This window comes from Salvia miltiorrhiza, chromosome 7 (assembly GCF_028751815.1).
Source record: "Salvia miltiorrhiza cultivar Shanhuang (shh) chromosome 7, IMPLAD_Smil_shh, whole genome shotgun sequence".
Taxonomy (NCBI): Eukaryota; Viridiplantae; Streptophyta; class Magnoliopsida; order Lamiales; family Lamiaceae; genus Salvia; species Salvia miltiorrhiza.
The window spans coordinates 39870483-39942571 of record NC_080393.1 but is presented as its reverse complement, the minus strand read 5'-3'; the positions used below and the strand labels follow the sequence as shown (position 1 = coordinate 39942571).

The window sequence follows — 72089 nt, the reverse complement described above, 5'->3', positions numbered from 1 at the left end:
TCTTTCTTAGAAAGAATTCAAGGAGACATTTGTGGACCTATACATCCACCTTGTGGACCTTTTCGATACTTTATGGTATTGATTGATGCTTCTTCTAGATGGTCACATGTATGCTTGCTTTCTACTAGAAATGCAGCATTTGCTAGACTACTTGCTCAAATCATAAAATTAAGAGCTCAATTCCCAGACAATTCAATTAAAAGAATTCGTCTTGATAATGCTGGTGAGTTTACATCTCAAGCATTTGATAACTAATGTATGGCTATTGGAATTGAGATTGAACATCCATTAGCTCATGTCCATACTCAAAATGGTTTAGCGGAATCATTTATTAAACGTCTTCAAATTATTGCTAGACCATTACTTATGAAATCAAAACTCCCAACTACTTCTTGGGGTCATGCCATATTACATGCTGCAACATTAATTCGACTAAGGCCATCAGCCAATCATGAATACTCCCCAATGCAGATTATTTTTGGCCGAGAACCTGATGTTTCTCACTTACAAATTTTTGGTTGCGCGGTTCAAGTCCCAATTGCACCCCCACAACGAACAAAAATGGGTCCCCAACGAAGACTTGAGATATATGTTGGATTTGATTCACCATCGATTATAAGGTATCTAGAACCTTTAAAGGGTGATTTATTTACTGCACGTTTTGCAGACTGTCATTTTGATGAAATGACATTTCCAACATTAGGAGGAATAAATCTACATCCAGAAAAGTACAAGGAAATCTCTTGGAATGAAAAAAACTTATCACATTTTGATTCTAGAACAAATCAATGTGAACAAGAAATTGAAAAGATCACTCATTTGCAAAAGATTGCAAATCAAATTCCTGATGCTTTTGTAGATACAAGAAAAGTGACACAATCTCACATACATGCTGCAAATACTCCAGCTAAAATTGATGTCCCTGAAGGACAAATAGCTTTGGCAGCAAATGAGTCCAAAATTCGTAAAAAATATGGTAGACCAGTTGGTTCCAAAGATTCTATGCCTAGAAAAATAAAGGGGCAAGATGGAAACCAAACAATGACAAAACGTCTAATCAATCAAATGAAAGTGATGTAATTCCTGAAGAATTACAAGCATCTAAAAATCATGAGATCTCAATAAATTATTTACATTCAAATCAGATACTAGAGAGAGAAAATATCATCGTTGATGATATATTTGCCTTTCATATAGCTCTTCAAGTTTTAAATGAGGATCCTGAACCAAAATCTATTGCACAATGCAAACAGAGACTTGATTGGCCAAAGTGGAAAGAAGCTATAGAAAGGGAATTAAATTCCTATGATAATCGGAAAGTATTTGGGCCTATAGCCTTAACTCCGGAATCTAAAATCCCTGTTGGATATAGATGAATTTTTGTTAGAAAGAGAAACGAGAAAAATGAAGTTACGAGATATAGAGCAAGACTCGTAGCACAATGTTTCTCACAAAAATTAGGAATTGATTATGAGGAAACATACTCTCCAGTAATGGACGCTATTACTTTTAAATTTTTGATTAGTCTGACTGTGTCACAAAGGCTTGATATGCGCCTTATGGATGTAGTGACTGCTTATCTATATGGGTCATTAGATAATGACATATAAATGAAAATTCCCGAAGAATTTAAAATGCCTGAAGAATTGCAGTCAAAACCCAAAAGCATGTATTCAATTAAACTGCAAAAATCATAGTATGGGTTGAAACAGTCTGGTCGTATGTGGTACAATAGACTGAGCGAGTATCTTTCGAAAGAAGGATACAAGAATAATGATATCTGCCCTTGTGTTTTCATTAAGAAAACCAAAAGTGGATTTGCAATCATAGCAGTTTATGTTGATGATTTAAATTTAATTGGGACTCCTGAAGAGCTCAATAAAACTGCTGAATATTTGAAGAAAGAATTTGAGATGAAAGATTTGGGAAAGACAAAGTTTTGTCTTGGTTTGCAAATGGAACGTATCCGTGGAGGAACGTTTATCCATCAATCCACATATACAGAAAAAGTGTTAAAACGCTTCTATATGGATAATGCACATCCATTAGCATCACCAATGGTCGTTAGATCTCTTGATACTAAGAAAGATCCATTTCGACCAATTGAAGAGGGTGAAACGATACTTGGTCCTGAAGTACCATATCTAAGTGCAATTGGAGCGTTGACTTATCTGGCTAATAATACTAGACCGGATATAGCTTTTTCTGTTAATCTTCTAGCAAGATTTAGCTCTGCACCCACTTTGAGACATTGGAATGGTGTTAAGCACATTCTACGTTATCTAAAGGGTACCATTGACCTTGGATTGTATTATCAAGAAAATTCTGATAATACTCTAGTGGGGTATTCGGATGCAGGATTTTTATCCGATCCACATAAAGCTAAGTCACAAACTGGATATGTTTTCACATGTGGTGGAACTGCAATATCATAGAAGTCTGTGAAGCAAAGTTTGACTGCAACATCCTCAAATCATTCTAAAATCATTGCAATCCACGAAACAAGTCGAAAATGTGTATGGTTGAGAAATGTGACTAGTCATATCCAAGAGTCGTGCGGGTTAGCTTCATCAAAGGCCAAACCAACTATTTTCTATGAAGACAGTGCTGCTTGCATCGCGCAACTCAAGGAAGGATACATCAAAGGCGATAGGACGAAGCATATTTCTCCCAAGCTCTTCTACACACACGACCTTCAAAAGGGTAGCGATATCGACGTGCAACAAATTCGCTCAAGTGAAAATCTGGCGGACTTATTCACCAAGGCATTACCAACATCGACATTCAGAAATTTGGTACACGAGATCGGCATGCGTCGACTCAAAGTTATTCAATGATTTCAAGTACAGGGGAAGCAGTTGTACTCTTTTTTCTTCGACTAGGTTTTGTCCCATTGGGTTTTCCTAGCAAGGTTTTAATGAGGCAACATTTTTTTATTTTAGGGGTTGGTCAATCAAGGGGAAGTGTTGTAAATATATCTATAAGATATATCTTATGTGTGTTGACCAAGTGTAACACCCCGTACTTTTCCTATGTTGAGAGATAGTGTCTTAACACTATTGAGAGTACTGAGATGTCGAATTACGAGACTACTTTTTTTTCATGAGCAGATAAGACAGATTGTCTTTCAAATAGAGATACGAGTGAATAAACCGATGATGGAATTAGAGTGATGAGATTTGAGAAATGAGTTGAGATAGAGATGCTGATTGATTTGAGCTGAGATTTTATTTTATTTCCAACTACCGGGAATAGAGTTACCGGATACTGAATTATTAGAGATTGACTGTCCTATTAAGAAAAATAGGAATAATGAGTTGGAAATAGAGTCGAGGAAGAAAGAGTGAGAAACCTTGATAAATAGAGTCGGTCAGAGAGACGTCTAGCTTATTTGAGTCTGCCGACTGTTTTGATGTGATGTTATGTGAATTTACGTGACTGAATGATTATGTGATTTTGTGACGTGTGTCAATATGACCATATTATTATTATTTTATTCGAGACCTTAGCACTTGGAATTTTTATTAAGTTTCCAAAGAAAGTGCGGTTTATTTTTACCGAGAAATCGAGTGATGCCGGTTTATGGAAATTTTTCCAAGCATAATTTTTTTTTAAATTATTTTTCCTATGATGAGGAATATTATAATTGAGTGAGTGCACTAATATTAGTGCTATAATTATTTTATTTTGGTCACATGAATAATTATACTATGGTACTTTATTAATGAGTAATATTTCCATAGTTTTTGTGATTATTATTTAATCACCCTTCTCACATGATTTATTTTCAATTTCCCAAGTATGAGACTAATTACTAAAATTTACTAAGTGTAGAGATTGAGAGAGTAGAGATTTAGAGAGTAGAGATTAGAGAGAGTGTAGAGATTAGAGAGAGAGAGATCAAGGCATTAATTGCCAAATATTTCATAAGATCCTCAAATCCTCTTTAAAGATTCACAAATCTTTTATAAGATTACCAAGATCATCTCATATCTTGCAAATTCCTCTCTCTCCTTCTCCCCTAACTTTCGACCACCACCTCTCTCCCCTTCATCTCTGTACTTTCCACCATTTTTCCTCCATTGATGCACCTTCGGAGCTTCACAAATTCATACCAAAACTCAAATCACCCTCTAAATCCACCTTAAACACCTTCCATCTCCTTAGATTCAAGAAGATCCATGGAGATTCAATCTTGAAGTTAGTGAGAGAAAATTTGATTTTTGGTGTAAACTTGGGTAAGTGATCTCCATATTCATAGATTAGACTTGTATGAGTTTGTACATGAGTATTCTTGAAAGATTGAAGCAAGAAAATCACCCCTTTTCTTTTCCTCAAATTTTCGAAAAAATGGGTATCTTACCCTTCAAAAATATTTCTTTTTCTTTCCTTGAATTGGGGTGAGAAAAGTGATCTATGATATGTTTGGTGATGATTGATGTGTGTTTTGAAAAGCTATGCTTTGAGATTCAAATTTCGATGGAAGTTTAGTTTACCCAAAATTGGGAACTTTTGAGTTGATGGTTTAAGTGATGAATTGATGATGAATATGAGTCCATGAGATGTATATGATGATGATTGATGGAGTAAATTGAGTATATGATGTCAAATGATGATTTTGATATGAGTTAGTTTACTAAAATTAGGGCTATGTGTATCTATGCTCTAATTTATAAATTGATGGAGTATATGTGAGTTTAAATGACTAAAATTGATAGATATATGATGAGATTAAAGATCCATGTGAGTTTATAAAATTTCAAAGAGTTTAGTTTGGTAAAAATTGGGATTTTCTTGTCTATATGTTTAATAAATGATTTGGCTTAAGATATGTGTAATTGAGCATGATGTTGGTGTTTTAATATGTTTGATTAAGTCTATTGGAAACTAAGTAAAATTTTGACTTGAGTTAGTTTATGAGAGTTTTTGAGTTTTCATATTTTGAGAAGTCAATAATTGATAAAATGAGGTCTAATTTGCTTTATGACCATTTTGTGAAGTTGTCATGTTTTTGTTGAGAGTTTATGTGAATATATGAGTTTTTTTTATTAGAGTTTAGTTGGCATGATAAAAGGGGATTTATATGTATAAAATGAGTTATATGAAATATGAGGTCATTTTGAATGATTGAGTGTTTTTAAGCATGAAATTGAGAAGAGGATTGACTTGATACGTTTGTAGAAACGTTTTCCTTGAGATTTGAGTTAAGATGTAAAAGAGGAGAGTTAATTTGAGTATGATGAGTATTTTAAATGTTTTTGAATGCTTTTGAGTGTTATATGTGTTTAAAATGAACTTTGATTGGTTTTCTTTGAAGAAATGTTGAATTGAGCATTTAAGAGTTTGAGATGAGTTTTGGTGATTTTTCGTAGGCTACTGACCTACTGTTATCGACGGGTTGTCGATGTCTAATGGCTTTGAGAATTTTACAGCATGTCCCTACATGAGTCTTGAGCATACCGGTAAAATTTCAAGTCATTTGGACTTGATTTACTATTTTTACAAAATGCAAAACCAAATCTGCACATTTTTACCGGGAATTTCAGAGAACAAGGGACAAAGTCATTCATTTCAGTAGCTTCCTGTGTGATCTAGATTTCCACATTTTTATGGTATCAACCTTACTGTATGGGATAGATATCCACCAAATTTGAGATCAGTTTGACAACTTTTACTATTTTTCAAAAATCAATGTTTCCGATTGCTCAAAACTGCCGAATATGGTAGACTGTGGTAAAAACGCCATATCTCCCAAACCACTTGGAGTTTCTGACTCTACTTTTTTTTAAATGAAACTAGACTCAAATACCTTTCTTTTGGTATGAGTCTGGAGTCCAGGAGAGGTCGGAGTCAGAACGTGTTAAATTTTGAAGTTGAGTCAGTGGGAAAACAGAACATGATTTGTTGATGTTTGATTGTATTTTTCTTATGTGCCTTATGTTTTTGTGTTGCCTAAGTGTTTTAATGAGATTAAACGAGTCTTATATGAGAGATAAATCGAGACTTAGAACCATGATTTTCTTGAAACCTATCCTTGGACTTAAGGTTTTGAAATGAGTGAAGAAGTTTATGTAGAGTCGATTAAGAGATAGAATATAAGATAGAGCATGAGTTAAGGCATGAGTTTTTGTCGTTGAGTTCTAATCGAGATTCATTTTATGACATGAACCTTCGATGATGACGATGATCCCTGAAGACACGAGCAGAGCAGGGAAGTAAGTAACTCCGCTTTGACGGGAGTTTTTGAGTAAGGTCTTCAGGTGGGCAATATTTTGAGTATACATATATTATCCGAGCTTTCTAAAATGATTTGATGATTAATGATGTTATGAGCTTATCAAATGTTTCGAGATAAATGATGTTTGAGAACTGTTTGACTTGCCAATTTTTGATGTTGAGCTTGTATGTTACCCTCTACTGATGAGATGAGACGAATTCGGGTCCTGGGCAGTTGATAGCTATCCTGCCAGGGCTAGTGTACACTGAGGTGACTGTGAGCCGTTGAGCGAATCGGCCGGTCACGGTACTTGAGAGGGAGGCCTACTTCTCAGTACCTTTGATGATGATGAGTTGTAGATGTGGTACATACATGATGAGTACTTTGATAGCGCTATCGTTTCTTTATGATATCATGATTATGAAAACTGCATGCACAGATTCATTTACGCTAACTTTATTTCTGTGTATTGCTGAGATGTGGCAAGCTTCAAACCTATAGCTCTAAGAGCACCTTTCTTGTTTTTTCGGCGTTTGCCCACTGAGTATTATGTACTCACGCCCTGCATGTATTTCTAAATGTGCAGGCTAAGCGAGGAGTGAGATTGGTCTGGTGCTGGTGGGGGATCGTTAGATGACGTATTTACTTTATCGTATTTCCTTCTTATCGATAAAGTCTTGATGTGAAGTTACTTTGAATATGAATCAAGTAATATACTCACGGTTATGTGTCTCCATACATGTAACCGGTTCGCCTTTTGCTGCGATACTCTGCATATTATGTTTCCTTATGAAAAATAAGCTATACCTGTTTTGTTTTTGATCATGAAATTCCTGTTAATTAAAAAGTTACAACGACGTTGACGATTTTACCCTTGGGATCATTTATGATGATTTTCCCTTAAGCATTCTTTGATGTAAGCTTCCGCTTGATGTTCGACCTATTCTTCTTATCTTTTATTCTTTAAAAATAGTCGTATCGATACTCGTACCCCACTATCACTAGTGTCGGGAATCGGGCTGCGACACCAAGAAACCTCCCTAAAACCCTAGCTTCCTACTTGTATAAATAGAGGCCTTTGGCCCTCATATTGAATACACTTGATTCGTATTCTCTTCTCTATTGTCTCGCTTCTCTCTAGTTTATAACAGTTACGAATTATGTGCTTCATGTTCTTACATGTTTATTTTGTTTACATTCAGATATGTCTATTTCTCCAATAATCTCTATTCTTGCCAACAATCCTCTCACCGGTCCTAATTATGCTGAATGGAAACGCCATACTATGTATATTCTTGACGCTGAGGAGCACAGTTTTGTGCTTACTACTCCACAACCCGTGAACCTTACTGACGAGTCAACTGATGCGGAACGAGAAGCGCATAAAAGGTGGCACAAGTCAAATAATATGGCCAAGTGCTATATTATGATGACTATGTCACAAACTTTGCAACTCCAGCATCAGGTCATGGTTGACGTGGCCGAAATCATGTTGAACCTCTCTGAGATTTATGGGGAATTCGAGAGATCTGCTCGCTTTAACATAATAAGAGAAATCTTGGCATGTAAGATGAGCGAGGGCAGTTCTGTACACGAGCATGTCATGCACATGATAAATCTGTTTGACAGGCTCGAGTTACTCGGAGGAGGTATCGAAGGAGAAGCCAAAGTCGATATCATCCTAAACTCTCTCCCCAAGTCCTTTGAGAACTTCCGTCTCAATGCCATCATGAGCAAGTTCAACTATACTCTTAACGAGTTATTGAATGCTCTAGTTACGGTAGAGGGAGTCTTGGGCAACAGAAATGAAGTCCTTGTCACTGCCAAGGGATCTACTTCTTCGTCGAAAGATGGGAAGAAGAAGCAGAAAGGTCCAAAGGGCAAAGATGACAAAGAAGCTAGTGGGAGTGGTAAAGCGGGCGGCCCTACCAGTGGCGTGAAAAAGCGAAAAGGAAAGGGAAAGTGCTTCAAGTGCGGAAAGATTGGGCACTGGAAGGTAAATTGTCCGGTGCTCAAGGCAAAGGGACAAGGTACGTCACAAGTTCTTGTAACTGAGACATATTTAGCTTCGTTTTCTACTCATTCATGGGTAGTGGATACGGGGGCAACTGATCATGTTTGTTACACCTTGCAGGGCTTCAAGCCGACAAGGGAGCTGGGAAGTGACGAGATCACCATCTCCATGGGCAATGCGTCGAAGGTCGCAGCTGTTGCTATTGGAGAGTTATCTTTATGTTTTGGTGATGACATTTTAGTATTGAGAGATATTTTATATGTGCCGGAGTTTCGGCGGAACATTATTTCTGTTTCAAAATTGTTTTTGGATGGATTTTCTGTTACTTTTGATAGAGGTGTCTCTATCATGAAAAATAACAAGATTATTTGTTCCGGAATTTTGAACAACTCTCTTTATACTATTACATGTCCAATTAATAACTCTGTCCATGTTGCATCTACATCACAAATATGTCCAAATCCAAACAAAAGGAAATACTTTTCTCATGAACAATATACGCATGCGTGGCACCTAAGGTTAGGCTACATCAATCTAAATAGGATTCAAAGGCTCGTGTCAAATGGAATCTTGAAAGAATTTCAAGCTGTTCCATGTAGAACCTGCGAATCCTGTATAGAAGGAAAGATGACGGCAAGGCCTTTTAAGGCAAAAGGGAATAGGGCCTCGCATGTGTTAGAATTGGTTCATTCTGACTTGTGTGGACCGATGTCCACAAAAGCTCGTGGAGGGTATGAGTATTTCGTCACTTTCATTGACGATTACTCAAGATTTTGGTATATTTACCTACTTCAACGCAAGTCTGAATGCTTTGAGAAATTCAAAGAATTCAAGGCGGAAGTGGAGAAGAGAACGGGTAAATCTATCAAGTCATTGCGGTCTGATCGCGGTGGCGAATACCTCGGAAACGAGTTTAAGCAATACTTGTCAGATTCTGGGATTACATCCCATTTGACTGCACCGGGTACTCCCCAACAGAATGGTGTAGCGGAGAGAAGAAACAGAACTCTTTTGGAAATGGTACGATCAATGATGAGTTATGCATCATTGCCTATTTCGTTTTGGGGATATGCCTTGGAAACAACGGTTTAGTTGCTGAATCTAGTACCGTCCAAATCGGTTCCTAAAACTCCTATCGAGTTATGGTCAGGGCGTCAGCCCAGCTTGAACCATATAAAGGTATGGGGTTGTCCTGCATACGTGCTGGACAAGGAAGCGAAGAAACTGGAACCTAGATGCGAAGTAATGTTGTTTGTAGGATATCCTAAGGGAACGAAGGGTGGTTATTTTTATAATCCTAAGGATCAGAAAGTGGTTGTTAGCACCAACGCACGATTCTTGGAACAGGATTATATAGATAAACACAAGTCTAAGTCCGAGATTGTTCTTCAAGAAATCGAAGGCAATGGACAGGCGATTCCATCACAACCGCCAAGTGTACAAGTGAATGCACCACATGACACTGCACAAACCGTTGTCACAGCTGTACCACCACCACTTCGTCGTAGTGGAAGGGTTATCGTCCAACACGATCGATTTATGTTCTTAGGAGAATCTTCGGATCTTCTTCCTGTTGATGAACAAAAGGATATCGACCCTGATAACTTTAGACAAGCGATGGAAGATCGAGATGCAGATTCTTGGTACGACGCCATGGTTTCTGAAATAGAATCCATGACCGCTATGGATGTATACGAGAAAACCGAACTACCAGATGGTTTTTTAGCTATAGGTAGTAGGTGGGTATACAAGAGAAAAAGAGATTCGAATGGCGAAATCGCAGCTTTTAAAGCTAGACTGGTGGCGAAAGACTATACCCAGGAACAGGGTATAGATTATGATGAAACTTTTTCACCGGTTTCCATGCTTAAGTCTATCCGAATACTCCTTGCCATAGCAGCCCACATGAACCTTGAGGTTTGGCAAATAGATGTCAAAACCGCTTTCTTGAACGGTTTCCTTGAAGAAGGAAGGGACATCTATATGCAACAACCCGAAGGGTTTGTGAAGAAGGGTGAAGAGCATCTTGTATGGAAGCTGAAGAAGTCCATTTATGGACTTAAGCAAGCTTCGAGGTCATGGAACAAACGTTTTGACGAGGTCATTAAATCCTATGGATTTACTCGTTGTGAAAACGAAAGTTGCGTGTACTGTTTAGATGCCAATGGTGACGTGGTTTTCCTTGCACTTTATGTAGATGATATTCTCCTCATTGGCAACAATGTGGCGCTATTATCAGACATAAAGAAGTGGTTATCTGAACAGTTTCAAATGAAGGACTTAGGAGATGCAGCGTACATCCAGGGGATCAAGGTTGTTCGTGATCGCCAGAAAAGGATGTTGAGCTTATCTCAAGCGTCCTACATTGATACTGTGATTGCTCGTTTTAGCATGCAAACTGCCAAGAAAGGGTTGCTACCTTTCAGACATGACATTCCTCTGTCTAAGGACATGTGTCCTAAGACGCCTAGTGAGGTTGAGGAAATGAGGAAGGTACCATATGCTTCCACTGTAGGTAGCCTCATGTATGCAATACTTTGCACGAGACCTGATATTTGCTATGTCGTTGGTTTGGTTGCAAGATATCAGTCAAACCCTGGACCAGGACACTGGACTGCGGTAAAGCATATCCTCAAGTACTTGAAAATGACTCGAGATTATAGGCTAGTTTACCAGTCAGACAGTCTAACTCCTTTGGGTTACACCGATTCGGATTTCCAGGCTGACCGGGATGAGAAGAGATCTACCTCTGGCTGTGTGTTTACCTTGGGAGGTAGAGTCGTATCATGGCGGAGTGCAAAGCAGAAGTGCATTGCAGACTCCACCATGGAAGCCGAGTATGTAGCTGCTTCCAAAGCTGCTAAAGAGGCTGTATGGTTCCGGAACTACCTCTTGGATCTAGGAGTGGTACCTAATTTGCCTAAGAGTATAATAATTTATTGTGATAACTCGGGTGCAGTGGCAAATTCTAAGGAACCCAAGAGCCACAAGGCGACCAAACACATAGAGAGAAAGTACCACATCATACGAGAAATCGTAAGCAGAGGAGATGTGCTGGTTGAGAAGATCAATACTTTGGAGAACTTAGCTGACCCTTTCACGAAGAGTCTGCCGCAAAAGGCCTACGAGAAGCATGTTCGAGGGATGGGATTGCGGTTGATGCCACCCACTTAAGAAAACTTTCAGTATAAGTGGGAGAAGAAGTGATAGTGTTGTAATAGCTAGTATTAAGACACATTGTATACTAAAAGTTTGCTTTAGTATAATTGGGAGATTGTTGGATTTGTATACTGTAAAGCAAGAACGTTTTATGCTTGTATACAATGTTTCCTGTTACCACTATCTAATCTCCTATCTGATTGTGTTCATGATTGCACATGTATGTCCCTTATCTCTTTATAAGTAGATTATATGGTGTGTTGTAGATCACAGAAGATCATATAATTGGAATAACCTTAAGAGATATAAAAATGATCACAGCCGAGATGACTTCAGGACGAGTCATCGGTTTAGGCTGCGGTATAGATGGAAGTAGTTTGTCTTGACTACTTGTCTATACTGGTACGTCATAATGTATTGATAGAACCACAGTGAGATGTATTCTTCTATCTGACTTAAGTGAAGAATCAAAGATCTCGGTGACTTAATATAATCTTAATACTAATAAGATTTCAAATATATATGTTGGTTCGTATATCACTTTGACTTACTATGGGTGAGAGTTATATAGTAACTTGAGTACGCTGTATCTTGGGTGATAGCGGTCAATATATGATATTTGGTTATCTGTATTAGTACCAGTATCCGGTATAGGATAATGACATCCCCTTAAGGAGCTCAATAAGGTTTATTGCGTCAAACCCTGCAGGTTGATTAAGTTCAGGCGCAATAATAAGGTTTGAGTGGTACTGCTTAAGGATTACAAAGAGATTAATTAATTTAAGCTGTCAGAGCTGTAATTAATTAATGGATGTCGGATATTTTAAATACGGAGATTTAATAAGTCTAAATACAAGCCCTGACTCATCACCGGCAAGGGTAAGTCAATATTGGTTCTCTAGTGGAATGAACTAATATTTATAAATTAATTATGGTCTGGGCTCACCATAGAGAATTAATTTATTTGATGCCCATCTTTATTCCTTGTATCCGGTCCCTGGACTGGCCCAATGTCTCCTAGCCCTAGAAGAGGCAGAAATCGCCTATGACAAGAAAGGAGGCTCCCCATACGTATTTATTTATTTAAATACAGCTGTCTGCTCTCATGAAATACACACACTAATTAATTAGGGTTTTGAGAAAGTAAAGAAGCGCCAGAACGTGAAAAGCATATTTCTCCCTTGGGACTTTCATAGAACGTTGTCCATCCAACGGTGAAAGCTGAGCGGGATACAGTTCAGAAGGTCAGAACTGGAGTCGTTCGATTCAATCATCGACAGCCTCTGCATACGCTTTACAAGTAAGTAATTCTAACTCCAACGTGCGGCAATTAAAATTCATAGGAGCATGTTAGGATTAATCGTTGTATGGTAAATTAAGATATCCAAGAAACGATCCCGTTGGGGCTAATTATCCTTCACACCTGTTATACCTTTGTTTGATACGAGAGCGTCCCACTCTTTTATTTCACACGATGCTGCAAAGTATTGTAATTGAACCTAAAATTATCTAGAGAACTTTAAAATATTACTCCCTCCGTCCGCCAAGATTATGTCACTTTTCTTTTAAGGCAATGGTCCCACCATCCTCTTTAATATTTTATCCTTACTAACACTCTTTATTTACAAAAAACCCCACCCAAATTCAATCTCAACCACACATCTCATAAAGTGGTGGGATCCTTTCTCCACTACATCAAAATCATCACCAATTTTATTAAATTCTGTGCCCAAGCAATTTTACATAATCTTGGTGGACGGAGGGAGTAGCACTTCTCGAGGCAGGAGAATAACAATAAGACATGTCATTTCGAACCTAGAACTGATCATATGTGCTAAAAAACTTAAAGCAGATTTATATGATATCTCCATGATATAATTCAACACAATCCAAGGAATAGATTGACTAACGAAGACTAGTGCTACAATATGTTGCAACAAAATAAAGATCTCATTCCAAACTTCCATGGAATAAAAATGTGAGCGAAAGTACTAATAATTTCTCTTATGGAAGCCACTAGAATATTAAGAAAAATGAACTATAAGGTTTTCTTAGTCAACCTGACAAGAAAGCCCAGGGAGAAAAAGACGATCGATGAAGTCTCAATTGTTCGAGACTACCTAGATGCTTTCTCCATAAAAGCTATCTGACTTTCCACCAGATCAACAACTAGAGTTCACAATTGATTTGGAACCCGGAGCTGCATCTGTGTCTAAGTACTGCTCCACTGTTGGCCATTTCATAAGAGAATAAAAGTTTTGTTGTTTACACAGATGCCTCAAAGTTAAGACTTGGGTGTGTTCTGATGTAGGATCGAAATGAGATAGCATATGCATCTCGCCAACTGAAGCCCTATGAGTTAAACTACCTAACTCATGACCTGGAACCAGCCGCAGTCGTGCACGCGTTAAAAATTTGGAAGCACTATCTCTAAAGAGCTAAGTGCAAAATTTTCACTGATCACAAGAGTTTAAAATATTTCTTTGAACAAAAAGACATAAACATGTGATAATGAAGAGGTTATAATTAGTAAAAGATTACGACTGCACCACCAACTACCACATAGGGAAACCAAATGTTGTGGCAGACGCCCTAAGCCGAAAGACCAAAGCAAAACTTGGGAATCTAATTACCCAACATGAGGAGTTGGTACATGGGCTGTTTGCGATTAAATTGTAAATAATATACCCTCTAGAATAAGTATCTGGTTGCATAGCTACTCCCTCTGTCCCAGCTGAAATGTCCTGTTTCCTTTTTTGGCAATACACTCTCTCTCTATACTTAATATTTAAATAATTTCCACCAACCCACTTTATCTACTTTATACACATTTCTTAATCTCCGTGCCGAAAAGAAACAAGACATTTCAGCTGGGACGGAGGGAGTACTATGGAAGCTATCCCAGATTTGCGAGCAAGAATCATAGAAGCTCAGAGCGAAGATTAGTTTTTAGGAAAGACGCATCTTGTTGCAATATAAAATGAACTAAAGAGATTCACAGAAGATAAACATAATGCCTTCAAGATTGTTTGTGCGACACAAGGAAGAATTGAAAAATGAAATTAGGAGTGAAGCACACGATACGTCGTATACCGCCCACCTGGTAAGCACAAAAATCTATTGAAACTTTAAGAAAATGTTTTGGTGGAAATGAATGAAGAGAGATATAACACTATTTACAGAACGATATCTGGTATGCCAAAAAGTCAAAGCTTTGTACCAAAAGTCGTATGGTACATAACAAGCTCTGCTAGTCCAGAATGGAAGTGGAAAATAATATGGACTTGTGGTAAGCTTACCAAAATCAGCGCGTGGAAAACACCACTATTTGGGTGATCGTGGATCATCTATCAAATTCAGCACATTTCCTTCCAACACCAATAACTTTCAGATTGGAAAAGCTTGTGAAGCTGTATGCTAAAGAAACTATGCGCCAAATTATTGTATTCTGACAATGGTCAGCTGATTTGATGCGGATTAGTGTAACCAATGTTAAACTGACTAGTATCTAGATACGCATGTTCTAACTAAGAGTGCAGTTACCAAATCTACTAAAAAGCTCGTAACCTGATTAGGTGGACAAATAGCTGCTTGTGCGAAATGTAGTGGTTGAGTTATTTGCTTAAGCAAAATTTTTCTTGGTTAACTTTGCATCTTAGTCAATATTCAGTTAATAACCAAAATGTTGAAATCTGATTTGTACGCCAACGTTGATTGCAATGTTTGATGAGGGGTAAAATATGCATCAGCCCAGCCCGGAACATCCAGCGATGACCTTGGAACGGCGAGAACAAGCCAACTCAGAGGCTCCGGGGGAAAAGCGCGTGGCAGGGCTGAAACCAAAATGGCAGGGCTGAAATCAAAATGGCAGGGCTGACATCGACTGAGCTGAGGAACAACATCCACTACGAGGAATGAAGGACAGGGAGCAGGGCTGTCTTTAGGCATGCTTAGGGTCTTTTCTCACTTAATGTAGGGCAGGGTTGCGACCCTAATTTTACCGTTTTACCCCTGTTTATCTCTATAAATAGAACCATTGCACTCCCATGTAATTTACGTGATTCTCAATACAACAGTTCTTATTTTCTTTGCTAATTGCTCTCAACTCATATTCAACGCACAACAGGTAAATCTCTCTGAAATCACCCACCAAATCCAGACTCATCAATGTTGGATTTGTATACTCAAAGCAAGAACATTTTATGCTTGTATACAATGTTTCCTAACTTCACTATTTAATCTCCTATCTGATTGTGTTCATGATTGCATATGTATGTCCTTTGTCTCTATATAAATAGATTATATGTTGTGTTGTAGATCACAGAAGACCATATAATTGGAATAACCTTAAAAGATATAAACTAATCACAGCCAAAATGACTCTAGGACGAGTCGTTGGTTTAGGCTGCAGTATAGATTGAAGGAGTTTGTCTTGACTACTTGTCTATACGGGTACGTCGTAACGTATTGATAGGATCACAGTGAGATGTATTCTTCTATCTGACATATGTAAAGGATCAAGATCTCGGTGACTTAATAAGATCCTAATACTAATAAGGTTTCAAATATATATGTTGATTCATGTATCACTTTGATTTACTATGGGTGGGAGTTATATATTAACTTGAGTACTCTGTATCTTGGGTGATAGCGGTTAATATATGATATTTGGTTATCTGTATTAGTACCCGTATCCGGTATAGGATAATGACATCCCCTTAAGGAGCTCAAAAGGTTTATTGCGTTAAACCCTAAAGGTCAATTAAGTTCAGACGCAATAATAAGGGTTGAGTGATACTACTTAAGGATTACAAAGAGATTAATTAATATAAGTTGTCAGAGCTTTAATTAATTAATGGATGTCAGATATTTCAAATACGGAGGTCTAATAATTCTAAATACAAGACCGACTCATCATCGGTAATAAATGGGTAAGTCAATATTGATTCTCTAGTGGAATGAATTAATATCTATGAATTAATTGTGATATGGGCTGATCATAAGAATTAATTCATTTGAGGCCCATCTTTATTCCTTGTATCTGATCCCTGGACTGGCCCAAAGTCTCCTGAGTCCAGTAGGAGTCGCCTACTACAGTTATTAAGGCCCTAGGTCTGTGTTTTGTCTTTAAATACAGATATCTGCTCTCAGAATAAGACACACAAAAATTAGGGTTTTAGAGAGCAGAGCAATAAGGAGGCGCCAACTATAGGGGTCGAATTCTCTGGGAGTTCTCATAGTTCGTTATCCATCCAACGTTGGGAACTAAGCGGGATATAGTTCAGAATATCTGAGCTGGAGTCAGATTTTTGCAGAAAACCAAGTTCTGGCAGTCTCCGAAAAGTAGTCATAACTTCCTCTACAGAACTCCGATTGAGGTGAAATAGGAGGCCACGGAAAGCTCTTTCGAAGACGAAGAAGTCGTATTTCTTAAAAAAATACAATTGGATGTCGTTTGAGGTGTCAAACGGAGCGTTAAAGTTGGCTGACCTGTTCGGTGACGAATTGGGTCAGAACTGGAGTCTTTTGATTCAATCGTCAACAGTCTATGCGTTTAATTCACAAGTAAGTGATTCTAACTTCAAGGTGCAGCACTTAGGGGCTGTTTGATAGGGTCTATTGGCATAGATAATTCGTATTTCTTACCTTAACACTCAATTTGATAGGCATTGTAAATAATAGATCAGGCCCGCATCAAAACCGAAGCCCGCAGCAAAATCACTGTGCGGCTGAGAAACTACAACCAATGCTCACCCCCAGTTCATTAATACCGAATGCACAGTGAATTGAGATTAAATTGGTACTTTACATTTTTATCCCTGAAATTAATGCTGCATCTACGCCCCCAACCCCCTCACTCAGATGGCATTTTCCACCCCCTTTCTCTCCAAACGTCCGTCCTCGCCACCGCCTCCACCGCCGCCGTTAGCCCCATCCCTCTCCAGAAACCGTCACCTCGATCGGCGCCATCTCCATCGCCCTCGGCTTCGTCGTCTTCTTCTCCATCCTCCTCCTTGCCTTCTACATCTGCTGTCGATCCTTCTCCCGTCGCCGCCGCCGCTACCGCGGCGAAAATCCAAACCCTAGGAATTCCACGGAAAACAGCATCTATCTCCCGCTCATCATCTTCATCGCCGAGGACGACGAGAGCGAAAACGACGCTGTCGTAGGGCTGGGAGGAGAAGAAAACGGCCGGTGCAAAAGGGGGCTGGGAGGAGAAGAAAACGGCCGATGCAAGTTTTTTTTTTATGAAACACCCTGAATCGAATTTCCCTAGCAGAACACTGTAGAACTAGAACAGAAGTCCAGGGAGGGGGCTGGGGGTCTGTACAATAAATGGGTGGGGGGTGGGGGGTGGGGGGTACGTGTGGTTTCTGTTCGGTCAATCTCATAAATAGTGGGGGTTAACATGGTAATTTCAAAGGATATGTCATCCCTTTCGACTTATATCTGGAATGCCATCAAACACCCAAAACAAGATATACATATATTATTAACTTCATATCAAACAAAGGATTAGTTAATTAAACTCACAGCAACTGGATTAATTATCCAGATATAATTAATATCTACATATTTAGTGGACTCAATCAAACAGGCCCTTAAGGTTAAATTAATAGGAGCATGCTAGGTTTAATCGATGTATGATGAATTAAGACATTCCAAAAGACAAGTAAGTGATTCTAACTTCAAGGTGCAGCACTTAAGGTTAAATTAATAGGAGCATGCTAGGTAATCGATGTATGATGAATTAAGACAATCCAAAAGACGATATTCGGGCAAATTGAGTATTAATTAAATTTAATATTCCTTCAATTGGTATCAGAGCAAGGTTAGTTTTCTTGGCTCTGTCTGATAATTCATGTTCGATTAATATATGCGTGCTTTTATTTTGTTTATTTGCTGTTGTTCTTCATGGTCTGTTGATTCGTGGGATACGTCGTTTTGACGTTGTAATCATTTTTCAACCAGGAAAAAATCCGTGGTTATATTAGATTTTTGAATTGTATTCGTTTTTCGATTGTAATCTGTAATTGTTGAAAAAACGAGACAAAGAACACGAGGCCTGAACGAAGAACACGAAGAACTATGCTCCGGCAGGCGCTACCGCGCCTGGTGCACACAGGGTCTCCGCCTAGCACTAGAATCGCGGTTGCTGAATGCCGGATCTGTCGAACACTGCAGCTCCACACGTTGGCGTCGAGGGTGGCGGTTTCTCCGGCGATTGCTGTCTGCTCGACGGCCGTGCTTCAGTGTGGAGGAACGGTGTGAAGGCGGATGGCGGAGCTCGCGGTCGGAGGCGGTGTGAGTCAGAGGAGCAGAAGGCCATGGCTGGATATTGTGGGTTTACGACCAGTGGCGAATCTTAATCGACTGGGTTTTTGCCACGATGTTGTTGCTCCGGTGTCGCCCTGGTCTTGATCGGTGACGTTGCGGGCTGGAGATTGCAGGCGGCAAAGCTGGCGGAGGGAAGAGACGGCTGCGACGCTAGGGATTCGAAACCCTAGCAGCAGCTTGATAAACACTCATTTTGCATTGTTTTTAGGAGTGTTTAAATGTTCAAAGTGCTAGAATTATGCTTGGTTGTGATATCATTTGGTTTAAGTTTCATATTCTTTTGTGATATTGCTTTTGGGTATGGTTTTGGTCATTTTGCTATAGGTTTGAGAGTTTTGAAAGCTACATATGGATGTTGAAGATCCAAATATCAAGTTACAAGTGTTCCGGATGCAAAAATCGACGAAACGAGCTTGAAGAGGAAAAAACGTGAAGAAACCGGCGACCGCCGGATGCCCGCCGAGGGGTCGCCGCCTGTCCGCTTTTATGCGTTTTTATGCATTTTTCAAAGTCTTTTCGAGCTCAAACTCTGTAGTTTTACCCTGGCACTATAAATAGATCTTCTTTTGACCTATTTTGGGTCCCTTTTCAGTCAAAAACTTTAGTTTTTCAGTTTTATAGCTTTAGATTTCATTGCTTTCTAGTTTTCAAGGCTTGGATCAAGACTGAAGATTCAAGCCGCTACAATCGTTTTTCATTCGGTTTTTATACAATTTAGTTTTTATAATTGCATTCTATTTAATTATGCTTATGTTATATTTTAGCATGTCTGGCTAGTTTCCTTTAGCTGATTCTAGGGTTTGTAAATAGTTGATTGAATTTATGTAATTTATTTGTTAATACCTTTGTGCCTTCCAGTTTATGATTCATAATTCCTGGTGCTTAATTTCTTGTGAATTATCTGATCAATAGTTTGCATGTTTAGCTATTCGGTTTGAGACCTAGCGGAGATAACTGTTTAGCGGATTCAGGAATGTATGATATGATCTTAACCTTGAGACCTAGCGGAGATAGGTGGATCATAGGGAGCTATTCTTAGGAGCTATTGGGAGTTAGTAGATTTTCTTGAGACCTAACGGAGATAGATAATTTACTAATCTACGATCGTTGCTGCTCTAGCGAGAGTGATTGATTAATTTAGTGATCTCTCATTATAACTGGATTAAACTGGTACATAGGATTAATAGATTAATTGCTTAGATTTAGTAGATCAGTTGTTTTTAATATTTGAATTTTCCTACGTGTTTTTAATTATTGTTATTTGCGTTTTAGTTTAAGAATTAAACCTTCCTACTTTCGTTTACCTGCATACTGTGAGGGTCTATTTAGGAGATAGATAAAGTAATTTCATTTTACAGTCTCTGTGGATACGATACTCTGCTTGCTATTTCTGTGCTACGATTACACCGTGTTAGTTGCGGTATTTTTGTTGCTAATAAAATAGTGATCAACTTTTTGGCGCCGTTGCCGGGGACTGTTTAGATTTTGCTTTAATATTTCCAATAGGACTTTATAGTACTGCAAGTTTTTTTTGTTTTTATTTTTCTTTTCTGATCTTTTTGCTGTTTCTGTAGGTTGCATATGAACACACGATCTCACAGAAATCCTCTCTTTGAGTTTGACCCTGAAATCAACAAGACCTTGCGCAATCTAAAGAAACAGAACACTCAAGTTGAGACAGATCCGATGGCTACTCCAGAGCAAATCCAAATTCGAGCTCTGCAAGAGCAGTTGAAGAAGCTGCTTGATGCACAGGAGACGAGAGAGGCTCAGAAACAACCAGCCATCAATGAAGCGTTCATACCACAGTATGTGTACCAGGAACCCCCACGAGTGAACGTTAACAACTTTGAGCTGAAAACGGGTTTGATCACGATGGTCCAACAGAGCCAATATGGTGGACAAGCGATTGAAGACCCTAATGCACACCTGGCGCATTTCCTGGAGCTGTGTAGCACGGTGAAGATGAATGGTGTCCCTGATGACATTATCCGTCTTCGTCTTTTTCCCTTCTCACTGCGGGATAAGGCGAAGTCGTGGTATCATACGCTGCAGCTGGGAGAGAATATCGTGTGGGAGGATTTGGCTCATGCATTCCTACGCAAGTTTCATCCGCCTGGCCTTACATTGAAGTTGAAGATGGACATCGTGCAGTTTCAACAGTACGATGGAGAAAAGCTAGCGGAGACTTAGGAGCGGTATCAGGAGAAGCTCAGAAAGTGCCCAAGCCATGGATTTGATGAAGGCACGCTAGTGATAATGTTCTACAATGCCTGTGGGGAGCGTACAAGGATGCACATGGATACAGCTGCAGGTGGCTCTCTACTTCAGAAGAGCAGTTCTGATGCATGGAACATTATTGATAGTATGGCTTCTACAAGCTACCAATGGCCATCTGAGCGAATACAATTGAAGAAGGTTGCAGCTGCTTCCAGTTCTGATCCTATTGCAGCAATGGTTACTCAACAAGCAGCAATGGCTACACAGCAGACAGCAATGGCTACACAGCTGGCAGAGTTGACTACAAAACTTGGTGAGTGGAATGTTGGACGTCCTGAGCAAGCTGTGATAGATCCGTCAGTCATGGAAGATGTAAATTTTGTGAATGGCAGAAATTATGGGAATTTCCAGCAAGGACAACCAGGAATGTATGGCAGAAATCAACAATTTCAACAGGGTCAGCAGCAGTTCCAGCCAGGAGCACGCCCGCATCCTAACCTTTCTTACGGCAATCCGAACAATGCTTTGCAGCCTCCACCTGGATTTTCTGTGTCTAGCGGAGGAGTTATCAATGAGCTAAAGAAAGATTCGATGGAAGACATGATGAAGCAGGTGTTGGGAAAGATAGGTGGTTTGGAAACGAATGTAGGTGCGTGGAAGACCAACATGGAGGCCCAAGTGAGTCAAATAGGAAATCATGTTTCATCACTGTCTATGCAGATGTTGGAGACTCAAGTTGGTCAGATGGCCAACCAAGCAGCTGCGCAGCACACACCAGGAAAGTTTCCTAGCAACACTCAGTTCAATCCGAAGAGCCAACATCAACAGCCTCAGCAAAATCAGCAATGTCATTCCATACGGGTGGTTGATAATTCAGTTGAGGATGAAGAGCAGCGGGATCATACAGAGCAGCGGGACAGCAAGAATGGAAAGGAAAAAAATGTAGAGATTATGGAGGAGGATGACCTGGAGACGATTGTGTGCGATTCGCCGCCTACTTCTAAGGTATCGTCGAATACCTCTGCTGTTAAGAAGCCTATTCCTACTCCTACGTTTCCCAGGCCAGAGTACAAGCCTGTAGCACCCTTCCCGAATAGCCTGGCAAAGCCGAAGATGGATGAGAAGTTTTTGGAGACATTTAAGAAGTTGGCTGTGAATATTCCTTCCGTGGAGATCTTGAGAAACAAGCCAAATGAGGTGCAAATTGTGATGGCTGTGATGGAAAAGAAGAGAGCATTCAATGAATTTGAGGAGGTGCTCGCAGTGAAGGAGTATCAGTTGGCTCCAAAGAGAGAAGATCCAGGCAGCTTCAATATTCCTGTGAAGATTGGAAAGTCACTGTTTGAGAAAGTGATGTGTGACACCGGAGCAAGCATAAATGTCATGCCTCTCAAAGTGTATAGGAAGTTGCAACTGGGGGATTTGAAGCCAACTAACAAGACAATTCAGCTTATTGATAAGTCTTGCTCTAAACCTCTAGGAGTAGCGGAAGATGTGCTTGTGAAAGTGAGTGATTTTTTCTTCCCAGTCGACTTTGTAGTGTTGGATATTCCGGAGGATCCAAAGATGCCTTTGCTGTTAGGAAGACCTTTCCTTGCCACATGTGGAGCAAAGCTAGATATGCAAAGGGGGACGATGACATTGGGAGCCTATGGGGAAACTGTGATTTTCAAGAAACCTCCACCAAAGGAAGTTCCCCAGAATGAAGTGATTAATTTGGCTGACAGTTTTCTAGCAAATTCGGAGGATGAAGAGGTTGAGAAGAATGAGCTGCCCAAGTATGAAGCCAAGAAAAAAACTCCAAAACCAAAAGAAGTTCTAACTTTTGAGATGTGTTTGTTTTTGGAGCATGATGGGGGGTCTTTGAAAACCCATACCCCCAAGAAGAAGAAAGTGAAATTTCGAATTTTTCAGAACAAGAATGAGAAGTGGGCAATGCTTGTGGAGGATGTTCGAGCCAAGAGAAGTGTTTTGGTGGAGATGGCACCCAAGAGTAGAAAAGCTTTCCAATGGTTAAAGTGCTGTTTCCGACCTCCATGAGTTTTTGAGGTATCGTCGAGCTCTAGACGTTAAATTAAGCACTTGTTGGGAGGTAACCCAACCGTTTTTGTTTTGTTTTTCTTTCTTTTAGTTTCGTTTTGTTTCTTTTTGTTTTGTTGTTTTGTTTGGGGTTTTAGTGCAGCGTTGAGCTTGGAAGATGCGGGAACTCGCGCTTTGTTCATACCACCACCATGGAGCATGTTTTTCTGTGAGTAGTGACACACATATCATCATCCCTCCAAACTTATTTTCGAACTTATGTTCTGTAATAAGTTTGGGGGAGGGGGGTGAGAGTAGATATGTGTATCACTTTTATCTTTTTGTTAGCTTTATTGTTTTATCCTGCTTGGTTGGTGGTGTGTGATTGCTTTTGAGTTGGTTATCACTCCATTAGATTTTTGGTGAGAGGCTTATGATGTTTTCTTTGATAAAATTTTGTTGAATTCAATCTTCTTTGACAAGTTGAGCATAATTTGAACTAATTTGCATAGTTTAGGGTGATTTTGACCTTGATTTTGGGACGTTGAATAAACATGTGAGGATTTGAGCTATAACTGTTTATTATGCACAGTTTATTCTTTGTTGTGAGTTTTGTCATTGCATGTGGTGATCTTCTAGAACTTGCCATGGTTTCTGTGTCGAGGTTGCTGTTGTGCCCAGGATTAGGAGATGATTTTAGGCCATCTTTTGTTAGCCACATTATTATCCCAAACACTGTCCTTTTCGAAAAAATTATCCTTTGTTATCCACTTTGAGCCTTTTTAGATTTTATTCCTTAGCCGGATGATAGGGGGTGATGTAGTATATGGGGATCCTTATGTGGTGAATGTTCAAAGTGGGTTGTGAAAAAGAAAGGATGATATTGTGATACTATTTACTCTTATAAGCTCTAGAAAAGTTGTGAAAAGAAAAGAAAAAAAAATTTGTTGAGGAAAAAAAAGAGTGTGAAGTCGAGTGTACATTGAGAAATTTGTTAGAGAATCGACTTTGTTTGTTAGAAATAAATGGAGAGCATAAAAGAGTGTTTAGTTCTATTCTGTGATGATTAAATCCCTTGAGTTGTGTTGATTATGGTGGCATAGTTGGGTGGAAGATGTAATTTATTCCATGTTTGATTTGTGAAGCTATAAGGTTGGTGTTCTTGATCTATTTGAGTCACTTAGCCTATATTTCCCTACCTTAAACCAATGTCCCTACATTATAACCCAAAAATAAAGACCTATTTGATCTTAGTCTTGGCACACTTTTAGCGATGGAGATTGTAGACGATTGGCAAGCCTATGGTAAGTGATCTGCATTGCATTGAATTCGATGAGAGTATACACGTTCCATCATACATATTGAGAGTTGAGTGATACACATACATAGTGAGATTCAATTGTTTGAAATTCAAGGTTGATTTTGCTTTAAGTTGTGTTTAATTGGTGAACTTTGTGTTTACTTGTTGGAGATTTGAGATTTCTAACTTTATACGTCTTTCTGAGGCCTCTGTGATCCAAATTTCTGCCCATTCGTGTTTATTGAGTTTATTCTTTCCATTATTCGAGGACGAACAATGATGTAAGTTTGGGGGAGTTGATAAACACTCATTTTGCATTATTTTTAGGAGTGTTTAAATGTTCAAAGTGCTAGAATTATGCTTGGTTGTGATATCATTTGGTTTAAGTTTCATATTCTTTTGTGATATTGCTTTTGGGTATGGTTTTGGTCATTTTGCTATAGGTTTGAGAGTTTTGAAAGCTACATATGGATGTTGAAGATCCAAATATCAAGTTACAAGTGTTCCGAATGCAAAAATCGATGAAACGAGCTTGAAGAGCTCGAGAAAAGGAACAAACGGAGCTGCCGGCGATCAACCGGCGACCCAGCCGGCGACCGCCGGCCTGTGAAGGAAAATACTGCAGCAGCCGGCGACCCAGCCAGCGCCCGCCGCGCAGCCCGCCGAAAAATCGGCGTGGCTGGCGATCGAGCGGCGCTCGCCGGGCGCCCGCCGCGTGAAGAGGAAAAAACGTGAAGAAACCGGCGACCGCCGGATGCCCGCTGAGGGGTCGCCGCCTGTCCGCTTTTATGCGTTTTTATGCGTTTTTCAAAGTCTTTTCGAGCTCAAACTCTGTAGTTTTACCCTGGCACTATAAATAGGTCTTCTTTTGACCTATTTTGGGTCCCTTTTCAGTCAAAAACTTTAGTTTTTCAGTTTTATAGCTTTAGATTTCATTGCTTTCTAGTTTTCAAGGCTTGGATCAAGACTGAAGATTCAAGCCGCTACAATCGTTTTTCATTCGGTTTTTATACAATTTAGTTTTTATAATTGCATTCTATTTAATTATGCTTATGTTATATTTTAGCATGTCTGGCTAGTTTCCTTTAGCTGATTCTAGGGTTTGTAAATAGTTGATTGAATTTATGTGATTTATTTGTTAATACCTTTGTGCCTTCCAGTTTATGATTCATAATTCCTGGTGCTTAATTTCTTGTGAATTATCTGATCAATAGTTTGCATGTTTAGCTATTCGGTTTGAGACCTAGCGGAGATAACTGTTTAGCGGATTCAGGAATGTATGATATGATCTTAACCTTGAGACCTAGCGGAGATAGGTGGATCATAGGGAGCTATTCTTAGGAGCTATTGGGAGTTAGTAGATTTTCTTGAGACCTAACGGAGATAGATAATTTACTAATCTACGATCGTTGCTGCTCTAGCGAGAGTGATTGATTAATTTAGTGATCTCTCATCATAACTGGATTAAACTGGTACATATGATTAATAGATTAATTGCGTAGATTTAGTTAATGAATTTACTACCCTAGGATCAGTTGTTTTTAATATTTGAATTTTCCTACGTGTTTTTAATTATTGTTATTTGCGTTTTAGTTTAAGAATTAAACCTTCCTACTTTCGTTTACCTGCATACTGTGAGGGTCTGTTTAGGAGATAGATAAAGTATTTTCATTTTACAGTCTCTGTGGATACGATACTCTGCTTGCTATTTCTGTGCTACGATTACACCGTGTTAGTTGCGATATTTTTGTTGCTAATAAAATAGTGATCACAGCTCTGTTTTCACGCGGGTCAGAGAGAGTGATCCGGATCCGAGGCGCGTATCTGAAGCTGTTGTGCGGTGTCTGGGCCTTTTCTCGCGGGCCTGGGCGGCTGCTTTTGGTTTGGGCCGCGTTTTTGGCCCATTTTGGGTAGTTTTTGGGCTTATTTAGCTCATTTTTTTCTATTCTATTTAATTTTAATAGATTAGAAAGGAATTCCACGAAAGGGTCACGAAGAATTATTTATTTTATTTTGTTTATTCTTCGCATGTCGTGGATGTTTTAATTATGCAAGAGCATGTAGTGGATGTTTAAGTGCTTTGGATATCGCATTTATAGCATATCTAGTTTGTTAATATTTGTTTATTAACTGCGCTTAGACGAGTATGCTAAGCTTTATCGCATTTAATAAGTATGTTTTAGAATTTTGCGAGCATGTTTTACATGTTGAGTTCTAGAAAAGCATGTTTAGGATTATGTGATTTTTTGCATGATCAAACCTTTTGAAAGAAAAAGACTAAGCAGTTTTATAAATTTATAGTTGATTAAAAATTATTTGGCTATTACCTAATAATTTTTATTCTTAAAATTATTTATACCTCCACAAGCGGTCTCAAGACAAAGTGATTGAAGATGTGAGTAAATGACCACACTAACGTAGCTTACTTCATGTTTGATTTCACGAGTTTGTCAAGTTGAGATTTCTTTTGAAAAATATTTAAATTCATTTAAGTAGTGAGTGTTATGCGGTAAACGTCCACACTAACGTGGCTTACTCGTATGATTTTCACAAGTACTTTAGAGGATGAAATTAAATAAGATAACCAAGAAATTAAATTGAAAGCGGCATGGTCCTTGTGAGTATGTCAATTTCGAGAATTTAATTGTCAAGGTTAAATGTGGTCATTGCTTAGATATCGTATCAAGTACAATGTACAACTCCCCAACGGAGTCCCTTCTTGAATATGATATGGTCTAGTTAAGGTCCAACTATTAATTTCTTTTGTCAAAATGATAAGTTGACATGGATTGAAATTAAACGACTAGGTGTATAGTCTGGTTGAAGGGTTCATGTGCAAACGTCCACATTAACGTGGCTTACTCGTGAGATTCCTTGGGCAGTTGGAGGTTTCAATCAATATTGTTTTATCAAGAGATTTGAATATTGTTATTACGAATTATGTGCTTTTATGTTCGTTTATTAAGATATGTCTATGTCTCATTTTATTTATTTATTCTTGCATGCACGAAGTCTTTAACCGGTCCATATATACATGGAAACGCATTTTGGAGTTCATCTTCATCACGAACTAGCACAAATTTTGTGCTTCTTACTACTCCACGTTCTATCTGTCCGGATGATGAGTTAACTGATGGGAAAAAGGAATTGCATAAAAGGTGAGATAAGACGAATAATGTGGTTATATGCTATATTATGAGAATAGTGTCAAAAATCTTGCAGCTCTAACATCAGGGCATGGACGATGCTCTTAGCATCATGCTGAATCTCAAGAAAGCGAGAACGTTTTATGCTTGTATACAATGTTTCCTAAGTTCACTATTTAATCTCATATCTGATTGTGTTCATGATTGCATATATATGTAAAGAAAATATTAAAATTATATTAAAATTTTTATTATTTTCACCTCTATAAATAGAACCTAACTTCTGTATATTTTCACACATAAATCAAATCTCTTTATTTCTTCCCAATTTACCATTTCGTTTAGTATTTTCTTCACAAATTTGTTTCCATTCTAAGTTATGGATCCAAATCATTCGAATAAAATATGTAATTTGTATTTTCTAGTTGTATTTTTAAGTTTCACCTATTGTACTTTGATTTATTTAATTTCAGTTGTGTTTAATTCTTGTAATCTTCATTTGTGCTTGAGTTAAGTATCAAGTATAATATATGACAATATTAAATTATAATATGATTACAATTTTTTTTAAATATTTATTTTATTTTGTTAAATAAAATAAATAAATATTTAATTTAAATTTATATTTTATTTTAGATATTAAATAATTAAAAATAAAGTGAAAAGAAAAAATATGTAGATTGGGTTAGTGTCACCATTGGAAGTAAAAATTATACTCTCCCTCCACAAAAAAGTCACATTTGGAATTCGGCACGAGTTTTAAGAAATATAAGTGGAAAGAGAAGTAAATTCATAGGGGTAGTGTTAATGACTTTTTTAATTTAATTAATCTGAAACAAAAATCAACATAATCTCTCTCTACAACAAATTTGATTTCAGCAAATTCAACAACTTTATGAAAATTCAAAACAAATTCTATCAAAACAAATTCAACAATAAATTCAAACAAATTCGATTCTAGCAAAAAATGAATTTCAGCGAAAAATTCAAACAAATTCAACAAATCAATTCCACCAACAAATTTAGGAAATTACAACAAATTCAAACTCTACAACAAATTCAATTCCAGCAAATTCAACAATTTACTGAAAATTCAAAACAAATTCGACAATAAATTCAACAACAAATTCCATCAAAACAAATTCAAGCTCGGGAGGAGTGAGGCGGCGAAATCAGGGTTTCGGGCTCAAAGAGGTGGCGATTTGGGATTTCGGGCTTAGAAGGCGGCGATTTGAGGGAACAACGAGGGCTTGTCGTTGTTACCTGAGAAATAGAGAGAGCGAGGGATGAAGGGTGACGCAGAGAGAGGCGGTCGGTGGCGGCGTTCCTTGTCGGGGAAGAGAGGCGGCGGCGCGTAGTGCATGTGGCTCCTCACCTTGAAAAAGGAGGCGACGATTTGAGGGAGGCAACGATTTGGGGTGTTAGGTCAGAGGGAGGCGGCGATTTGAGGGACGTTTGCTTTGAGAGAGGCGGCCCCTTAAGGTGAAGAAGAAGGAGTAAGGCGACGAGATCAAAGGTTGAGCTTTTAGACGAAGAAGAAGAAGGCTGAGGCGCCGCTCCAAATTTAGAAAATAGGGTTTGAACGAGTGAATATTAGAAGTAATCTTAGGGTTATTTTATTGCTAATTATGTTTGATTAAGTTTAAGTGGAGAGAATTTTAATTAGTGAGGTGGGTCCTCTAATGGCAAATAAAGTAAATACATAAAGTTATAAAGGGTATAATTGTATAAAAAGTGAAACTTGACTCTTTTTTGTGGACAAAAAAAAAGAGGGAATCAGGACTCTTTTTCGTGGATGGAGGAGGTATTAGGTTGTGGGTTGTGTAGATGGATGCGAGAGAAATGAATATTTTATTAAAAAGTTGAGTAAAGTTGGGTTGGATGAGTGTCACGACCGTGGGTAGTCTAAAACCAGCCAACAATTGTTGCATCCTCTTCATTCTTCACTTAAGGACTTCAAGAGTAGTAGAGAGCCTCTAATTCATTTCTGCCAAATTCTCAAGGTAAGATTGGCTTTAATGCTTCCACATTCTTCCATATTTCACCTGCATTAATGCAAGAACAACAATTGATATGTTTCAGTTATTCCCCATTTAAGATCATTCAACTACAGCAGATACTACAACAACCAACACCAAGCAATTTCAGGGTAAGCTTTGCCTTGAACTTTACCACCTCCTGCCACAATTTCTCCTTCATTCATTAAGGCAGTTACAACAATTATTCTGTTTCAGTTCTCAATCAGCAATATCACAGCAACAGCCAATCAACACATTCTCAAGGTATTTATGCTACCTCAGTTATTCAAACCAGTTTGCATTCATACCAACAGGCTGATCAGATTCATAAATGATAGAGGGCCTATATGTGCATAATGAATTTAGCAGTTACATGCTTTATATCACATAACACCAGTTACATTTTCTTTATGTAAGTATTACTGCGTATGAGAACTCGAGCAGGGCATAACTCTGAAGCAAAGCATAGAACAGACAACATTTTGTTTATATCTCACTTTAGGAATCATATAGGGAAGTCACATGTGTCTCGATTATTTGGTATATGAACTCAGAAAATCACAGCCACATCAAAACCACTAAAGATCTTATCTTGCTTAAGCTTAGGCTATAGCCGGACGGTGGTGGTGATCTCTGTCAGGACCAAGGAGAGCCCGGAGCAGAGAAGGGAGGCCGTACCAACGAGAGGACGAACACCGGAGAGGCAGCGGCGCCATCAGACGGCGCGGCAGCGCAGCGGGTGTACCAGAGACGGCGGAGACGAACTGAGATGACGGAACCTGGGTTCGATTCTCTACCCACCTTGGTGTGTGCGTTAGGGTTTTTTGTAAACGGCTCGGGGAAAAGAGCGAGGCGACGCCGACCTCGCTGATTCACGGACGACGCGGACTCGCCGGCCTCCACCGGTGACGACGATGATACGGGCAGGGGAAGAGCTAGGGCACGTTTTGAAGAACGGGAGAGATGCAAGACTCGATTTTTCGGAAGGGAAAACAATCTGAGGAATTGAAAAAGGAACGAGACGAGGAGAGGAAACACGGCTGGTCGTCAACCTCGCCGGAACCGTTCGCGGCGGAGCGGGAGAGAGAGTAGGACTGTGGGTGTGTTCTGATTTGCGCGAGAGAACTGTGTATTGGGGGAGGAAATATAGGGATTGGGCTTTTCCTTTTAATTGCTTTCGGCTAAGTTATTTTACTCAGTTGAGCCGCCCTCATTTACTCTTGGGCCATTCATAATTTAATTGAGGGTAATTTTAAATATAGCCCCAATTTTCTCAACCCTCTTGTTTAATTAAATAATAAAAATAATTATGATTGTACTAATACACCCTCATAGCCCATTTAAAAATTTATAATAAATTAATTTTCAATGAACACTGCGTATAAGTTATATCCCCAACTCAAATATTTCTCAAACTTCTTATTATAGTGGAGAATAAGACATACTCCCTCCGTCCACAATTTAAAGCCCTACTTGCTCTTAAAAATTTGTCCACAATTTAAAGCTCCATTCTGCTTTTTATACCCTTGTACCCTCCCTTGCTATTTAAAATTACTACCCTTTGCCATTAATTAATCCTCCTCATTTTTTAACCCACTTAATTATTTCCTTAATTAATTCACTAACACTAACTAATTAAATAAATAAAAAATCGGGCACTTCATTTATGCTATTCTAGAGAATTCCATACGATCTCTTCATATTTCTCTCTCTTGAATCAATCCTAGATCTACCAGCCATTCTCTCTTTGTCTTCGTCTCTCTGGAAGAAACCCTAGATCTGTATCGGCTCTCTCTTTGTCTTCCTCTCTCTAGAAGAAACCCTAGATCTATAGTCTCTCTCTCTTCGTCTGCCTCTCTCCATCTTCCTCTGTCTTGTGTTCCTTTCTCTGTTACTCGATGAATCTTTCAAAGACTAATTGCCCTTCATCTTCGATGGAGGGTATTGTGCTACACTATGTCACTTGGTTTTATTCTCCACCAGAAATGGAGTCGATTGTGCCGGAAACCCAAATGTCGGCCTTCGATCTCTGTCAATCGGTGTCGGTTGTGTCTGAAACGGACTTCACCACCTTCGATCTATGTGTGTCGGAGCCGTTGCCGCCAGAATGCGAAGCGGCGGCTTTCGATTGCTTAGAAGTGTCGTGGTTGCTCCCTCTCTCTGGATCGGAGGCGATGCAGCCGGAATATGAAGCGGCGCCATGGTTGCTACCTGAAACCGAAGCGGCGCGCCTCCCTCTCTCTGAATCGGAGCCGTTGCCGCCGGAATGCGAAGCGGCGGCTTTCGATCGCTCAGAAGTATCGTGGTTGCTCCCTCTCCCTGGATCGGAGGCGATGCAGCCGGAATATGAAGCAGCGCCATGGTTGCTGCCGGATTCCGAAGCAGCGTGTCTCCCTCTCTCTGAATCGCCGGAATACAAAGCTGAGAGCTTCCCTATCTCTGAATCTGTCAGACGAGAGAGGGAAAAGGCCAAGCGAATCTCCGACCTGAGAGAATCCTTCAAACGCGATTGGGAGAAGGCCAAGCGAACCTCTGACTTGAGAGAAGCTTTTAGACGAATCAGGTGATTTCGTTCATTGATTCCGTTTATAGTTCTTTGGTGGGAAATGGCTGGTGATGCCTTCTGTGATTTGTATTTGCTGTGCATTGTGGGGATGGCTGGTGATGCCTTATCTGTTATTCTTATTTGATGTGCATTGTGGGGATGGCTGGTGATGCCTTATCTGTTGTTTCATGCATTTGGTGTATCTGTGGTGCCAATTGTGTATCTATGATGCCAATGGTGTATCTGTGGTGCCAATTGTGTATCTGTGGTGCCAATTGTGTATATTTGTTGCCCTGTGAGGAGTTTCTTAATATCCTAGGGTTAGAACAGTGTGTACTAAACTTGATCCAACTGTAAGCTGTCCCTATGATGACTTTTATAGTCTGAGGGTTTGTTTTAATTCAGCCATTGTTCATGTGTTTGTATCTGTAAACCCTGCACTACTTTACAGTAACTACTCAGTAATACCCACTTGATGCAGCCCTTCTATGACATCTCCAAGGTTGTAAATTTCACCTTCTTCACTTGCTTCCAACTCTAGGAACTCTAAACTTTCCCTCACAAGTGCTTCTTTAACCTGAATACAGTCTGGTAGCAATCCGAGTCTTGTGAGTCTGTCTTTGTTCATGTGAGGAATTTTGCAGTTATTCCCACCCTTTGCCTTGATTATTTCGTGATAGCAACTTTGCAAAGTGAGGAACACGTGATTTAGCTTCTCTGGTGGGTATTCGTCATAGGCATCTTTCACATTCTTTAGTAACTCCTCCACATTACTTGCTGGTTTCTGATCTTTCAATGTCTGTATAGCTCTGAAAAAGCCTAGACCATTCACATTTGTATCCGGCGAATTAGCTGGCTGGCATACTAGTTGGATTTTAAATCCATCAGTATTTGCAACCGCTAGAAAGTCTGGATCATCAGGTTTTATGTGGGGTTTGGCATTATCTTGTTGGATAAAAATGTGCTTGTTTGCTGCCAATGGCCACTTAGCTTTAAAGATTGGAACCATCTGCCAAAAAAAGGGGCTAAATGATGATTCCGTTACAGATTCTGATAGCATTCATTAATTACATAAAAACTGTAACACCTTACCTCTTTAATAAGGCAAGCTTTCATGACTTCCTTTGTAATGGCTGCAATTGGCTTCACTTCCATGGTTCCTTTGCTTCTGTTTTTTGAATTCCTTTGAGCTGGTTCTATGGTTGTGAAAGGAAATATGCCAAACTTTCCATCAAAGAGTATTGTGCCATCTATGTCAAATATAGGTCGTGCTACAGCACACATAAACATAATCTTCTCAATGTACCTCTTTGATTTGCATGTCCTATACGGTTCCTCTTCATCCGGCATGAGGTAATACCTATCTTTAATTTTAGTAAGGTAAAACCATTTCTCATCGATGTGAATGGTGTTGTACATACTTTGGAACTTTATAAAACCACCCTCACTTATTGAACTAAGTTGTTTTAGGCTCCAACTAAGCCTTGACAGCCTATTTTGTGGGGTAAGAAATGGTTTTATAGCATTTGTATGTGGTTTCAGTTTTTTCTCCTTTACCCACTTGTGAATCAAAGACTTAGACACACCTAGGTTTGTAGACATGATTCTCATTGATGATCTTTGAAGCACATAAAGATTCTTCACTTTTTCAACATCAATACTCTTCTTATTTTTGTATGAGATGCCTTTTCTAATGGACTTTACCTGGACAGGTACACCACAAGCTCGCTGATGTAATACTTGGCTCCAAATCCTCCAAATGGTCTTCAAATTCACTTTGAAGAGAAGGGCTGCCTCCTTTTTTGCACCATATTCAAGCTTGCCTCCAATGCTATGTTCAAGCAGCCACTGTGCTATTTTGTTTCTGTCATCATCTTGGATTTTAGGGCATTCAATGGCCATTTTAGTGATTTACTTGTAGTAGGTGAGAAATGAATGCATTCTGAAGTTAAAGTGGTATTTATAGTGATTTTAGAGTTTATGGTGGGGTCGATTTTCCCTCCTAACTTTTGGAGGGACCGCTGTACTCTTTCTTGGTTTTTTCAATGAAATATTCTATTCCCTCCTTTTTTTACTACAGCTTTTAATTTGCTAATTTCATTCCATTTGGTTTTTCAGTTATTTAAAATTTGATAAAGCTGCCAACTTGTAAAAGAAAAAAAAGCAGATTAAAAAAAAAAATCGAAGTCCACCAGTTTGTACAAGTAAGGAATTCAAAGTTAAAATAAATGTGAAATGAAGGAAGAATAAAAAAAACAGAAAACCTATAAAAGAAAAAATAAGTAAAATAAATTACAAATGCTTATAAAAATAAATCCAAAAATTAAAAACAATCTCCTAATCACAAATTAGTAAAAGTGGTCTAATCCTTTAACCACTACCCTTTTCTTTCATCCACATCACCTTTTTCAGCTTTCTTAGTCTCCGTGCCCACACTAAAGTGGGGCTTTAAATTGTGGACGCGGGAGCACTACTTTTTCTTCGTGTAGAGAGAGAAAGCCGCTGCGCTACCGCATTGCCGCCGGCCAGAGACAGTTGGCTCTAGCTGCCTGCATTGCTGGATGAAATGGTCGATCTTACCCTTCTGGGTTCCGTTCTACTTGCCGTTTTGGGGGTTTTCCTCTTTTGTCTCTATGGGTTCTTGAAAAAGATTGAGGAGAGTAAGCAGTCGAAGAAGGGAGATACCACCGCCGCCGCCACCATCGTCAACGATAGAGAATGCAGATCTAGGGACGGCGGCGATGACATCATCATTGTGGGTGCCGGAGTGGCGCCGCCCTCGCTTACACTCTCGGAAAGGTATCGCCTTTTTACATAGTTTTGCACTTTCAAGAATGTTGGTTGGGTTGTTCATTGTTGTGTTTTGCAATTTTGAATGCATGGATGAATAATTTTATGAAGATGGTCACAAAATATTGAAATAAATCAGAATGGTTTGGAATTTGTATCCGTTTCCCTTTTATTTCACCTGATTTCTTCATGTTGTTGACTTGTGTTTATTTGGAATCTTGTTTTCAATCAAGGATGGGCGAAGGGTTAGGGTAATTGAGAGAGATTTGACTGAGCCTAACAGGATTGTGGGAGAACTCTTACAACCAGGTGGATATCTCATCGTTGCAACAGGTGCTCGGGAACTGAAGCTATTCTGTTTTCATGTTCTGGTAGTTTTGTGCTGTAAGAATACGTTAGTTCTGTTATTTTGCACTAAAATGGAAGGCAATGGAGAAGATTTACACATTACTTTAATGGTCAATCCTCTTATTGTTTTGTCATAATTCTGGTTATTGTGCTTGGCCAAATATCAAGGTGTATCTAGTTCTTCCGAATGCATGGGAAGTAATATGAAACCTTGTCCTATTGAAGCAGATTCTGGAATAATTTAAGCCCCAGATAAGCAGCACGTGGACCACAAATTCTGTATTTCTTTCAAGAATTTGTGTTATATCCTTTTTTTTGCATCCAGAGTGCGAGTAAATTTGATACATGTCCGAGCATAGTGTTGATCTGCCAATTTCAGAACTTATGCCTGGGCTTAGTGTTTCATTGACTAATGAAAAATTGAAGCATTTGCATGTATGGCACAACTTATTAGTTATTACCAACCAAAGTCAACTTTGACCCCCCCCCCCCCCCCTTCTAGGGTGAAAGTACATCTATCATAACTTCATGTAATTAAAAGAGTTAGATGACAGAGTTTATAACTGTTATTGTTTCTCATCATTTTGTAGGCTTTGAAGCTTGAAGAGTTTGGTGTAAATGCTTTAGATGCACCTAATGTGTGTTATTTGCGAGATGTGGCTGACGCGGATAGACTTGTAGATGTGATGCGATCTTGCAAAGTGGTGAAGTTTGTCAAAGGAACTGTCTTGACATCATTCGATTTTAACGCTGATGGGAAGGTATTACTGTTCTTCCGTTTGCCTGTTTAATTCTTTGCAACTTCCGACCCCTGGTAGCATCATTATGGCCCAGTTTCAAACTGGCACATCATTTTATAAGAAAATTCAAAAGAAAATTTTGACCCTTGAGAGTGAATTTTGAGGAAACGATTTTTTTTAGAAGATTCAAGGTTACTACATTACTATGTAAAGGTCCAATGAAAATTATAATTTTCACTTGTTTGGTTATCCGAATATATGAAATCAGACACTAAACAACTCTCAGTTAGGCTTCATCTGTCTCCAACTACGCATTCTTATACTTGCATTGGCCAACTCTTTTAATAGGTCCGTGCTATTAATCTTCAAGACGGGAGCAAGCTTCCTGCAGATATGGTTATGATTGGTATAGGGATTTGTCCAAACACAAGTCTGTTTGAAGGCCAATACCATGGAAAAGGGGGGAATCAAAGTAAATGGAAAAATGCAATCGAGCAACAGCTCAGTCTATGCAATTGGGGATGTAGCTGCTTTTCCAGTCAAAATAGTCGGTGAAACGCGCAGGCTTGAGCATGTTGACTCTGCACGGAAGGCAGCGAGGCATGTTGTTGCCACTATCATGGAACCTGAAAAGATGGGCGGATTCGACTATTTACCCTTCTTCTACTCCAGGGTCTTTACTTTGTCTTGGCAGTTTTATGGGGACAATGCGGGGGAAGTCATCCAGTTTGGAGACTTCACTGGAAATACTTTTGGAGCGTACTGGATGAACAAAGGCCATTTGGTCGGATCTTTCCTCGAGGGTGGAACGAAGGAACAGTACGAAGCATTAGCCCAGGCCACGCGGCTTAAACCAAAAATCGAGGACTTGGCTGAGCTCGAGAGCCAGGGTTTGGAATACGCCTTGTCCGTGATCCAGAAACCTCTGTCTACACGCCCAACAGATGTCGGTGGCTCTACTCTCATCCTCGACAAACCACTGCATGTGTGGCATGCTACTGCAGGAGTTATTGTCGCTGCATCTATGGCGGCCTTCGCATACTGGTATGGAAGAAAGCGCAAGAGGTGGTGAAAAGTTGCCTTCTGCTTCGTTGAAGATTCATTATTGTATAATGCACTTCACCTGTTGTAGCATTTTGTATGTCAAGAGAAAAGCTCAATACTCTTTGTGCAATTTATTTTCATTCAGAAAGAGAGGAAGTTTAATCAATATCAATAAATTGTTCTCGGACTTCTTTGAGTTTGAGGCAGCTACATGTAATGAAGTAATTATATCCTTAATAATTTTTTCTTGTAGCGCAAGAGCTGGAAATGCACTTACATCTTTTGACATCTTTTGACACTTTGATACCCTGTTCAGAATTTCTTTTAACGCTGATGGGAAGGTATTACGCTTTGATACTCGTTCAGAATTTCTTTACAAAGAGGACACCCTATAGGCCTATATACAACAACAATGTCATCTATATACATTATGTTATGCAGATCACGTGAAACTTAAGACTATTCACTCAAAAAAAAAAGAGACTAAATAATGTACAAACAAAGCAAACTAAAGTGAAAGCACACACTTCTATTCTTAGATTTCAAACAATCCCAACGCAAACATCAAAAACCTAATAACTAGAAATCCAAATCAAGAATACGTTTCTGATTCAAATTCACAAAAAATATATACTAAATTCATTAGGGAAGAAAAATTTACACATACTTTCAACATATGACTTTTTTCGCTTTCATAACTCTCATTTAAATTTTGCATCTTAAAAAGCAAAATATCTTCAAACTCCAACATAAACAAATTGAAGATGATGTTGAACTTTGTTCTTCCTTATGTTAATGTTTTTCTTCTTTCTACGTCTGCGTCTCTGCGCGTCTGCTTGTCTCTTTTCTGCGTCTATTCTCTGAAGTGTTTAATTAAAATTTTGAGTTGGGGCTATAATGATAGAGTTATTAGGGTTATTTATAAGTATTTTTAATGTTAGAATCAAGATAGGGATTATACATGATTTATATGTTAAGAGATTGTACACATTATTCTTATTTCAAATTAATTTTATAAACTTTAATTTATTAAAAATTTTAAATAGGCTATAAGGGTATAATAGTAAAATTATAATAATAATAATTATTATTTTTGATAAGGGGCTATAAAGAGAAAATTGGGGTTGTGTTTAAAATTACCCTTTAATTGATCGACTAATAATATTAAATGATATGGGCTGAAATATTATTTCACCTTGGGCCTTATCAGTTAATTGTGGTGGGCCACATTTATTTATTTCAGTTGGGCTGTTACTATTTCATTTGGGCCCAGATTTATTTAATTACTTGAGCCAATGAATTATTTCAGTTGGACCTTTCATTTTAATTATTCAGGTTCATTTTCATTCATTTATTTACTGGGCTACCATGACTTATTTAATTCAGGTCCACTTTTACATATTTAATTATTAGGTTGCCTTATGTTTGAGCCTTTTAATCATTGGTTTATTATTATTATTATTATTATTATTATTATTATTATTATTATTATTATTATTATTATTATTATTATTATTATTATTATTATTATTATTATTATTATTTTCTTCCTACTTACTTAAGCCAGATTAATTTGAATCAGTTGTTCTAATTATGGATTAATTATTACGAGATTACTAAGCGAATAAATCGATTTAGCTATTTTCTTTTAATCGATTAGATAGAGCGAGATCTGTTTAAATAGCAAGCGGGTTAGAACACCATAAGATGAGAAGATTAATTATAGTTAATTATTCAACCTCACGAGTGTCGCAGCCCGACGTCTAGCCAGTGATAGCGTAGACCGAGTATCGATACGACTAAATAAAAGAATGAAGTAAAGAAGGAAGAACTAGATCAAACAACAAGCGGAAGCTCACAACAAAACATGCAAAGATGAACAACAATAACATCATCTCAAAGACACAAATATTATCAGCTTCATAAGTTCAAAAGTGCAGGGATTCTCGACAAAGTTTACAAAGCGGACATAGTTAAAAATTTACAAAGGTTTATAATTTACAGAGTCTCGCAGCAAAACATGAACAGACTATATGTATGAAGACATATAGCCGAGAGTATACTTCTTGACTAAGTCCAAAATATAAACATCGACATCAAAAAGCCACCGTATGTAATATAAATACGGTAAAAGGAACAATGTCGTCCAAAATAAGTCCCCGCCAGCACCAGACCGATCTTCCTCCTCCTCGCTTATCCTGCACATTTATAAATACATGCAGGGCTGAGTACAAAGTACTCAGTGGACATATGCCGAAAAACAAATGAAAGCTTGCTCTTAGAGCTATAAATTGAACTTGCCACATTAAGCAACACACAGGGGTTTTAGTTAGAGAAAAACATGTGCATGCAATTTCGCAAATCATAACATCATAATAAAGTAACTGCGCAGTTTAAACATTCATTATGTATGTACCACATCCACTACTCATCATCAAAGGTACTGAGAAGTAGGCCTCCCTCTCAAGTACCGTGACCGGCCGACCCGATAGACGGCTCACAGTCACCTCTGTGTACACAACCCCGCTTGTGGCAGGATCCGAATCCGTCTCATCAGTAGAGGGTAACACATAAGTCATTATTAACAAAACTCGGCAAGTCAATTAGTTTCAAGCGTAACATTAACTCAATTCATAATCATAAGTATCATATCATTTAAGAAAGCTCGTATAATAGGTATATCAAAATAATGCCCACCTGACAAACTTACCTTACTCTCGTAGTACTTGGACGATCTTACCTCCGTCCTCTACTCGTATCTTCGGATGTCACAACGTCGGAGTGGTTCATGGGATAAGATAAACCTCAGTTAGAAACTCATTTACTAAAGTCCAATCTCGTCTCAAACTATAACTTATCACCCATCTTCTATTTACCCAAATAAATCTCAATCCCTAGGTATACTTAACTCCTAAGGATTCACAAGTCCTACTCTCGACTTAACACTCAACTCGGATTAAACTCATAGCAATCAAGCACATAAACAAGCATAATCACATAAGCATATAAATTCACACATAGACATGTCACAAACAAACATCATTCTGCACTGACTTGAATTAAAGACTTCACCAGACTCGGTACAGAACTCCAAGGGAGTCGTGACCTATACCATTTGAAACCTCTTTGAGTCTAGTTTCATTCAAAAAAAAGTAGGATGAAAAACTCCAAGTAGTTTAGGAGATATGACTGTTTTCCTACAGTCTACCATATTCGGCAGTTTTGAGCAATTAAAAACTTTGATTTTTGAAAGATAGTAAACGCTGCCGAAAAGGCTTGAAATTTGGTGATTACTTATCTAAGACACTCATGTCTTAACAATAAAAATTTGGGCTCCAAAAGTTAGGAAAAGATACAGGAAAAGGTGACTCTATTGGATACTCACCGAACATTTCGGCAGAAAGTAGCAGTTTTGGTTTTCCAATTTATAAAAATAGTAACCGAAGTCCAATTGACTTGAAATTTTACCAGTATGCTGAAGACTCTCATATAATCTTACCATAAACTTTTTAAGGTCTTTGGGTATCAAGAACCCAACGAAACAGTAGGTAGAAAAGGTTGTAAAATGACTCCAAACTTGAACATACAAGCAATTATACCTAGACTCTGGACTTCTTCGATGTAAAATTCTCAAAAATTCAAATTAAGCTCATATCATACACAATAACATAAACAGTGGCGGAGCCAGGATTTTTTTTGGGGGGGGGGGCTGAACTGTAATGGGGGTTCGGGGGCGGTAGCCCCCGATTTTTTTTTTTTTGGGGCCATTCAATACATTTTAGACATTTTTTACTAAAATACAAATATAATAATAATAATAATAACAACATTTTCATAGATAATATAGTTCAAAACATTTACTAAAATTTTTTTTGGGGGCATTCAATACATTTTAGACATTTTTTACTAAAATACAAATATAATAATAATAATAACAACATTTTCATAGATAATATAGTTCAAAACATTTACTAAAATTTTTTTTGGAGGCATTCAATACATTTTAGACATTTTTTACTAAAATACAAATATAATAATAATAATAATAACAACATTTTCATAGATAATATAGTTCAAAACATTTACTAAAAATTTTTTTGGGGGCATTCAATACATTTTAGACATTTTTTACTAAAATACAAATATAATAATAATAATAATAACAACATTTTCATAGATAATATAGTTCAAAACATTTGCTAAAATTTTTTTGGGGGCATTCAATACATTTTAGACATTTTTTTATTAAAATACAAATAGAATAATAATAATAACAACATTTTTAGACATATTATTAAAAAACAAAAAATTTTTTTTTTTTTTTTCAAAATTTGGGGGGGGGGGGGGGAGGGGGCTCTAGCCCCCCCGGGCACCCCCCTGGCTCCGCCCCTGAACATAAATACATAATCATATAACTCAAGAAAATTCAAACATCGACTTCCTCTTTTACTCCTTACATTCGGCCAACACATAAGTCGTTAGGGGTTGGTCCGTTTCGTCTCATATCGCATATTAAAGCTCAAATAATCATAAAAAAAAAATCACATATAGACATGCTTGGCTCATAACTCATCTTATATACAAGATCTCATGTATGCACGCAAACTAAACTCGGAAAATTTTCACAAATCAACATCATTAACCAAATTAATCATGCTTTCTCTTTGCTAGTAGTCTAACTAACATATAAACATCATCAATTCAAGTATTTATCTCTTTAATAAAAAGTTCCCAATTATTAGCAAACTAAACTTAACCAATTTTAGGCATTCTTGACAATTAACCAAATTGATCCCTAATTATCATTTCTATCATGCTTAATAACAATTAAACTTAGCCAATTTAATCAATTAACACATAGATCACTGGTGGACGTCGCCAACCACCAAATAATTCCTGCGGAATTACCAAAATAAATTAGTACTAATGGTAAGCAGGGTCGATCCCACAGAGAGCAGTTAAAAACCATTCAATTCCCTAAATCTATAAAAACGGTGATGCCACCACGCTTTAACTTTGGAGAAAATATTAATTAACTAAGAAAACAAAATTAAATCAAATAAAATACTCTAGAAATAAATCAATAAAGAAGGTAATTCGGCTCAAATAAATCCACACTAAATTAATCTCTGATCCTCGATGCAATAATTAATTAATCCCTATTAACCAATTAGTTATAGGATACCGTGATATGCACTGACATACCCCAATTCCTACTTACTGTGTCGATAGACAGCTAGATACGCTAGTCTTGTCTATTTCCCTTATTAAAATATAACCTAGCTGGATACGCCAGTCTTAGATTTAATATTCTAATAGCATTAAGGTGAAGGAACCCAATTTATATCAATTATCCTAGATACGCTAGTAATAATTAATATACCAATTAATTCCTACTACGAACATGGTAGTTTTGCCACTAATCAGCCCTATTCCAACAATTACGGATTGGAGGTGCTAATTGACTATAATCCAATTAAACTTAAGTTGATCAGGCTTAAATAAAAGAGTTAATATATAAAAGTGTCCGCTTTCATATTGTAAAATTAAAATCTAGCCTATGAAATAAAAATATTAAAAAATGGCCAATTTTTGAGCAAAAAGTCTGAAATACCCCTCCCTTTAAAATATTAAAAAATGGCCAGTCAAAATACTCTCTCTCTAACGTGTTCTCTCTCTCTACGCTCTCCCACTTCTCTCGCTCTCTCTCTCCCTCCCTCCTTCTTTCTCTCCTTCGGCGAAGTGCCGCCGCCGCGGCCTCGGCGTATCCGCCCTAGCAGAACTGAAAACGACGCCGCCCATTCAGATTCAGGCGGCGCATAGGGCAGCGGCCTTGTGGTTGTCACCAGAGTTAGAGAGGGGTAGAGTTTCAGGTGGCGATAAGGCGGCGGCTTCACGCTGCTGTTCTGAGACGGAGGGAGCCGCGCACGCTTTCGAGAGATTCAAAGGCGTTCCTGGTGATATCCTCATTTTTCTCGACAGGAAAGTGAGATCTCTGCTGCGTGTTCTCATTTTTTCACTCGGTTGCGTTTTTTGCATGAGTGATTGGTTTAATTATTTTGCTGCAATTGAAATTAAATTGTAATTAGGGTTTTTTAATTTTGAATCGGTGTTAATCATCATTGTATAATTGGGAGAGATCATTGTGCAAGTGTTGTGAAAGATCATACCTCATAATCTGTTTCCCTAATTTGATTTATTACCTACTTCAGCAGCTGATTTGTTAAAGCGTTGATGGGATGCTATCTATATATTGTGTGTGCATTTTCTTTGGATTGTTTGCTTTAACTAAGCTACTACTTCAATCCGTTGTCTAAGTTGGCCTAGTTTTTTCATTTTGATAATGTGTAGGCAGATGAAGCAAGCTTGAAATTCGAAGAATGTGCCCCGCCTACTGCAAAGGGTGCGGCGATAAAGGCTCAGTCGATAGCAAATGAAGCCTCGCGAGTATTGCAAGAGCTCGTCGAGGAAGCTAAAGCAGAGGGTCCGATTGCAGCCATTTCCCACGCTGGTAGAATCTTAAAGGATGTTGCCGTAAGCGGGTTGGCCGTGGCGTGGTACAAGGCCTAACAGTACCCGGCCTTGCACGGGATGTTGGAGGAGATAGCTGTTCTGACAGCCACGCATTGGTCGGAGAAGTACAATAGTCTGGTTAAGGATCTGGTCGGGAAATTAATGTGATTCCATAGCTACTTTTCAGGGGAGATTGCAAAATGGAGTAGAAATTGCTGTAAAAAGGCTGGCTAGATCCTCTAACCAAGGGGTGGATGAGTTCATGAATGAGGTTGAGCTGATTTCACGGCTTCAGCACCGTAATCTTATCAGACTTCTTGGTTGCTGTGTGGAGTCTGAAGAAAAATTGCTTGTTTATGAATATATGCAAAATGGAAGCTTGGACGCTTATCTCTTTGGTTTGTCTTTGATGCTCAAGTTTCACTTGGATCATGCATATTCATGTATGTTATTGTAGAGCCTACTGCAAATATGTCGGTCATTTATAAATTTGTTAGGAGTTGTTTTATGATGGTTTGGGTAACCTGTACCTATCTCAGGTTCAGATAAACATAGCTTTCTTGATAACTTAACTCATACTCAGAAATTTACTTATGGTGGTTATGACTTGTATATTCGATTGGCATATTGAGATTTAGGTAATTCATCCCTTTATTTTCCATGGGAAATGGTGTAGATGAGAAATTTGACATGGGATATGCACTTTGTCCTTTTCAGCACTAGAATCTAAAGGTTGAAAATATGATTTGCACTCTCAGGAGTAGAAATACCAAAATCATGTAGCTAGCTAGAATAGATGTTGATCAGTCCATTTGTTGGCGAGTTTGATTATTTGCGGTCAATCCAATTCTTCTTTTTTAGAGAATTGATGAATTGTTTGATATGAGCTAAGCCTTCATCTTTTCTTTGTTAAGCTGCTTAACATTTCCTTTGGGTTCTTTTGCTTGAGTACATTCGTTAAGCTGGCTTCATGGTTATGATCCTTTGTTTTCAACTTCTTTTTCTGTGATAATTATGATTTGCTAATTCATGCAGATTGGTCAGTATAGAGCTTCTAAGGGCAGTGTTGTGACAGCTGAAGAAGTTGCTCCATATCTTGATGTGGAGACTACTGTAAAAATGCTACAATTTGAACTTCACTTGCATTGAGTTTGTTTAGGGGCCAAAAGTCTCGCTTTTGTTTTGTTGGATTTTGAGGAATGTAAAAGTGTTTTATTATTTATTAATTTTGTCGGCTAAAGACTAAAGTATGAAGCTTAATTGGCATGTTCTTGGACCTAAAATTTTGTATTCTGAAGCATATAATTTGGGTTCTTGAATTCACGATCAAATTTATGAATTCACAACTTTATGTTCTTGAATTCACAACTAGATTTGTGAATTCAGAGCTTATTTTTCTTGAATTCACGACCACATCTATGAATTCACAACTTAATATTCTCGAATTCACAACTTAATGTTTTTGAATTCACAACCAGCTCGATAAATTCACAATTTAATATTCTTGAATTCACAATCAGATTTATGAATTTACAACTAAAACTTGAATTCACTACTAAAATGAATTCTAGTTTTAGTTGTGAATTCAAACTTCAAAAACTCAAATTCACAACCAAAATAAATTCTGGTTGTGAATTCGACTGGTTGTGAATTCACAACCAGCTCGATGAATTCACAACTTAATGTTCTTGAATTCACAACCAACTCGATGAATTCACAACCAGATCTATGAATTCATAACTAAAACTAGAATTCACAGCCAAAATAAATTCTAGTTTTAATTGTGAATTCAAACTTTAAAAACCTCAAATTCACAACTACTTGAATTCACAACCAAAATAAATTCTAGTTGTGAATTAAATTCTGATTGTGAATTTTACTGGTTGTGAATTCCCAACCAAATAATTCTTGCTATGTATTAAATTTTGGTTGTAAATACACAACCAAAAAATTCTTGTTGTGAATTCGACTGTTTAGGGTTTAGGGTTTAGGTTTTAGGATTTAGGGTTTAGTTTTTAGGGTTTAGGGTTCAGTTCAGATCAGTTTCAGTTTCAGTTCAGTTGTGAATTCACAATCGTAACAATTCACAACTAGGGTTTAGGGTTTAGATTGGGTTTAGGGTTTAGGGTTTAGGTTTTAGGGTTTAGTTTTTAGGGTTTAGGGTTCAGTTCAGTTTCAGTTTCGGTTTCAGTTTCAGTTTCAGTTTCAGTTTCAATTCAGTTCAGTTCAGTTTCAGTTCAGTTGTGAATTCACAACTAGGGTTTAGGTTTAGGGTTTAGTGTTTCAGTTCAGTTCTGTTGTGAATTCACAATCGTAACAATTCACAACTAGGGTTTAGGTTTAGGGTTTAGGGTTTAGGTTTTAGAGTTTAGGGTTTAGTTTTTAGGGTTTAGGGTTCAGTTTAGTTCAGTTCAATTTCAGTTCAGTTCAGTTTCATTTTCAGTTTCAGTTTAGTTGTGAATTCACAACTAGGGTTTAGGGTCTAGTGTTTAGGGTTTCAGTTCAGTTGTGAATTTAATGTTTCAGTTCAATTCAGTTCAGTTTCAGTTAAGTTTCAGTTCAGTTCAGTTCAGTTGTGAATTTAGTGTTTCAGTTCAGTTGTGAATTCACAATCGTAACAATTCACAACTAGGGTTTAGGTTTAGGGTTTCAGTTTAGTTGTGAATTTAATGTTTCAGTTCAGCTTAGTTTCAGTTCAGTTCAGTTGTGAATTTAGTGTTTCAGTTCAGTTGTGAATTCACAATCGTAACAATTCACAACTAGGGTTTAGGGTTTCAGTTTAGTTGTGAATTTAATATTTCAGTTCAGTTTAGTTTCAGTTCAGTTCAGTTGTGAATTTAGTGTTTCAGTTCAGTTGTGAATTCACAATTAGATTTAAGAATTCACAACCAGGTCGATGAATTCACAACTTAATGTTCTTGAATTCACAACTAGGTCGATGAATTCACAACTTAATATTCTTGAATTTACAACCAAATCTATAAATTCACAATCAAAATAAATTACAGTTTTAATTGTGAATTCAAACTTTAAAAACTCAAATTCACAACCAAAATAAATTCTAGTTGTGAATTAAATTCAGGTTGTGAATTCGACTGATTGTGAATTCACAACCAACATAAATCTGGTTGTGAATTCGTTTGTTGTGAATTCACAACCAAAAAATTCTAGTTGTGAATTAAATTTTGGTTGTGAATTCGACTGGTTGTGAATTAAATTTTGGTTGTGAATTCACAACCAAAAAATTTTGGTTGTGAATTCACACTGGTTGTGAATTGCGGGATTTTTTAAAGGGGTGATGTAAAGTGGACATTTTTTTAATTTTTAATGTGGAAGGGTATTTTGGTAACAGTGGCCATTTTTTAATATTTTTATCTTAGTAGACAATTTTTAATTTTACAATATGAAAGTGGTCATTTTAAAAATCCACTCTAAATAAAATTGGAATTATCTTTAAACCTAGGAATTAATCGAAATTAATAGGAATCAATTTTAAAACCAATTAGGTCTCACAGATTATTAAATTAGAGTTTCATTATTCTCACCGAATTAAAAGCTTAGCTACTCATAATTAAATTAACAATAACTAAAGAATTAAAAGAAAACATAATAATAATAATCAAACACAAAATAAACAAATCGAAATTGCAAGAAATAAAATTGGAACGAAAATATAAATAGCTAGAATTAAAACTGATCACCAATCGAAATTGAAAGAAACCGTGCTACTGGTCGAACACTACAGCCGCAATCTTCTCCACAATTCAAAGGCTAGAAAAACAATAGTATAAACTAAATTGCATGGAATTTTGGAAAAACTCGTCTGTACTCATAAAAGCAAAGTGTATGAAAACTAAAACCAAAGTCAAACCTAATAATCTAAGTCCAAGTTTGCGGCTAGGTCTAATAAAAAATAAAGAATCCTTCTCCTAATCAAATACTATATGCGGCACTCCCAAAAACTAAGAGTCCCCTAGGAATTAAAACACTAGCAATCAACCTAAGTGGCCGAATACCCATAATCAACGTGGGTTCGGCCCTTTCAAAAAAACTAAAGCCCAAAAAAAAAGCTTAATTAAAAGAGTATTAGGCTTAAATAAATTACAAGATAATTATTTCCAAAGCCTAATCTCTAATTCTCTCCACAATTTCACCAATTCTTCATGCATTCTTGAAATTTCCACCATCTCTTCCATCCACGAGCCTCGACTCTCCTCCATGCAATTCCTACATCAAAAGTGCACACAACGGGTAATATCCGAGCATAAACAACATAAAAACGACACGGCAAAAGATAACTAATTCACACACATCAAACCTTCTCACACTTAAATCATACTTGCCCTCAAGTATGAAGTGAAGAAAATCTAAAGGTGGAAATAGCAATCTCAACACATCCTCCCCTTGACTCGACACTAACGACTCAACTAAAGAAAGAAAACTTAAAAGAAGAAAGACACGACAACACGACACAAGAACAACCAAGTATAACCAAATCATCTTTGCTCACAAACTTCCCTTATCAAGTAGAATCATGCCACTTCACAAAGTAATTCTCAACTGTCAATTAGCAACTATAATCATCAAAGTGGATCCTCATCATCAATTCAGTCATATTCATGGCAAAAATCAAATATATCTCACAGTTTTCACTCATTCACTCCCTACACTAACTCCGGACAGCCACTCATAAACATGCTTCACGCAGTCGCGATATAAAGTGGTTACTCTGTAACTCAAGAGGGTCTTTTCTCATTTGGCGTAATGGGGCTAGGGACCATTATTTGATTTTGGAAGGATCTAAACAGGGTACCTAGGCTTCAAGAAAAATCAAAACGAGATATCATGCATCTGAGGAAAACCAAAACGAACAAAAGAACATCACCCATCAACTGTATACTCTCAACTCACTTAGGTGCAATCTCTTTTTCTTTCTTTTTCTCTTTTTCTTTTTTTTTTTTTTTTTGGCACCTTTTTTCCTGAATTTTTGCACCAATTTTTCAGCACATATCAACGTACACAACAATCATAACCCATCAAGTATAGCTTCTGCCTTCGTTTGGTCAAACAGACCGTCTCTCCAGATTTTCAGAACAGAAATTCAGCACGTAGTTCCACATAGGCAGACTAAACATATGCACATATCTTCCTTTCCTCTAGAAATCAAACAGGATGAAAATTCAACTTTAAACATGCACAATAGGGCCAAAAGAAGGTCAAAACAGGCCTTGGCTAAATATTAAGTGACTCATATGAACAAAAATGGTCAAGGCTTCAAAATGGCTCACTAGGGGTTAATGTACGGGCTAGGCAATGAAACGCAGGCCAAAATTGGTTCACTCTAGTGCCCTCTATCATTTATTACACATGACACACATGATATCGCAACTTTATGAATAATTCTCTCAGAAAGAACAAAGTAGAGAATGCTCTACTGTTTTCAGGCTCAAATCTCATTTAGTGCGGGTTAAAAGTCATTCAATTATTGCCTTATTTCGTCATCCCAAATTTCATTCAACAATTCACCAAATTTCAGATCACAACTTACCACTTGACAGTTTATTAAATCACCAAGTTAATAACAAGACTCCACTAGGCAAGAAACGTTCATAATCATCAATAATCTAGCAATACTTGGCTTCAACAAAATACAAAACAAAGCAATACCCAACACTTAAGCAAAATAAACTGAAAAGACTCAACAACTGAAAAGACATACCCTCCTCACACTTAAGCTTTGCTTGCCCTCAAGCAAACAAAGAAAAAGCAGAAAGAAGGAGACAACAGATCACAAGGAACAAGGAAACAAGAACAAGAAAATAAGAACAAAAACAACTAACGAAACAACGAAGGGGAAGGATGTCACCGTGTACGTTGCCGCTGCAACTCTGCCCGAATCGTGGCACTCAAATCAGATATGCTCTGCTGGAGCGCGGCCACGTTCCCATCAATTTGAGCGAGCTGCTGCGTCACGTTGTCCCTGAACACCACAAACTCGGCCCGCAAGCCCTTCACCTCCTCTGTAAGAGTCTCCACCGTACCTGTACCTGTAGGGACATGAATGCTCGGGAGGTTCTCTCCCGGCTCAGAAAAATGAGGCTCGCCCTCAGGAGTAAGTGAAACAATACGAGCATCAAGTATGGTGGATAAGTCAAAGGAGGAAGGCTCCTTGCACAGAGACATGCACGATGGATGAACTGTCAAATCCATGTTACGACCGATGAAGACACCCAGAAAATGGCATAAAGTGAGGTGACGAGCAGGATGTGTGCGTATGTGATGAATTGCAAAAGCAATCCAATATGCTAAGTTTACTTTCACGCCCTCACTCATGCAACGCAAGAAAAACAAGTCAATGCTACTCAACTTTGACATAGTAGTGGACCGCCCCATCAAGTTGTAACAAATGAATAAATGACAGACACGCAAAGTGGGATGTACAATGTCAGATGTTGTGGACCTAGATGCATCGAAGGGCCTAGCACCTTCTCTAGCAAGTAAAGTCCAAGAGGATTCGGAGTTAAAAACATCGGACTCTGACGTCCCCATACCACATAAAGCCGTGCGAAAATCAACACCTAAGGCCTCCTCTAGACTACAGATCCCAAGTTTTACAGCCCATTCAGTTAAGGAAAATTCATGCATTATGTTACATAGTCTAAAAGATATGCACTTGGCATCAACATCTGTGGTATCCCTGAACTTGAAGGAAGTGAAAAACTCTAATGCTAACTCTTTGTAAACTGGAAAACGGGGAATATCCAACAGCCAAGACCACCCAATGCGTTCAAAATTATTCACTAAACGATGCTCAAAGTTCAAAGGGTGAAGAGAATCCAAGTTCAGCGTCTTACCTGTCGAGCACATCTTGATGCGTCGCGCCGTGACCATCTTCCTTTCTGCTTCAGTTGGGAAGTCGAGGATAACATCGACTTCGATTTCGTTGTGGATTTCAACGGGAAAAGAAAGGGGAGCGGCCACGTCTTCCCGCTGCACTGATGAAAGGTCGGAATCGACGACCGATTCGGCTATGGACTCTAGGCTCGCTGATGCTTCACAATCCGAATCGGGCTCACCCGATTCATCGGAGCTCGAGCTCTGTGCTAGGGCACGGCTGGGCCCTGCTCGTGCAGCAGACGGACGGCGCGCTGGTGCCCTTCTTCGTGGGCTGGGCTGTGTTGGCGACGCGGAAGCGGGCGCAGTTGACGATGAGGGGGCGGCAGCTAGGGCTTGGGCCACAGCGGTGGGCGGCAGCGCTGGCTCCGGTGGCTGTTCTGCAGCGGTGGTTGGAGATGGAGCAGCAGGCGTGGTTTGGGCTGCGGCGGTTGATGGCGGCACTGGTCCCGGCGGCTGATAACACTCATGTTTCCATAGTTTTTAATGTTCATATGATGTTAATTTTATAGGAAATTGAGTGTTGGATGATTGTTTTGTGCTTAAATTGTTTTATCTTGTGAAATATGTTACTTGGTCGTACTTTGATGATTTTTGCAGAAATATTGAGTTCGAATTTGGAAAACTTGTCTGAAATAAAAGTTGTAGATCATCTCGATATGAGTTCGTGAGCGCAAAGGGTTCGTAAATCCGAGTTCGGACGAGGAAGATATGGCCGAAACAAGAAAGTCGCGCGCAGCAGTGAATAGTGCCGGACGGGAATTTCCGAATTTTCGGGATTTTGCGGGATTTTCGGATTTTATCAGTATTTTCGAGCTCTGTACTGTATTTATCCCCTGTGCCTATAAATAGGTCATCTTTTGACCTATCTAGGGTTCCTTTTTCAGTCCTAAACTTTATTTTCTCAATTTCATAGCTTTAGAATTTATTGCTTTACAGTTTTTACTGCTTGGATTGGATTTCCACAAGATTGAAGATTCAAGCTGCTACATTCGTTCTTATTCAGTTTCTATATAATTCAGTTTTTTTCCAATTGCTTTCTTATTAATTATGTTTATGTTTTATTTTACAATGTCTGGCTAGTTCGTTAATATGAACCTAGGGTTTGTACATAGCTGGTTAATTATGTGTGTATGATTTATTGATATCAATTTGCCCTCCAACTTGTGATTCATGATTCCTGGTGCTTAATTTCTTGTGAATTATTTGGCCAATAATTTACATGTCTAGTTGTTCGATTTGAAGACTTGAATGCGATAATTGTTCAGCCGATTCAGGAATGCATGTTATAGTAGTAGTCTTGACACTTGAATGAGATAGGTGAAACTATAGGGAGCTATTCTTTGTGTACGCTTGAGAGTTAATTTATTCCTTGGAGTCTTGAATGTGAAGGGGGGTAAATTAATCTACTTTCATAGGTGTTCGTTAGAGAAGCTTGTGAATAGTTATGTGATCTCTCACCAGGGTTGGATTAAATTGGTAATTGAATCAATAGATTAAATGCATGTAATTAATTAGTAAAAGTACATCCCTAGGGTTAGAGTCTTTTATTATTTGAGTTTTTACCTTATTTTATTTGTTGTTATTTGAATTTAGTTCTAATCAAACCTTCCTACTCTCTGTTGCCTGTCTACTGTTATAGTCTGTTTAGGAGATAGCTAGAGTTATTTCGTTGTGTCAGTCCCTGAGGATACGATACTCGATTGCTTATTATTTGCTACAATTGCCTGTGTTAGTTGCAGTTTTTGTTGCTAAGAAATTAGTGATCAGCGGCAGGACCGCGGCATTGGCGAGGGCGCGCTCGGCGGCGGTTGGAAGGGGTGGCTGGGCTATTTTCGCAGGTCCTCTTTTCATTTTGGGCGCCATTCTGTCGATAGGGCGGTGGTGGTGGCCGAAAATGGAAGAGAGATGGTGCGGTGGTGCGTAAGTGGTGGTGGTGGTCGGAAATTTGGAGAAGGGAGTGGAGACTCGCGGTGAGAGTTGCAGTCGGAGGGGAAGTCGAAAAGGGAGGGAATTCGAATGGTGGGGGGGGATTGTGGCTTGGTGGGGAAGCTTTGACTAGAGTTAAAGGGCCCCAATTCTTGGAAATTGCAAATTGACCCCCATTTATCCTTATCTGCAAAAGAACCCCCATGTTAGATTTCCATAATTGCAACTTAGCCCCTGCTGAAAATATAGAGAATATGTCCAACACTTAGCAAAATTTTGCTCAATTCAACCACACATTCTATATATTTTTTCGATTTTTTTATATAAACTAAAACGTAAAGAAAAGAAATAACTTAAAGAAAATTAAACTCTTCCTAGAAAATTAAAGTATGCGAAAATTAAAAGAAAAGGAAAGCAAAACGGGAAATAAAAGGGAAAGAACGTCGGGTTGCCTCCCGATAAGCGCCATTATTTAACGTCGTCGGCTCGACTGCTCAAGTGCTCAAAAAGTGCCCGGAATCAACAGCGAAACTGACTCCGCTGGAACTAAAGAGGAGGCATCATAGAACGGCTTCAAATGTTGTCCATTTACGGTGAATGTCTTCGCCGTATCTAGGCTGCGTATCTCAAACGCCCCGTTTGGGCAGACAGACTGAATCACGAACGGACTAACCCATTTGGTCTTCAACTTTCCGGGCATTAAACGCAGCTTCGATTGGAATAAGAGTACCTTTTGCCCGACCTTCAAGGATTTCCCTCGCAGATTCTTGTCATGCCACATCTTAGTGCACTCTTTATACCACATGGCTGCATCATATGCTTCAAGACGAATTTCCTCCAATTCTTGAAGTTGAAACTTCCTTTCCTCCTCACACTTAGGCAACTGCTTATTCACTTCTTTCACGGCCCAATATGCGCGATGCTCTAACTCAACCGGCATGTGGCACATCTTCCCAAAGATTAGACGATAAGGTGACATACCTATTGGGGTTTTGTAGGCAGTTCTGTACGCCCAGAGTGCGTCATCTAGCCTCAAGCTCCAATTGTCGCAGCCCGATTTCCCGACACTAGTGATAGTGGGGTACGAGTATCGATACGACTATTTTAAAAGAATAAAAGATAAGAAGAATAGGTCGAACATCAAGCGGAAGCTCGTATGAAAAAGTGCTAAGGAAAACTCCATAAATCAACTCCAGGGGTATAAACGTCAACATCGTCATAACTTCGAAATTATCAGGAATTTCACGAACAAAAACAAAACGGCTATAGCTCATTTTTCATAAGGAATCATAATATTCAGAGTATCGCAGCAAAAGACGAGTCGATTATATGTATGAAGACATATAACCGCGAGTACATTGCTTGATTCAAAAGAAAACAAAGTATCTCATTCATCAAGACTTTATCGACAAAAAGGAAATACGATAAAGTAAATACATCTGCTAAACGAATCCCCACCAGCACCAGACCATTCTCGCTCCTTGCTTAGCCTGCACGTTTAGAAATACATGCAGGGCGTGAGTACATAATACTCAGTGGACATACGCCGAAAAACAATAAAAGCTGCTCTTAGAGCTATAGATTGAACTTGCCACCGTTTTAAGCAAATCACAGGGATTTTAGTATAAATAAACCTGTGAAAGCTGAATCTCAAACATAAGCATCATAATTAATCAAATGAACGATTGCGCAATCAAAATACTCAACATGTAAGTACCACATCTACAATTTATCACCAAAGGTACCGAGAAGTAGGCCTCCCTCTCGAGTACCGTGACCGGCCGACCCGAAGACGGCTCACAGTCACCTCTGTGCACAAAATCCCGCTTGAGGCAGGACCGAATTCGTCTCATCAGTAGAGGGTAACATACAAGCTCAACATCAAAAATTGGCAAGTCAAACAGTTCTCAAATATCATTTAACTCAATCATTTCATCATTAATAAATTTTCATTAAATTGGAATTGAACAGTTAAAACATATTATTCACTTCAATATCGTATAAGAGGCCTACGTCATGCAGGGGATCTCTATATACGTAATATAAAAATAATGCCCACCTGAAGTCCTTCGCTCAACTTTGAAAGAAAACAGGTGACTTACTTCTTTGTCTCTCTCGGGCCTTCATAGATCATCATCATCGTCATCGAAGGTTCATGTGATAAAACAAACCTTAGTCAGAAACTCAATTTCTAAATCCAATCTCATCACCACATATAACTTCTCACTCAACGTCTATTTACCCATTAAAACTCAATCCCTAGGTATACTCAACTTCTAAGGATTCATACGTCCTATTTTCGACTTAACTCTCAACTCGGCTCAAACTAATAGCAATCAAGCACATAAACAAGTATAAACACTTAAGCATATGAAAAACACACATAGACAAGTCAAAAACAAACTTCACTCTGCACTGACTCAACTTTAAAACCTCACCAGACTCTGTACAGAACTCTCCTAGGGTCGTAACATATACCAAACGAAACCTCTTTGAGTCTAGTTTCATTTAAAAAAAAGTAGGATCAAAACCTCCAAGTATTTTAGGAGATATGACTATTTTACTACAGTCTACCATATTCGGCAGTTTTTAGCAACCGAAAAGTTTGATTTTTGAAAAATAGTAAACGTTGTCAAAAAGGTCTAAAATTTGGTGGGTACTTCTCTAAGACACTCAGGTCTCAACCACAAAAATATGGGTTCCAGAATGCTAAGGAAAGCTACTGGAAACGATGACTCTATTGGCTACTCACCGAACAATTCGGCAGAACGTAGCAGTTTTTGTTTTACATTTTATAAAAATAGCAAACGAAGTCCAAATGACTTGAAATTTTACCGGTATTCTCCAGACTCTCCAATATACTTACCATAAAATTTTCATGGTGTTTGGGTATCAAAAACCCCTCGAAAACAGTGAGTCAGTGCGTCGTGAAAAACGACTCCGAAATCATACACACAAGCAAACATGCTCAACTCAACATTCCTTCAAAGCAAACTCATCAAAGCTCATTTTAAGCACTTATAGCACTCAAAAACATTCAAGTACAACATAATACTCATAATACTCAATCTCGACTCTTTTCTTTCATCATAAACTCACATCTCAAGTAAAACGTTTCAACGAACGCATCAATTCAATTCTCTTTTCATTCTCATACACAAAATTACTCAAACACTCATGTATGACCTCTTACATCACATAACTCAAAAAATCACATAAACTAACTCAAGTCAAAATTTTATTTAGCCTACAATAGACTTAATCAAATATACAAAGACACTACTATCATGCTTAAAAACATATATCTTAAGCAAAATCACTTAAATAACACATAGACCAAAAAGTCCTAATTTTTACTAAACTAAACTCTTTGAAAATTTATAAACACATATGAATCTTTAATCTATTCATAGATCTTTCTTTTTTTTTAACCAATTAATCACACATAAAAACCATCAATTTACATATAAGGGCATATATACACATATCCCTATTTTTAGCAAACTAACTCACATCAAAATCATCAATTGACCTCTTATACTCAAATTACTCCATCAATCATCATCATATACATCTCATGGACTCAATTACATCATCAATTCATCACTTAACTCATTGACTCAAAAGTTTCCATTTTTGGGTAAACTAACTCCCATCAAAGTTTGAATCTCAAAGCATAGCTTTTCAAAACACACATCAAACATCACCAAACATATCATAGATCACTTTTCTCACCCCAATTCAAGGAAAGAAGAAGAATTTTTTTTTTTTGAAGGGTAAGATACCCATTTTTTCGAAAATTATGAAGAATAAGAGAGGGGGTGATTTCTTGCTTCAATCCTTCAAATATACTCATATATAACATCATACAAGTTTAATCTATGAATTTAAAGCTCACTTACCCAAACTTACACCAAATATCAAACTTTCTCTCTCTAACTTTGAAGATCAAACTCCAAAGATCTTCTTGAATTCAAGGAGGTGGAAGTGTTTAGTGTAAGATTTAGAGGGTGATTTGTGATTTTGGTGTGATTTTGTGAAGCTCCCAAGGTCTCGTTAATGGTTGTCAATGGTGGAAATGTGAGAGAGAGGAGAGAGAGGTGGTGGTCGAAAGTTTGGAGTGAAGGAGAGAGAGAATTTCCCTAGCAAGATATGAATTGATCTTGGAAATCTTAGGATAGATTTGTGATCTTTAAAGAGGATTTGATAATCTTGAGAATATTTGGAAAGATTTGAAAATCTTTAAAGAATATTGGCAATTAATGCCTTGCTCTCTCTCTCTAATCTCTACACTCTCAATCTCTACTCTCTCAATCTCTACACTTGGCAATATATGGTGTTTAGTCATATGGTAGGGAAATTAAAGAAAAATGTGAGAAGGGTGATCAATTAATAATCACAATAATTATGGAAGTGTCACTCATTAATAAAATACCATAGCACAATTATTCATGTGACCAAAATAAAATAATTATAGCACTAATATTAGTGCACTCACTCAATTATAATATTCCTCATCATAGGGAAAATAATTTAAAAAAAATATTATGCTTGGAAAAAATTTCCATAAACCGGCATCATTCGATTTCTTGGTAAAAATAAACCGCACTTGCTTTGGAAACTTAATCAAAATTTCAAGTGCTAAAGTCTCAAATAAAAATCATAATAACTTGGTCATAATGACACACGTCACAGAAATCACATAATCAATTAGTCACGTAGATTCACATAATGTCACATCAAAGCAGTCGGCAAATACAAACAAACTAGACATCTCTCGGGCCGACTCTTGTCATCAAGGTTCTCACTCTTTCTTCCTCGATTCTATGTCAACTCATTATTCCTATTTTCTTAATAGGTCAGTCAATCTCTGATAACTCGGTATCTGGTAAATCTATTCCCGATAGTCGGAAATAAAATAAAATCTCAACTCAATTCAATCAGCATCTCTATCTCAACTCATTTCTCGTATCTCATCACTCTAACTCTATCATAAGTTCAGTCACTCGTATCTCTATTTAAAAGACAAACTGTCTTATCTGGTCATAAAAAAAAAAGTAGTCTCGCATCTCGACATCTCAGTACTCTCTATAGTGTTAAGACACTATCTCACAATATAGGGAAAAGTACGGGGTGTTACATCCTACCCCCCTTAAAAAAAAATTTCGTCCCGAAATTTGAGTTAATCACCTTCAGGAAAAAGCTCTGGGTACTTCTCTTTCATCTTCTCTTCAAGTTCCCATGTTGATTCTTTTTTACCGTGATGTCTCCATTGGATTTTCACCAAAGAAATCGACTTGTTCCTCAATTGTTGGATCTTCCGGTCCGGAATAATATCAGGTCTCTCCCCGTAGCTCCAATCTGGTTCCAAGGACACTTATTCTTGAGGGATGACGTGTTTTGGATCAAACACGTACTTTCTCAATTGAGAAACATGGAAAACGTCATGGACGTTCGCGAAGCTCGAAGGCAATGCTAGTTTATAGGCTACAGGGCCTACCTTCTCTAATATATCATAAGGTCCTATATATCTCGGTTTGAGTTTTCCTTTAACTCGAAAATGACACACTCCCCGTAATGGGGAAAACTTACAGAAAACGTTGTTTCCAACGTCAAAAGAATCTTCCCATATGTAAAAGTTTTTGGAGTTGCAGCTTTAACTCTTGCAACTCTGCAGGGGCCATTCTATATGGTACTTTCGACGTCGGTGCGGTACGGGGTTCAAGGTCAATCGTAAACTCAAGTTGTCGATCTGGTGGTAATCCCGGTAAAGTTTCAGGAAAAACATCTTTATACTCTCGCACGACTGGCACGTCATCTACGTTTGCCTTGGATTCCTCTCTCTGGTTCAGATATACAACGTACGCGGTTGTATCTTTTCTCCGCAAGAGCTTTCTTGCTTGCAGTGCCGAGATGATCGGTTTCTTCTTCCATTTTCCCTCAATATCAATGAAGGAAGTAGGTTCTTGGCCAGGTGGCTGAAAAGATATCTGTCTCTCCTTGCATTGTATCTTCGCATGGTTCTACTCTAACCAATCCATTCCCAAAATTACATCCAAGTGCCACATAGGCATCAATCTTAGGTTTCTATCCTCGAGTTTAATCGATTCTAACTTAAATTCTAAGTTGGGGCACACGTGCGAAACCGTAGTAGTTCTGCCTATGGGTGTGGTTACTCTTAGACGTTGCGGAGCAGGCTCTATATTCAATTCTAAGGTATCGACATATTTATGAGAGATAAAAGGAAACGATGCTCTAGTGTCGAACAAGATTACTATAGGTACGCCTTATAACTCGCATATACGTATCAAATTTCCTCGATTCTTGTCCGGTGCTTTTTGCTCAAGCGCGAACAGTCTCTGGTGATGGGGTTAATTCATCTACGGGGCTGGTGGTTGCCTTCTTGACTGACGTGGTCGATAGGCTGGCTGTTGTCACTGTGGTAGAGGTAGCGGTAGAGTTCCCTCCATTGCTTTGAGTTGCGGCCGAAACTGACTCGGTTGTCTTCCGCTTCCACTTTGCTGACGATTCGAATAGTGTCCAACCCTTCCGCAGGTGTAGCAGGTATACTGTCTCATTTTACACTCTCTCTAACGTAGTTTATTGCTCTTTGGGCAAGGCGATATCCCTCGTGGTCTTTGTAAAACTGCTGCTGGGGCAGCTGGGCCAACATAAGGCCGTTTGCTTCAGTTCTGATATTGCGGTGGCGCATTCTTATTCTGCCACGGCTTCTTGGGACCTTGACTTCGGTCGTCCCATTTTCTCTTTCCTTCTTGCCCTCGTCCAGAAAAAGGTGGATTTCACATTTTAGTGCTCTAATTCGATTGGGGTGCTGAAGCTTGAATCGCTTTCTCTGCTGCATTGTTAGTTTCATATCTAGCGCTCTATTTAATGCTTCAGTACACATAAACGTACTCTGACTCGTTAAATCGACTCGAATCTCTTGTCTCAAACCTGATCGAAACTATTCTGACATCTTCTCGTTCAACTCTTCTCGACATGTGGCATACCGAACCAAGTCGCGAAATTGACGTTCGTATGCAGCTACGGTTTTATTGTCTTATCTCATATCATCAACTCTATTTCTTTCTTCAATCGGTTTCTCTTTCTCGATATAAGTCTAAGGGAACATATAACAACCTTAGAACTAATTCTCATAACTCACATATCATAAAACTCTTACTCAACATCATACTATTTTCTCAATTCTCATAACTCATCGTCAAAGACATATCTCATGTCTATCATCGCAACATCAGCTCAAAACTCTACTCGAGCATATAGACTCTCTGGTCATCGTCATATAGACATATAAGAAAATTTTCTCTTTCGAGAACTCTTACTAATTGCGGGGCATAACGAAAATAAAACATCCTCTAATACTACGACGATGCTACATCTATACTAGTCGTCATCTCAGTCTGCTATCGTGGAATACATTATCTGCTCTAACCTGTCATCTCGATCTCCTTGAATCTGCGCCTATTCTGGCTTAGCATCACTTCTTCTCATCCTCGAAATGGTTAGCTTTTTGCATACTTGGCTAATATAAGAAAATCCATAATCGAAAAGTTATGCTCGTCCCGTAATAATATATTCTACGACTGTTCCCATAAATCGTGTTTCTTCCAAACACTCTTCTTGTTATACCATCCTAGTTACCTAGACATTCCTAACTCTTGTCGGATGCGGTAGGGAAATAGGATGTGATGAATAAAAATGTCTGATCTTGAACAAGACGAGCTCAAGTTATGGAATGATTCCATAATAGCCAGTGCTATCTCAAGGATAATGAAGAAGTTACAATCAAAGGAAGATCAAAAGCTAGAACATAAACTAGAATTAAAAAAACTGAGATATGATATGATGGAAGTAAATCAATACTGGAGGTAGAAACAATCCACTAAGTGGAAAATGAATAAATTGTCCACTGTTAAAGCAAGGGGTAAGGATTTCCAACACAAACGGCTCAGGCTCAAACACAGTGGATCTTGGAAAAATTTCTCAATAGCAATTAATTCATCTCCTGTTGGAGTTCAAATGGATGCAGAAAAATTTAAATACGACCAAGCGGGATAGGGACTTAATAAGTCTACTCTCATGACTACTCTAGCGATGATACGCGCGGTCCCGGTGAAAGTACCTCTATTTCAAAGTACAATTGGTCAATAACATCTATGCATCCCATGAAGTCTCCATAATACGTTCGTCCTATTGGGGTCGTGTCTATAAATCGCGATGAAATCTCTAACTCTCGTCGTATTATCTCAACTATTTGTCTCTCTGCTCCTCTTCTTCATCTTCTTCTCGATTTATGTTCCTTCCGTTCCCTCTTCTTCTCGGAGGTATACTATAAGGAAAAAGAATCATATAACTATAAGCTTCGAAACTAATCGTTCATCATTACTAAATGCAATTTCTCTTTTTCTCACTTCACTTCTATATCTCATGTGCGATCTCAAAATTTTCAAGATTCTCGTCTACTCTATTTTTCGTCTATCATCGTTCGTAATTCTCATCAACCTCTATTTCTCATTTATCATCAAGCATCAACATCATCATTCTCAAAGATCTGATAAAGGTAGTGGAACTCACTAATCATCTACATCTCTGTATATATATATATATATAAGGAAAATTGCCTCTCTCTCGAGGTCTTTTACCAAAAGTAGGATCCTATGTACAAAGGTCCTAACACTAAAATGATGCTCTAGCTATACGAGCATCATAAGTACTAAGCGTCTATAGATATACACTATCTACTAATACGCACTATACTATGATTCTCTACCTATATATATATATATATATATATATATATATATATATATATATATATATAAATCAACTATGCATGTATACATATGTACGCGCCTACGAGATAAACGTGGTCACTATCCATCATCTCCCAAAGTCCTGCTCGTCGCATCATCGACCTCCATATCCTCGCTCGGCTCCGTCTCTTCGCTCGGCTCTGCCTCCTGACTCTCGTACTCGTCGATCGATCGGTAGACGCTATCGTCGCTCGGCTCATCCTCGACATCGGTGTCCACCATCGGACCATAAACCGGCACCTCGGGAACAGATACCCATGTCTCGACTTCATCGGTAGTAGTATGACGCTGCAGTCGCTGGGTCCGTCCATAGCCGACAGTCATCTCCAGAGTCTCCTCATCGGGGTCCTCCTCGTCGCTGTCGAGCTGGGCTGGCCGAGATCCTCCCTCCTGGGCATCTCGGGACGGTGGGTAGAAAATTGGATGCATAAATAACTGAAACTCCAACGTTCCCGGCTCCGGTAAGGGAACGACCCTCGGATAAGGATCATAGGGCACTCGCTCAATCTGAGGCTCAGATGAAACTGGAATCGGATCAGCTGGGGGTGGAGGTGCAATCGGAAACAGCTCCTCGGGAAGTGGGGGCACAACAACTGCCTCATATCAGAATCCATCACCTCAAACATTTCCGCCATCAAAACAATACACAACTCATTAGTGAATCAAACTCAACTCTCAACAGGAAAGCAACAAGAAACAACATCAACCTCTTACCTCGTTAAGCCGGAGGAGATGGGGTGCTGGGGTTTCATTTCGAACTAACTTTCAAACTAGCCTAAGAATTCAAATTAGACTAGTACTCAATTTTAAAAGAGTAGAAGCAATCAAAGGTTCAACTCAGTCAAGCAATAGACTCAGAGCAGATGACCTGCTCTGATACCACCCTGTCGCAGCCCGATTTCCCGACACTAGTGATAGTGGGGTACGAGTATCGATACGACTATTTTAAAAGAATAAAAGATAAGAAGAATAGGTCAAACATCAAGCGGAAGCTCGTATGAAAAAGTGCTAAGGAAAACTCCATAAATCAACTCCAGGGGTATAAACGTCAACATCGTCATAACTTCGAAATTATCAGGAATTTCACGAACAAAAACAAAACGGCTATAGCTCATTTTTCATAAGGAATCATAATATTCAGAGTATCGCAGCAAAAGACGAGTCGATTATATGTATGAAGACATATAACCGCGAGTACATTGCTTGATTCAAAAGAAAACAAAGTATCTCATTCATCAAGACTTTATCGACAAAAAGGAAATACGATAAAGTAAATACATCTGCTAAACGAATCCCCACCAGCACCAGACCATTCTCGCTCCTTGCTTAGCCTGCACGTTTAGAAATACATGCAGGGCGTGAGTACATAATACTCAGTGGACATACGCCGAAAAACAATAAAAGCTGCTCTTAGAGCTATAGATTGAACTTGCCACCGTTTTAAGCAAATCACAGGGATTTTAGTATAAATAAACCTGTGAAAGCTGAATCTCAAACATAAGCATCATAATTAATCAAATGAACGATTGCGCAATCAAAATACTCAACATGTAAGTACCTGATAACACTCATATTTCCATGGTTTTTAATGTTCATATGATGTCATTTTTATAGGGAATTGAGTGTTGGATAGTTGTTTTGTGCTTAATTTGCTTTATCTTGTGAAACATGATTCTTACTCGAACTTTGAAGGAATTTTCAGATTTATTGAGTTCGAATTTGGAACAATGTTCTGAAATAGAAGTTGTAGATCGTCTCGATACGAGTTCGTGAGCGCAAACGGATCATAAATCGGAGTTCGGACGAGAAAGTTATGGTTGAAACAAAAACGTCGCGCGCAGCAGTCAAAATTCGGCGACCCAGACGGCGACCGCCGGCCAGGTCGCCGAATTCCCTGTTTCAATTTTGGCCTCCGGTGGAAAATTCGGCGATCGCCGAATCTTAGAGCAAAATGGCCATTTTTCGGCGACCCAGACGGCGATCGCCGGCCAGGTCGCCGAATTCCCTGTTTCAATTTTGGCCTCCGGTGGAAAATTCGGCGATCGCCGAATCTTAGAGCAAAATGGCCATTTTTCGGCGACCCAGACGGCGATCGCCGAACGGGTCGCCGTTTTTAGGCGTGTTTCCGTTTCCTTCCGCGTTTTTACGATTTTTCAAGTTATTTTCGAGCTCAAACTCTGTATTTTACCCTGATACTATAAATAGGTCCTCTTTTGACCTATCTAGGGTTCCCAGCTTTAGTTTTTCAGTTCCAAACATTTATTTTACAGTTTTATAGCTTTAGAATATTTTAGCTTTCCAGTTTTAAAGGCTTGGATCAAGATTGAAGATTCAAGTCGCTACGATCGTTTTTAATTCAATTTTTATTTAATTCAGTTTTTATTATTGCTTTCTTTTTAATTATGTTTAAGTTTTATTTTGCTATGTTTGGCTAATTTCCTTTAGCTGATTCTAGGGTTTGTAAATAGTTGATTGAATTTATGTGATTTATTTGTTAATACCTTTGTGCCTTCCAGTTTATGATTCATGATTCCTGGTGCTTAATTTCTTGTGAATTATTTGGCCAATAATTTACATGTCTAGCTGTTCAGTTTGAGTCTTGAATGCGATAATTGTTCAGCCGATTCAGGAATGCATGATATAGTGTTAGCCTTGAGTCTTGAATGCGATAGGTGAAGCTATAGGGAGCTATTCTTTGTGTACGCTTGGGAGTTAATTTATTCCTTGGAGTCTTGAATGTGAAGGGGGGTAAATTAATCTACTTTCATAGGTGTTCGTTAGAGAAGCTTGTGAATAGTTGTGTGATCTCTCATCATAGCTGGATTAAACTGGTACATAGGATTAATAGATTTATTGCATAGATTTAGTTAATGAATTTACTGCCCTAGGATCAGTTGTCTTTCATATTTGAATTCGTCTACATACTTTTATTTATCGTTAATTGCGTTTTAGTTTAAGTAAATCAATCTCTACTTTCGTTTGCCTGTCTACTGTTTTAGTCTGTTTAGGAGATAGCTAGAGTAGTTTCGTTGTGTCAGTCCCTGTGGATACGATACTTGGCTTGCTATTTCTATGCTATAATCGCACTGTTTAGTTGCAGTTTTTGTTGCTATAAAAATAGTGATCAACTTTTTGGCGCCGTTGCCGGGGACTGTTAAGAAGTTACTTTAATATTTCCGATAGGACTTAGTAGTACTTCAGGCTTTTACTGTTTCTTTTTATTTTTATTTTTCTAATACTCGTTTTTTTTTCAGGCACTACATACGATGGCTACTGATGAACAAATTCGTGCTCTACAGGAGCAGCTGCAACAGCTGTTGGACGCTCAAGCTGCTAAAGAAGCTCAGAATAAGCCTCCGATTAATGAGGCATTCATACCGCAGTATGTGTACCAGGAGCCCCCACGAGTGAACGTAAACAACTTTGAGCTGAAAACGGGTTTGATCACGATGGTCCAACAGAGCCAATATGGTGGACAAGCAATCGAAGACCCTAATGCGCACCTGGCGCATTTCCTGGAGCTGTGTAGCACGGTGAAGATGAATGGTGTCCCTGATGACATTATCCGTCTTCGTCTTTTTCCCTTCTCACTGCGGGATAAGGCGAAGTCGTGGTATCATACGCTGCAGCTGGGAGAGAATATCGTGTGGGAGGACTTAGCTCATGCGTTCCTACGCAAGTTTCATCCGCCTGGCCTTACGTTGAAATTGAAGATGGACATCGTGCAGTTTCAACAGTACGAGGGAGAGAAGCTAGCGGAGACTTGGGAGCGGTATCAGGAGAAGCTCAGAAAGTGCCCAGGTCATGGATTTGATGAAGGCACGCTAGTGATAATGTTCTACAATGCCTGCGGGGAGCGTACAAGGATGCACATGGATACAGCTGCAGGTGGCTCTCTACTTCAGAAAAGCAGTTCTGAAGCATGGAGCATCATTGATAGTATGGCTTCTACGAGCTACCAATGGCCATCTGAGCGAATACAATTGAAGAAGGTTGCAGCTGCATCCAGTTCTGATCCTATGGCAGCAATGGTTACTCAACAGGCAGCAATGGTTACTCAACTGGCAGAGCTGACTACAAAAATTGGTGAGTTGAATGTTGGACGTCCTAAGCAAGCTGTGACAGACCCGTCAGGCATGGAAAACGTCAATTATATCAATGATAGAAATTATGGGAATTTTCAGCAAGGACAACCAGGAATGTATGGCAGAGGTCCACAATTTCTGCAGGGTCAGCAGCAGTTCCAGCCAGGAGCACGCCCGCATCCTAACCTTTCTTACGGAAATCCGAACAATGCTTTGCAGCCTCCACCTGGATTTACTGTGTCTAGCGGAGGAGTTATAAATGAGCCGAAGAAGGTATCAGTGGAGGATATGCTGCAGCAGGTTTTAACAGAGGTGTCGAGCATGAAGACAACTGTTAATTCAAGGATGACTAATTTGGAGTCTCAAGTGGGTAATATTGGGAGTAATTTTTCAGCACTTTCTAAGCAAGTGCAGATGTTGGAGACTCAAGTTGGTCAGATGGCCGACCAAGCAGCTGCGCAGCACAAGCCGGGCCAATTCCCAAGCAACAATACTGTCAATCCTAAGGGCCAATGCAATGCTATTTTCGATGGCACTTTGTCTACAAAAGAGAAGAGGATGAGCAAGGAGCATGAATCTCTGATTGAGGAACCATACAAGGCTCCTATTCCACTTAGGGAGTACATCCCAAAAGCTCCATTCCCTCGTAGGCTGATGAAGAGGGAGGTGCTCGAAGAGCAATGTGCTGTGAAGCCGAGTAAAAAGGTGGATGCCAAGGAAGTCAAGCTGGAGGTCCCCCATTGCAAGAATGAGAAAAAGATTGTCAATCTCGAGGAGACAGAGCATAGACGTACAGTGGATGAGCTAGAGAGACTACTTGAAGAATCGGACCGGCGTGCACAGCCTCAAAGTCTCTCAAAATTGCAGGATCCCGAGGATAAAGAAGAAAAGGCAATTGTTCACACCAAGAAGATGGGGGATGAGGATAAGAAAATCTCGCAGGCGAAAGCTGTGTGCACTGAGCTGCCAATGAAGCTACTTTCGAAGAAGAAAGATCCGGGTAGCTTCACCATTGAGTGCGAGATTGGAGGAGAGCTCTTTCCCGAGGCCCTTTGTGATTTAGGGGCTAGTGTCAATGTGATGCCCATCTCTGTTTTCAAGCGGTTGGGAATTGGAGATCTCAAGCCGACCTCGATGGAGATTCAGATGGCGGATAGATCAAGAGTGAAGCCGAGAGGAAAGCTTGAAGACATCTTTGTGAAGGTTGACAAGCTCGTCTTCCCTACGGATTTCTTGGTCCTCGATATTCCTGAAGATGCAAATCCGCCGTTGATTCTTGGTCGATCATTCTTAGCTACGGGGCGAGCTATGATAGATGTGCCGAATGGAAGCGTTATCTTTCACGCAGCTGATGCACATGAGTCCTCTGTCTCTGTTAGTGTTAGGCGATCTGTCACGCCTGCTGCGTTTGATGTTCATTGAGACCATGAGGTATTGTCGAGCTCTAGACGTTAAATTAAGCACTTGTTGGGAGGTAACCCAACTGTTTTTCTTTGTTTTGTTTTTCGTTGTTTTAGTTTTGTTTTGTTTCTTTTTGTTTCGTTGTTTTGTTTGGGGTTTTTAGTGCAGTGTTGAGCTTGGAAGATGCGGGAACTCACGCCTTGTCCATATCACCACCATGGAGCATGTTTTTCTGTGAGTAGTGACACACATATCATCATCCCTCCAAACTTATTTTCGAACTTATGTTCTGTAATAAGTTTGGGGGAGGGGGGGTGAGAGTAGATATGTGTATCACTTTTATCTTTTTGTTGGCTTTATTGTTTTATCCTGCTTGGTTGGTGGTGTGTGATTGTTTTTGAGTTGAGTTTTGCTCCATTAGATTTTTAGTGAGATGCCAATGATGATTTCTGTGAAAAAAATTGGAATGTGATTTAAATTGATGATTTAAGCATAATTGGAACTAATTTGCATAATTCTAGAGTGATTTTAACCTTGACTTTTAGACGTTGAATAAACCTGTGAGATTTTGAGCCATAACTGTTTATCATACACAGTTTATTCTTTGTTGTGAGTTTTGTCATGCATGTGGTGATCTTCTAGAACTTGCCATGGTTTCTGTGTCGAGGTTGCTGTTGTGCACAAGATTAGGAGATGATTTTAGGCCATCTTTTGTTAGCCACATTATTTTCCCAAACACTGTCCTTGAAAAAATTATCCTTTGTTATCCACTTTGAGCCTATTTAGCTTTTATTCTTTAGCCGGATGATAGGGGGTGATGAAGTATATGGGGAATCTTAGTGTGGTGAATATTCATAGTGGGTTGTGAAAAAGAAGGGATGATTTTGTGTTACTATTTACTCTTATAAGCTCTAGAAAAGAAAAAGAAAAGAAAAGAAAAAAAAAATTGATGAGAAAAGAAAAGGAAAAAAGTGTGAAGTCGAGTGTATATTGAGAATTTTGTTAGAAAATCGACTTTGTGTGTTGGAAATAAATAGAGAGCATAAAAGAGTGTTTAGTTATGTTTTGTGATGATTAAATCCCTTGAGTTGTGTTGATTATGGTGATATAGTTGGGTGGAAGACGGAATTTATTCCATGCTTGATTAGTGAAGTCATAAGGTTGGTGTTCTTGATATATTTGAGTCACTTAGCCTATATTTCCCTACCTTAACCAATGTCCCTACATTATAACCCGAAGAAAAAGACCTATTTGATCTTAGTCTTGGCACACTTTTAGCGATGGAGATTGTAGACGATTGGCAAGCTTATGGTAAGTGATCTATATTGCATTGAATTCGATGAGAGCATACACGTCCTATATATTCCATCAAATTGAGAGTTGAGTGATACACATACCTTGTGAGATTCAATTGTTTGGAATGTCAAGGTTGATTTTGCTATAGGTTGTGTTTATTGGTGAATTTGTGCTTGATTATTAAGGATTTGACAATTCTATCATTCTTTATTTTTCGGAGGCATTGATGAACTAGATTTCTTACCCATTCGTGTTATTGATTGTGTTCTTCCCATTATTCGAGGACGAACAATGGCTTAAGTTTGGGGGAGTTGATAACACTCATATTTCCATGGTTTTTAATGTTCATATGATGTCATTTTTATAGGGAATTGAGTGTTGGATAGTTGTTTTGTGCTTAATTTGCTTTATCTTGTGAAACATGATTCTTACTCGAACTTTGAAGGAATTTTCAGATTTATTGAGTTCGAATTTGGAACAATGTTCTGAAATAGAAGTTGTAGATCGTCTCGATACGAGTTCGTGAGCGCAAACGGATCATAAATCGGAGTTCGGACGAGAAAGTTATGGTTGAAACAAAAACGTCGCGCGCAGCAGTCACAATTCGGCGACCCAGACGGCGACCGCCGGCCAGGTCGCCGAATTCCCTGTTTCAATTTTGGCCTCCGGTGGAAAATTCGGCGATCGCCGAATCTTAGAGCAAAATGGCCATTTTTCGGCGACCCAGACGGCGATCGCCGAACGGGTCGCCGTTTTTAGGCGTGTTTCCGTTTCCTTCCGCGTTTTTACGATTTTTCAAGTTATTTTCGAGCTCAAACTCTGTATTTTACCCTGATACTATAAATAGGTCCTCTTTTGACCTATCTAGGGTTCCCAGCTTTAGTTTTTCAGTTCCAAACATTTATTTTACAGTTTTATAGCTTTAGAATATTTTAGCTTTCCAGTTTTAAAGGCTTGGATCAAGATTGAAGATTCAAGTCGCTACAATCGTTTTTAATTCAATTTTTATTTAATTCAGTTTTTATTATTGCTTTCTTTTTAATTATGTTTAAGTTTTATTTTGCTATGTTTGGCTAATTTCCTTTAGCTGATTCTAGGGTTTGTAAATAGTTGATTGAATTTATGTGATTTATTTGTTAATACCTTTGTGCCTTCCAGTTTATGATTCATGATTCCTGGTGCTTAATTTCTTGTGAATTATTTGGCCAATAATTTACATGTCTAGCTGTTCAGTTTGAGTCTTGAATGCGATAATTGTTCAGCCGATTCAGGAATGCATGATATAGTGTTAGCCTTGAGTCTTGAATGCGATAGGTGAAGCTATAGGGAGCTATTCTTTGTGTACGCTTGGGAGTTAATTTATTCCTTGGAGTCTTGAATGTGAAGGGGGGTAAATTAATCTACTTTCATAGGTGTTCGTTAGAGAAGCTTGTGAATAGTTGTGTGATCTCTCATCATAGCTGGATTAAACTGGTACATAGGATTAATAGATTTATTGCATAGATTTAGTTAATGAATTTACTGCCCTAGGATCAGTTGTCTTTCATATTTGAATTCGTCTACATACTTTTATTTATCGTTAATTGCGTTTTAGTTTAAGTAAATCAATCTCTACTTTCGTTTGCCTGTCTACTGTTTTAGTCTGTTTAGGAGATAGCTAGAGTAGTTTCGTTGTGTCAGTCCCTGTGGATACGATACTTGGTTACCAGTTTGTGCTACAATTGCACCGTGTTAGTTGCGGTAATTTGTTGCTAATAATTTAGTGATCAGTACCACATCTACAATTTATCACCAAAGGTACCGAGAAGTAGGCCTCCCTCTCGAGTACCGTGACCGGCCGACCCGAAGACGGCTCACAGTCACCTCTGTGCACAAAATCCCGCTTGAGGCAGGACCGAATTCGTCTCATCAGTAGAGGGTAACATACAAGCTCAACATCAAAAATTGGCAAGTCAAACAGTTCTCAAATATCATTTAACTCAATCATTTCATCATTAATAAATTTTCATTAAATTGGAATTGAACAGTTAAAACATATTATTCACTTCAATATCGTATAAGAGGCCTACGTCATGCAGGGGATCTCTATATACGTAATATAAAAATAATGCCCACCTGAAGTCCTTCGCTCAACTTTGAAAGAAAACAGGTGACTTACTTCTTTGTCTCTCTCGGGCCTTCATAGATCATCATCATCGTCATCGAAGGTTCATGTGATAAAACAAACCTTAGTCAGAAACTCAATTTCTAAATCCAATCTCATCACCACATATAACTTCTCACTCAACGTCTATTTACCCATTAAAACTCAATCCCTAGGTATACTCAACTTCTAAGGATTCATACGTCCTATTTTCGACTTAACTCTCAACTCGGCTCAAACTAATAGCAATCAAGCACATAAACAAGTATAAACACTTAAGCATATGAAAAACACACATAGACAAGTCAAAAACAAACTTTTCACTCTGCACTACTCAACTTTAAAACCTCACCAGACTCTGTACAGAACTCTCCTGGGGTCCTAACATATACCAAAAGAAACCTCTTTGAGTCTAGTTTCATTTAAAAAAAAGTAGGATCAAAACCTCCAAGTATTTTAGGAGATATGACTATTTTACTACAGTCTACCATATTCGGCAGTTTTTAGCAACCGAAAAGTTTGATTTTTGAAAAATAGTAAACGTTGTCAGAAAGGTCTAAAATTTGGTGGGTACTTCGCTAAGACACTCAGGTCGCAACCACAAAAATATGGGTTCCCGAATGCTAAGGAAAGCTACTGGAAACGATGACTCTATTGGCTACTCACCGAACAATTCGGCAGAACGTAGCAGTTTTTGTTTTACATTTTATAAAAATAGCAAACGAAGTCCAAATGACTTGACATTTTACCGGTGTTCTCCAGACTCTCCAATATACTTACCATAAAATTTTCATGGTGTTTGGGTATCAAAAACCCCTCGAAAATAGTGAGTCAGTGCGTCGTGAAAAACGACTCCGAAATCATACACACAAGCAAACATGCTCAACTCAACATTCCTTCAAAGCAAACTCATCAAAGCTCATTTTAAGCACTTATAGCACTCAAAAACATTCAAGTACAACATAATACTCATAATACTCAATCTCGACTCTTTTCTTTCATCATAAACTCACATCTCAAGTAAAACGTTTCAACGAACGCATCAATTCAATTCTCTTTTCATTCTCATACACAAAATTACTCAAACACTCATGTATGACCTCTTACATCACATAACTCAAAAAATCACATAAACTAACTCAAGTCAAAATTTTATTTAGCCTACAATAGACTTAATCAAATATACAAAGACACTACTATCATGCTTAAAAACATATATCTTAAGCAAAATCACTTAAATAACACATAGACCAAAAAGTCCTAATTTTTACTAAACTAAACTCTTTGAAAATTTATAAACACATATGAATCTTTAATCTATTCATAGATCTTTCTTTTTTTTTAACCAATTAATCACACATAAAAACCATCAATTTACATATAAGGGCATATATACACATATCCCTATTTTTAGCAAACTAACTCACATCAAAATCATCAATTGACCTCTTATACTCAAATTACTCCATCAATCATCATCATATACATCTCATGGACTCATTTACATCATCAATTCATCACTTAACTCATTGACTCAAAATTTCCATTTTTGGGTAAACTAACTCCCATCAAAGTTTGAATCTCAAAGCATAGCTTTTCAAAACACACATCAAACATCACCAAACATATCATAGATCACTTTTCTCACCCCAATTCAAGGAAAGAAGAAGAATTTTTTTTTTTGAAGGGTAAGATACCCATTTTTTCGAAAATTATGAAGAATAAGAGAGGGGGTGATTTCTTGCTTCAATCCTTCAAATACACTCATATATAACATCATACAAGTTTAATCTATGAATTTAAAGCTCACTTACCCAAACTTACACCAAATATCAAACTTTCTCTCTCTAACTTTGAAGATCAAACTCCAAAGATCTTCTTGAATTCAAGGAGGTGGAAGTGTTTAGTGTAAGATTTAGAGGGTGATTTGTGATTTTGGTGTGATTTTGTGAAGCTCCCAAGGTCTCGTTAATGGTTGTCAATGGTGGAAATGTGAGAGAGAGGAGAGAGAGGTGGTGGTCGAAAGTTTGGAGTGAAGGAGAGAGAGAATTTCCCTAGCAAGATATGAATTGATCTTGGAAATCTTAGGATAGATT

At 38.4% G+C, this 72089-nt stretch overlaps 2 protein-coding genes, 3 long non-coding RNA genes and 2 pseudogenes across 5 annotated transcripts; 3 read left to right on the top strand and 4 right to left on the bottom strand.

Annotated features, from left to right (window-relative positions):
- The first annotated feature begins 3858 nt into the window (after positions 1-3858).
- LOC130992928 (uncharacterized) lies at positions 3859-7037 on the top strand. The gene is made up of 3 exons (XR_009091488.1): positions 3859-4238; positions 6197-6260; positions 6804-7037. It is a non-coding gene; the product is annotated as an uncharacterized LOC130992928 (long non-coding RNA).
- A 21361-nt stretch (positions 7038-28398) lies between these two features.
- On the bottom strand, positions 28399-30739 carry LOC130992903 (uncharacterized). Its single transcript, XR_009091461.1, has 2 exons — positions 30110-30739; positions 28399-29458 (listed from the first exon to the last, which is right to left on the bottom strand). It is a non-coding gene; the product is annotated as an uncharacterized LOC130992903 (long non-coding RNA).
- Positions 30740-32430: 1691 nt separating this feature from the next.
- Positions 32431-33878, bottom strand: LOC130994211 (uncharacterized). The gene is made up of 2 exons (XM_057919246.1): positions 33069-33878; positions 32431-32985 (listed from the first exon to the last, which is right to left on the bottom strand). Exons 1-2 carry the CDS (start codon positions 33876-33878, stop codon positions 32431-32433), a joined length of 1365 nt encoding a protein of 454 aa, XP_057775229.1.
- A 561-nt stretch (positions 33879-34439) lies between these two features.
- Positions 34440-37064, top strand: LOC130992887 (monodehydroascorbate reductase 4, peroxisomal-like; annotated as a pseudogene).
- A 5499-nt stretch (positions 37065-42563) lies between these two features.
- LOC130992899 (REF/SRPP-like protein At1g67360) lies at positions 42564-44637 on the top strand (annotated as a pseudogene).
- Positions 44638-52736: 8099 nt separating this feature from the next.
- On the bottom strand, positions 52737-53213 carry LOC130994210 (uncharacterized). The gene has a single exon (XM_057919245.1). It carries the CDS (start codon positions 53211-53213, stop codon positions 52737-52739), a length of 477 nt encoding a protein of 158 aa, XP_057775228.1.
- A 272-nt stretch (positions 53214-53485) lies between these two features.
- Positions 53486-56376, bottom strand: LOC130992932 (uncharacterized). The gene is made up of 3 exons (XR_009091492.1): positions 56137-56376; positions 54294-54355; positions 53486-53724 (listed from the first exon to the last, which is right to left on the bottom strand). It is a non-coding gene; the product is annotated as an uncharacterized LOC130992932 (long non-coding RNA).
- Between the last annotated feature and the right edge of the window lie 15713 nt (positions 56377-72089).

Excerpts from the sequence above, each read along its gene's own strand:
- LOC130994211 (XM_057919246.1), bottom strand. The coding sequence starts at position 33,878 with ATGGCCATTGAATGCCCTAAAATCCAAGATGATGACAGAAACAAAATA. Across the intron at positions 32,986-33,068 it reads AAGCTTGCCTTATTAAAGAG|ATGGTTCCAATCTTTAAAGC; the intron begins GTAAGGTGTTAC and ends TTTTTTTGGCAG.
- LOC130994210 (XM_057919245.1), bottom strand. The coding sequence starts at position 53,213 with ATGTCACCTTATCGTCTAATCTTTGGGAAGATGTGCCACATGCCGGTT.